The sequence below is a fragment of the Orbicella franksi genome, chromosome 9 (genome assembly GCF_964199315.1).
Source record: "Orbicella franksi chromosome 9, jaOrbFran1.1, whole genome shotgun sequence".
Classification (NCBI taxonomy): Eukaryota; Metazoa; Cnidaria; class Anthozoa; order Scleractinia; family Merulinidae; genus Orbicella; species Orbicella franksi.
The window spans coordinates 19,917,015-19,974,716 of record NC_138153.1 but is presented as its reverse complement, the minus strand read 5'-3'; the positions used below and the strand labels follow the sequence as shown (position 1 = coordinate 19,974,716).

The window sequence follows — 57,702 nt, the reverse complement described above, 5'->3', positions numbered from 1 at the left end:
ATCTCAGTTCTGGGAGATGTAAGACGGATACAGGAGAAGGAAATCATTGTCATTAATCAAGCCTATTTCGTATGAAAGTAGAATAATCTCTGGTTTCCTTGAAAGTAGTCACTTTTGTAAAGACACGTAGAGACTGCACATACCGTTGCCGCACGGCAAAATCTTAATCATTTGAGTTTGGCGGGCAAAACACCGTTGTCAGCCGAGTCCCTCACGGCTAACGTAACCGTAGTAGCACCTCGCCGTAGCGTAAATTAAAGTCGCTAACGGGGCGCGTCACTACGGTTAGCCTAAATAGCTCTCTGGTTAGCCTAAATAGCACTACGGTTAGCCTAAATATCACTGACTTAGCCCATTTCCGAGTTGCCTTAAGCCTCCCTATCAAAGCGAGGCCTGGTGCACAACCATTCATGAAATGAGTTTAATTTGCATGTGAATGGAATGTCATTTTCAGACGAAAGGATGGGCACCAAGACTCGCCTTAAGGAAGAGGCTAAAGAAAATTCGAAAATGGCCCATTGCGTAGGGTAACCGTATCCCACATTGACTCTTACCAGTTAATGCCATTTCGTCATTTCGCCATTTCGTGTTTTAAACACACCCAGTCTTACGTCCTAAAATTCATTCTCTTTCCCAGACCTCGCGTTTCCTTTGATCACATGCCGGCGAAAATGAGGGGTAGACATTTCATAACGTGAAGCTCCGTCTGGGGTACCCTGCAGTTGTTTTCGGCGACGTGAAACAATTAAAAATCGGAAATCCGGCTGTATTCTCAGGGAAATTTACTAACAAAAGTGCTAGTTATCAGCACATTACTGTGTGTGTTGCTTATTCTTATGCGTTAGAGAAAACCAATAACAAAAGAGGAAGGTTCAGACTACCTCTATTCTCTTCTTCTTTTGCCTCTGCTCTCTCACTGGCCTACCTCTCTTCTTCTTTTGCATGTATTTTAGAATTAAAGCGTTCTAACTTGTGTATTTATTTTAGTTCTTGGCCCCAGTAGAGGGCCTGTTTTTCGAAACATCTTGGACTTTTCACCAGTAAATTATAATACAATTTTCTCTTACTGGATTTATCTCGTTTTTCCCCCTTTTTTGTGCTATAAGGAACAGTATACCTTTGATTTATTATAAGCCTGTTAATGACGCAAGCTCATTTTTACGGGAAGTGTTTTAGTGCGATTAGCCAGATTGGTGTTGCAGTGAGTTTGGCGGTTGCTGAGCGCTGATTGCTCTGCGCATGCGTAGTTCTTCCTTACCGCTCAATTTCTTCTGTTCACATTTGACACATTGCTTTTAGTTCTAAGGACAGGTAGTTTACTTTGTTACGCTCTCGTGTACTTTTGAAGTTCAATTTAGTAATTATTAAGTTGGTTATCGAATCTATCTCATGTTCCGCTCCCATAAGTGTTGTAAGAAGTTAGGTGATAAATGTTGCATTTTCTAACTGTTGTTATCGAGGATGACCTGTGTGGATAAGGTCGGTGTCGCTATGGCCACCCAAATTTTTTGGCTCTGGGGCCGTTTTTGCGGCCCCTCAATAGCATAAAATCGGCGATATTTTCTAGATAACTCTTCATTGCCTTAACTATGAACAGCGAGCGGCGGCATGGGTTCTTGTGTAAACAAAATCATTCCGTTCACAGAAGGAAGAGGAAGGTGCTAGGTATTTTTAGCTTTTGAGGCTTCAGCCATTCACAGAGGTAAAGAACTTCCCGTTAACCGTTTTTCTTCATGGAAGCGTAAAATTGGTGAAGGATTTCCAAAACAGTTTAGAAAATCAGGTCAATATATGAACTTGCTTAAATCCTTAATCTTCGCTAGTGTTAGTTATATTTCATTCGTTTCGTCCATGACTGAAATAAAATGGCCTTTATCGCAATTCTATTTGCAACTAGTATCGATAATTCCATTATTTTTTACTCGGTTTACCTTCAGCAATTTTAGAATAAGACAGGCACATGGAAAAATCAACTGAAGAAAAAGATATAAAGGATTATTTGAATGTATTGCACTTAAACTTCATTTGAAGATAACAATAAAAGAGCTACTATAAATAATTCTAAGGAACTATTTTAAACGAGGTTCCGCACGTTTACCCAGACGGAAGTACTGAACGCAATGTTCTCACAACCCAAAATAGCCTTTATGATAATTTTAAACATTGAAAAGTAATCAAGTCAGATCCGGCAAAATGATTGTCGAAACATTTCTAGAGCTTCCTGCAAAGTACTGATGTTTTTCTGGCTAATTTCTTGGAACAAACAGCGCCGATTCAATGTTTCATCTCCGCTGGGAGAAGTTTCAAACAGTATCTCTCTCGACAATTAAAAACACAACAAACTATTCCGCTTAAAATAATGTTTGAATAAATTCTGAATTTTCTTTTTTTAATTATTTCTGACTACCAGGCAATAAGTCTATTTCAATTGATTGAATTGAGGCCGAACCTGCATGAGTCTAAAGATAAACTTTGAAAGGAACGAGGACGTGGTGATTCGTTGGCTTAAACAAAGGGGAGATTCGTCAACTAAAATTTAGAATTATTTTTGTAATCGCTTGACACTCAAAATATTGAATTAACACTCTCCAGTGTTTTGAATAAGACCTTTCACGTAAATTCTATATTTTTCTCAGCTACATAGACCTCTACATACACAAACACACTTCGCGATTCATAAATTGCTTCGAGTATCTCCCACGAGCTGACTTCAATAGAGTTAAATTATATTAACAAACATCGTTCGACGATAGCGCGATGGAGTTGAATTTTCATTCCGCGAGCCAGTGTCATCAACGAAATTTGTCTTTTTCATTGACACATCTCAATTAGGGCTTCTTGCTAAATTTGCATGTTTAAAACTCTTATACTAAAGTCAGTACAGGTTAGGACTGAAAATCTTGCCAAACGGCTAAAAAGAGAGCAAATTGCTCGACTCAGTGACCAGTAAAAGCGCTGTGCCCATTCATGGTCAAAAATCATGCTTTAAAAATTCAGCTTCTTTTCATGAGTTCAGTGACGAAAGTAGCAGTGTATTCGAAAGTGCTGTAATGTTTGACGTCAACTCTTTAACGAAAACAAAAGAACTATATTTGTCCTAACAGGTTGGGACCAACATGTGACGTCACACAAATGTTGTACAATAGTTATTGCGTCGTTACTTCCATGTTGATTTAAAAATATAATTATGATTCGTAAACATACCGTTTTATATCAATGCTTCTTTGCTACAAATATAAGATTGTCTGACGAAAGTCTGCAGACTGTACACTTAAAAGCAAACAGGAACTAACTATTTCTATTTCGTAACTAATTCACTGCTCTATGTCGTTATAAGCGGAATAGCGTGCCGCCATTTTACAATGTTATTTTATTCATTTAGTTAAATCAAATTATCAGATTTCTGCACTAATTTATCATGCGAAAAATAAAGTATGAGCCTCCAAAGGGCAATAAGGTTCAGTAGTCGCATTCGGTTCCATTAAAACGAGTTCTTACTTTATTTCGAATAAAAATTTGACTGTCTGACTGAGTGACTGAGAGACTGACTGACTTAGTAAAAACGAGAATAGGGCGATGACTATATAAATTAATAACGATAACTAAATAAATTAAGAAACACAGTGCTGAGAGCGACAAAACCTATCATTTTTTTTTTTAATTTGCACTGTAGCGAAAATCAATGCCCATGCTTTCATAATTTTCCAGGTCACCTAATAAAAAAGTAATCGTGCGAAAGCTCTAGCAACGAGGAATTTACACTGGTCGTTATATATGAAAGTGAACTGATCTCTTGAGTGAACTCATTCGTAATTCAAAGATATACGTAAGAGGCCGTTAAGAAAATCTATAACTCATTTACAAGCGGAACTAAAAAATATTTTCAGCGGACTAAATTAAAGAAGAATCCACTTTTGTGACTCGTTTGTGGGAAGAAGAGTTAAGTTCATTTTTGCCCGCACGGGATAACCTCCATACCATGGGTTTTCTATTCACTATGGGTCATATAAAACACTGGCTGTCACCAAACTCGGACGTACCTCATAGCAGATCATAGAAATCCGTGCATGTAGCATCTGCCTGCAGTAAGTAAATTTGAGTTCAATTTCTTTGACATCAACGTCTTTGGTAGCATTAATTTAACTTTGAAAATTTACTATAATATAAAGTAAGTCTAAGTGATACTATGCAGAGCAAGATTTAGCGCTGAGCTTATCAGTAAAACTGGCGTTCAACCAACATCTTATACAGGCAGGATGGAAATAAGAAATTTAACCAAGGGAAAATCATTGCAAAGGTTGGCAACACGTTTTTAAAGTTTTATTTTTAAATTCTTCATCAATTGTTAGTCGTCACAGCCACTTCCTAATGAGTCTCGTCATGTCGATTGTCACCAGTGTTACCACTGTGTTAGTCATGGTCGATTATGCACGAAGGCATTTCTTTAAGTATCGCAAACTCATCAAATCGATTCAGGGCCTCTTCATATGAGCCCGGGCAACCGGGCTGGCTCGGTTTCCGAGATCTCGCCTCGCTTCTCTTTCCTTCGTGAAAACTTCGATGTGTTCATATGAGAAGCCAGGCTGGCCCGGTTACCGAGATCTCGGGTTTTTGCGACCGAGATCTCGGTAACCGAGATGAAAATTTTCCCATATGAACACTCCAGCCCGGCCGCGGGTAACCGGGACACAACTTTTTAGACGAAATAGCTTCGCTTTCGCAACATAGCGGCCAAAATGGGATAATTTTTGCCTTGTATGTATTTCCACTTTAGGAGTAGGCGAATTAGCTTTAGTAGTAAAGTTGCAAGGGTCCACAAAGCTGCGACAGCCGCGAACGATACAAGTTTATGTTCCACCATTTTGGTTGTGTTTCTTGGATTTTATCCCGGTAGACTGGGCTGAAATTTCCCATATGAACCGACAACAAAATTCGACCCGATAACCGAGCCAGCCCGGTTACCGGGCTCATACGAAGAGGTCCTCAGTACAACAGATGCTCCCATACCATGGTAGTATTGAGTTGTTGAAATAATTCTTGGCTTCTTCCTGCAGTTCTGACTAAAACTTGCATACAATTTCACAAAACAAAGCAACTTTAACCTCGTTGAAGCGTTTTCATGTCTTTCTTTCCTTTTTTTTTGCCAAAGACCTCACGTTTGATGGGTGTTTCTTCAAAAGTTTTTCCCAGTCCCCTCGATCTAACTCTTCGACTTCTCTGTTGTCTTCTTGAAGGATAACAAGATTCAAACCATGTTCACTCGATTGTGTTCTTCACTGATTTTAATTTTACTCCGGGAGTGTTATCTATACAACTCAGTAAAACGTGACATGAAAGAACTTCGGTCAGGCGGAACGGGTAATCTTTCTCGAAAGAACTTTGTTTTCAGGGTTTCAATGTTCATGATTATTCAGGACTGAATAGAGTTCTCGACACACGATGACTACTTTAAACTCGTAACGACTTATTTATTGGCCCACCAAGACGGGTTTGATCTCCGTTGAAAAAGGTTTCAAGACGAATCAGTTGGACGACAGTTGGTCGCAAATGGGACTATCAGATTGCTTCATACTATCAAGATCTATCAGCGGATCGGATTTCAAAGTGGTTTTTCTTTGGACCTCGGTCAAAAACGTATCTAGGCACGTACCGTTAAAATTTGTTTTGAATACGTGCCATATTGTAAGGTTGTGCCGAACGTTCCGACCGCAAATAATTCAAGCGTTACACAGTCTTTTGATCGCCTGGTGGGTATGTATATAACTGAAGTTTACACTGAAAGCTTTACTTTAACTTATGCTCCTTTTATACTACCACCGCTGTCGCTGTAATCAGCCCTTAATTAACATTGCTATACACATCGCAGTTTACTTTAATTTCTTTTCTGTTCAACTGCAGAGGCTCGGTCTTGAAGCAAGCACACTGACACTTCTCCATCACATTCCCTCAGACCTTGTAAATCAGCTGCAAGAACTGAAGGCAAAGCTCTGAAAAAGCCGATTAAGTCGATTGTTTGCACCCCGGCTCCGGCTGTTATGAGCGCGACCAGAAAACGGTACTAAAGACAACAATTTGTTAACTAGCTGTTGAAGACCGTTCAGTTTCTCAGAGGTATTATAAACTCGGTGAAGAACTGGACTTGCTAGAAAAAGTGTAAGATCGCTAAACAAAAACCAGAAAGATAAGTAAAGCTTATGTAGTATTCTCTCGGTGTTGATATAGGCGGTTACAGGCTCTGGGTGACACAGTATGTAGTGAGTTGAGGGTTACACTTTAGGTCAGGTGTATCTAGTTGTGCGTCAAGGAAGTTTTCTTTTAACAAATGAGTTTCCGGCTGTGCACAAAAGCTTATCACTTCCCTGATGTGTAGCAATTGAAGATATTGACTGCTTTCCATGTTAAAAATGTCAGCAGTGTTTTACATGTCCAGAAATGTTTAATAGGCGGCTGAACAGGGTATCCCTGGATATGATCACTTACGTCAGAGGCACAAGGGATATTTTTTGATTAACTTGAGGGAACTAGGGATAACTTTCCTCTAAACGGGAACTTTAAATTTTGCGAAAAAAAAATTAAGTAACTATAGAATTAAATTATTTGGGAACAAGGGAGAAAATGCGAAATTTTTGAAGGGATCAAGGGTCTCCCCTGAGAAGACCTCAGACATTTTATTGTCTTTTATCTTTTTAGGTATAGTTAATGAGGACTGTGCTCTTACACAACACCAACTTTTATACCAGCAATCCCAGTCACGAATTAAAAAAATTGAAGCCATTTCACCTAAACTGAGACTTCTCATCAATGTTACGCAATAATGTAACACAAAGATCATATGAACAACAAATAAATCTAACGAGTGTAACACCACTCGCGTAACTAACACAGGAGGAATGGTTGCCATGCAATATATTGAAAGATCGAAAGTGATCACAAAAGTCACAAAACGAGAATATTTAGCTTTAAAATGTCTGTACTGCATGCTCCATGGAGTCCCAGACTTAGACAAAGATGGAGACGTTCATTTCAAAGCTATATATGGACTTTCATCGACAGACGTTAAATTGCGCAGAATCCTGAGAATCCTTTGTATCTATTGGCCAAATACTATCAGTAACACCAGAGTGTGGGAGATCACAGGACAAATGCTTTGAGACAGTGGAAACAAAATAGACTGATAGGGAGAAGCTACACCTTGACTGAGACTGAACATGTCAGCTGATAGCGTCCCGAGAGGTAGAGGAAACTGACCACGAAACAACTGCATCGACGTTTTAACGTACGCGGTACTTGATGGCCGAGAGCCTGTGCTGACTTTGCAAGACAAATAACATTTTTGGGATACAAATGCAAAGTCTGGAAACGTTTTACACCCTCATATTTTGTCATGTTTCGTCCCTGCCCCGAGCTTGTGTTCTGCCTGCAGTTTTAGTTACTGGTTTCGCTTCTCAGTTTGCAAACATGGCAGCCATTTGTGCTGTGACTACTTTTTACTGAAGGTCTGCGAAGTTCGTTAAATCTATTTCGCTCGAGTATTTCTTTTCGGGTTGACTTAGCTGAACTTCAAAGAAAGAGAAAGCTAAGGAACTTGGAGCCTAAATTGTTTTGCTTGGCGAGGTCGACCAAGGAGCAAATTACTACAGAAACGGGATGAAGGGAACATCCGTTTTTCCTCTACGGGGACTGAAGTGGGAAGTGGGAAGAGGGGGGAGGGGGGGGGGAGGGGGAGGGAGGAGGAGGGCGAGTTGTGAGTACGGCTATACGTAGACCACCATGTTTCCAGACAGTAATTGCACAATGTCGGAGAGCGCGTTTTAGTTTTGTGTACTTTTGACACTTGCATCTACAATAAAATGCATAATACTATCTTACACGCTCTTATTATGCCAAATATGCCATAATGGTGCCAAATTTATGACTTAGTGACCACTCCAAAGTTCAATATTGAAAATTAAACAGTCTTAAGCGAAGATAAAAATACATTACTGTCGCCTGCTTAGTAGTTTAGTTTAGGTAAGGCTCTTCTTACTTTCTATTAACCAGGTCGTCACGCGCATTTTAGTTTTTGTAAATATTAGACAGGATTACGTCTCCGTTTTTCATTTTTATTTAGAAAAAACATATATGCAGTATGAAAGTGAGTATTACACATTATAATGGTGCAGAGAGAGAGATAGTAAATAGCAATTCAGTTAGCGATAGGGTGGGTGTTGTTGCGTAATCCATTCCAAGGGAAGTATAGCTCTCACATATTCGATGATTTGGAGAGTATTCCACTCTTCAAAGTCGATCTGCTAAACGTAATGAGCTATTGTAGGAAATAATAGAGGTTCTGCTCATAATTTGAATGAATTATGTCCAATAAAGACATATAAGTCTGTCAGTCCAAAACGAGTTTTATTTCTTCATTCTTTGCAGCTTTTGTAACATTTTGATCTCGTGCCGCGTGAAGAAAAGAGTAAGAATATACGTCAAAAAAGGCTGATGATATTCTGTCACTTATTATGAATAGAATAGGTTTCACAACGTCGTAAGAATTTTTCTTACCTTCAATAGTAACTTTCTTTTGACATCCGGTGCTTGTGTTTTTCGCGTCGAATGAGGGAAGCCCCATTTCCGGTTGTATCTCTCATGGCTGGTTGATTGGCAGGTGCTCGACCAATGAAAAGGTCGTTTTCGTCACGTGGGGTGTGAATTGTGCGTCACACAGCTGCCCGAAATCTCCAGATTTTTAGCGGATGAAGGACTTCAAATTCTGAACTGGTTTTGTTTAGCAGGGTATCGAATATGTAGGCACAGAAAGCAAGGCTTCAAAGGCGCTGACTTCCTCTCGAATTGTCTGAGGAATCACCTCTTTCTTAACTGGCGTTAACCTTGTTTTGTGGCGCGGAGTTTACCTTCGGTTGTCGAACAGCACACTACACTGTGTTGATGTTCTTTCGTAGAGCGGCGAAATCTTCTGATATATTGGGCACTGCATTGCTCGTCTTCTCTCAACTTCCACGGGGATTTTTTGTGCTATGAGTCGAAGTCAGACCAGTACTAGCCTGAGAAGTACAAATTTTCACACTGGGGGAATGTCGTCGGGGTAAGTGCTTTAAAAAGATTTGGAGCTTTTATTTCGTATGCGTTAGAACATAGTTCTCGTCAACATGGCGCGTTGAACAGGCTTGTATGGTAGTGTATAGACAATGTTGTCGGCAAACTTATGATAATTTTGTCGGGAGAAAACGCCCGTTGTCTGAGTAATCCCTGTTTTATAACGTAACTTAGGTAAGGGGCAAAATTTCGGTGATCTTGCTATAGAAAGTTTACGATTTAATTCCGTGTTCATTTTGCCGCCCCCTCAGAATCTATGCGAGGGAGAGTGAACTTCCGTACCCATTTCTTATATTTCTTGCACTTTGTTGTTACCGAGTTATACCCAGCGGAACAGTTTAGCAAGCCAAGTTACCTTCGTACGAAGATCACGGAGTCATTTTACGGTTTCGAATTCTATCGAGGATTGTCGTAAATTCTGAACGTTTCATACGTCACGTCGTTGAAATAATTCCCGAAAGTCGTTAAACTGATATGTTCTATTCTAAACAATAAGGGCTGATCGTGGTATTGCTCATGATTTAAGAGTTAACATCTTTTGTTTGTGGCTTTTTGCTCGCGATCTGAAGCAATTATTCTTTGAGTCTAATATCATTCGACACATACTCGTTGCACTTCATTTTATCGTCTGATATTTCATATCCTCGGTTATGGAAAGGGAAGAGAAGATTTTCTGCGTGTTTATGAAATCGTAAGACTTGGTCTTACAAAACTTAAAGAAACCAAGTTCACATTTCGGGAAAATTCACTTTCTTTTATTGCAACGCCGTCGAGTTTAATAACGAGTGTTCCATTATTGTGGACTGTTGGCACGTCGGCGATAAATTTGTTTATGATCAAGTACATTCAAACTTTTCGTCTTTCGCCTGGTGTTAATTTTGTTTCCTTTTCTTCGATGACTGCATAAGGTGAAACGGTTCTTGGTATAATATCTGGATGATGTGATGCTAGTCACTCTGCCCTCTGAGAATTGACAAGAATAGATTTAATTCCTTTTTTAGTAAATTAAGAATTTCATCCCATTTCAATGGGCACGTTTTGTATGTACGCGTTTGTTGTGTAATTTCGTGGGGAAAAACTTCAGACAGATGGCTTTCAAGCATCAGACGGACCAGCTTCCGCCAAATATTGCTAGTAAATTTTTAGAACAGATCTGTTTCCGAAATAGTCTATTTATGCACAATTTGAAAGTCTGGAAGGTTTTTTTGTTTATTGCGTTCGTTGGCAGGAAATGTAAAGATTATTATTACCGAGAATTGGTTCATAAACAATTATTTTAACTTCCTGAGTTTTGGGAATGGCAATCTTTTCTTTTGTAGCAGTATACCGAAACCGCATTTCATCGGAAATTTGGCGTTACTTGAAATCAACATCTGTACCTGCATTCGAATTATTTTTCCCAAGTGGGCTTTCAGTTTTGTATCAAGGGCCTGCTGTTTAGATTTCTGCACTGGACATCTCAGACACTCGACGGTAATGCTATGTCTAATGTTATACGCTATAATGATTTCTTGGGGCAACCTTCGCTACATGTGTATACCACACGTTTAGTGCAACTCGGATTGGGAAATCTCTGTGTTATCTTTGACACCAGTTCCTAGCAAATGTTACGAACTTGTGATCGCGTCTTTGACCAGCTGACTGTTGAATCGAACCCATTATGAGCCAATACAAACCACAGCATTAACACTGCTTTGCAAGTATTTTCTGTCAAAAGGCAATGCAAACATTGACAGGCTTTCGTCAAATGTTTGCTATACATGGTTATTAGGTCTGTGTTTAATGTAGTTTGTGGTATCTAAGGAGATGGTTTGGCCAGAGAGAAATGTATGAACTAAGATACGAGAGATCTGGTTTCCAGTACAAAATTGGTGAATTTTTTGCAGTCCGTGATCCTGTTGAGTAACAGGATAAAATTTAATTTCCATTGGTAACAAACGTATGCTGATCTTGTGTCTGACTCTCAAACTTTTTTTTCCTTCAGCAGTATGTGGCATGATTCACCCATACCCAATCATTGTTGTTGAAATAATCTACAGTTAATAATAGCAAACAGCTTGAATGTAATAGTGAAATAACTCTGTAAAGCATTTTATAAAAATAACTTTTACAAGTTCTAGTTGTAAAAAATATTCTCTCACTGCTTGACATTTTTTTAAAGAAAGTAAATAGTGGCCACTTGATGAATAATTGTAGTGTGTTTAAGAATTTCCTAGGCATGGCTAGGAATGTTATGGAAATGCTTTTACAAGTACAAAAGGCTTTGAGTTTTGCTTTAAATACTTTGTGCTCGTTGTAGCTTGGGAAATCCCTGTTGATTTACTATTTAATTTGTTATAGTTAGACACTTGAATTGTAAGTTTTATTATATGAAAGTTAGATATCACTGTTTTGTTTTATTTGACTTGAAAAACATTATTTTGATCATGTGCCCCAGACATGTGACATGTGATTTGTGTTACAAACACTGGCAAGTTTGTCATTAGTTGGGAGATTATCTTGTGATGTAAAAGCAGTAATTAAAGAATCCCCTCTATGGCAAAAAAAGAACTTAAAACAAAATAGACATTAATGCCAGTTTGAAAAAAGAAAGGCCTACTTTTATTTTTAATTCCATTTTGGGAAGAAATCTCTGTTGTTTGACTTGTGCTGACTAGCTTCAGCAGTTGTAAAAACTTAACTTTGAAGTGTGAAGTACGCATGACAATACATAGAAAAAAAATCTTGACAGCAGTATTTTCTTTTTATTACATGTAGGTTAATATGAGAACCTTGATTTTGGTGCTTTTGTTTAAAATATGCTAAACTTACAATCTCTTAAGCAATTATACCTACAAGATGTATCATTATGTGGACACTAAGTCCATTGCAATGAAAGGAAAGAATTAGTATAACTGGAGCTACAAAAATGTACGTACATGCTGAAAAAATGTATCTTGGTCTTGGAGTTTAGATAAATATATTCTGAAGTAAAATGTGAAACTCCAATGATAATATATACTGCCTACACTTAAAAAATTTATCACAGTTGTGTTGATTGTTGATAATCAATATTTAGCAATACTATTCTACAAAATGGTGTGCATTATTGCATATACCTACATTTACCTAAATGTAGCAAGATTGACAGGCAAACATTGGGCAATATTCTCCAAGATTTGTTAGGGATAATTGTTTTGTAACTGTCAATAATTTGTGTTCTTATAACCAGATGATCTGCAGTTGTGCAGTGCACACATGATCTTGTTGGACAAATCTTCTGTAGTGCTTTACCTGTATAACATGGCAAACTGGTGTGCAGTTGTATGTCAGGGAATCTGCTATTTACGAGTAACAGATAGTAAAGATTTCCTGTCCACATGAGACCATTTTTTTTTTAATAATGACTACTATGTTAGATGATGATAATTGCATACAGGGTGTATGGGTTATTGACCAAGTGTGAGGTCAAGATGGCTGGATATTGGCCAAGTTCTTTTTTGCGTGTTTATGGAGCGAGACGTAGTCAAGGTCCATAAACTCACAAAAAAAGAATGAGGCCAATAACCAGCCATCTTGACCGAACAAGCTTGGTCAATAAAGGATTTATTATATGGCTTTCAGGGAAATTTTTCTTGTGGGACACGGTGGGTAGTCCCGAGCAGGCAAGATAGCTCCATCTTGCCTGCTCGGGTAGCCAATCACAACGCAGGATTTGATTCATCTTGCCCGCTCGTGACGCTAGCCATATAATGATATCCCTTAAATTACTGGGGCCAGGATATGTAGCTATACCTTTGGTCCAAAAACCTCTTAATTTTATGGTCTGGATCTACAATGTTATGCTAACTTGTTTTATGTTATAATAGTTTACAGTTATACTCATTATACTCATCACAAATAGATGAGCTTGGGAACTGGTGCCTGTAAGGTTAGTGGGGAGCAGAAGCAATAAGCGGAAGGGGAGGTATCCATGGCAACCCTGGAAGCGGGAACCACCCCCAGAAGTGGCTGCTAACTGGCACCGTCACACTGAATGAATCAGTGGAAACAACTTACCTGACCCATACTTACCTAGAGGCCAGCAACCGAGAGGGAGGGAGGGGAAAGGGGTGGGAATCCACAAAAATTCGCTAAAACACAGAGCAAATGATCCGCAACAATCAGCTAGCAGCACTGCACGTGTAATGCAGTGAGACACAAAGCCCTGCAAGTCTCCAGAGGGCTTGGCGGCAGGTCATGTACTGTGAAGGGAGAAACCGCTGACTGCATTGGTTTGAGTCTAACTTTGCCTAAATCATATTTAGCCACATTTACAGTTATACTCATCAAAGAAATAATCCACTTTTTTATGTGAGTGCCTGTGACCAACTAAACATGTGTGTGTCTTTTCAATTCAGATTAGCAATTCATGAGCGAGAGAGAGAAGAGGAACGACGACGAAGAGCAAAACTATCAAGGCAGGCCTCTGTGAGTGTAATCATTTCATTCTTTTAGTTTCGATAGTCTCAGCATCTAATTTCTCGTTAAGTCATCATGGCTTTGTCTTGACCGTGAGAATAATGAAAACCATTGACTTGCAGATCAATATTGTCTTCAATTTACCATTATATTATTTGCAGAAGTGTAATGCTACATTGGGGGTTTACAGTTTGTGTTGATACTTGGTATGTTAATACATGTTAGCACAGGTCTGGAAAATTAGTTACATATTTTTTTTTTGATGACCAAGCCAGGCCTCTGAGCTTGTGGACAGATGACAAGTGGCTTCTCTTGCTTAGGCAACAACAACTAATAAATGTTTGACCTTCTTTTGATCTGTTGTGATACTGATGGTCATTATTTATATTTTTCTTTTGTTCAAGAGGTCATATTGGCAATATTGGTTGATCTGTGTCATTATCTTTGTGTGGTAGACCACAATATTGTTAATAACCAATCTAAGTATTGTAAAGCTCCCTGAGAAATATCACGTTCAGCAAATGCAGGATCATTTTTTTAAACTTTAAACTTGAAACATTTCAATTTACATTTACAATGTCTACCAAATTTAATCTTGTATGCACCTTGTAATGGTTCCAGTAGAGAATTCCAAGACTATGAAGTCAATTCCTGACTTGTAAAGTTTCCGTTATCAAGAGTCGAACTTTCATTAGCCCCCCTGTTGAACCTGGAATTATCTGTTGTGATTGCTCAAATTACTTACTAGAATCACAGCTTAGCTCTAAATAGATAAAACTGTATTTGATTTAATGATATTATAAATGAGACATTTTTCTTTACAAAACATAAAACATCCATGTATTCAAGAGGGATGTGATCACTTTATGCAGTCATACAACATTAATATAAATGTAGATTTTAAGGGAAATATTTAATGTTGAGTACTGAGATAATTCTGTGTGGATATAAAGGCTCAAGAGTTCCAAAAAGTGACTCGGTACAGATTGTTTTGACTTGAAATATCCATTGGTTACCAGCGAGACAAATATTATCAAACTTGTAGTCAGGAGGTCAGATCTTAATGCACAAGCTTTAAGGTGGAGAACATTCATGCAATGTATGTTAGAATAACAGAATTTCTGTTGCCTAAGTTTGGTGGCTCTGATATTGATCCAGTTGCTACTTGTTTGGATAATGGTTTTGAGTTTGCTTTGAAGAAATTACTGCCAATTAAAACTGCTCTTATCAGAGTTGCATTTGTTTCAAAGAAAACTAAAAAGACAGCCTGTGTAGGTACATTAATTAAGGGAGAGTGGCATACATGCAGCACATGATGGGAAGGTTGCAAGTAATACTGTTGATTCTGTTTGGCTGTATGTTCTTTGACATATCGTATAAAAAGTCACATTTTTGTAATGTCCACAGTTAGCAAACTTTAAAACATTGGCCTAAAATTTACAGACTTATTTACTATGTGAAGGAAACTTAATACTAATTAGTTTCTGTATTACATTTTAGAACTCTGCTGAGCACCCATTATTTCCAGAACCCAAAAAGGTATGTCAGATATTGTGGTTATTGCATCTTTCTTTCAGGCAATCCTCTAATGTTGTCAGGTGGTTTTGTTGTCACATGGTGTACTATAAGAGACAAGAGAACAGAGACATTACAGTGAAAAGCAATGATTAGTGCTGCTGCCCTGATTATGCAAGTAACAACATATGTAGATCATCCTTGTACCATAATCTAAAAAATAAACAAAAATTTCCTACGTGTAAGAAGCAACCTGAAATATTCTTGGAGGATTTCTTTTTTTTTTTTAAATACTATGAATTTTTGGGGATGTTGAAATTTCTGATTACAGGATTACTAGGACAACCTTAATATGCTAGTCCCTTGGTTCTTTGTTATATTGAGGTTTCACTGTAAATAGAAAGAGATTTTCACTCCAGTTATGGTAACATGTACAGAGTATTGGTGACCAGCAGCTCTGAATTAGGTTATTAAGAAACCATCCTGTAAAAAAGTACAGAATAAAAGCTGACATTACAAACAGTACTACATGGAGCTGTGACAGTATGTGCAACAAAAATTTACATTTACACAATCAAATTATTCAAGTGATTTTCCTTTGTTTTTCTCACAGTTCTTAAAAGAAGTTAAAAATATTTTCTTGTCTATATTGAGTCATAGAAACTTTTGAGAAAGTTTTTCAGAACTCACAAGACTTTATAGAAACTCTGAAAATATTTTGTTATAGACCTGTTGTGGTTCAATATTACCCCTGGTACAATTTGGTTTTTTTCTTTTTTTTTTCATACACTTTATAATAATTATATTTCCATACACCAGAATAAACAAAATGCATTTATGCATTTCAGGGTCATTCTTTAATTTTAAGCAATATAAGAGAATAAGAATTGCATTTGAATTGTTTGTTTTACTTCTAGGTTCAGCCTTCAGTGGAGGATGCTCTTCAGCAAAAAATTCAGGTAAGACAAAATTGCCATTCATCTCTTCTCTCAGATTCCTGAATTAAAGGAGGTCTTAAATTGGACTGACCCCACATGATATTTTTGGTTCTCCTTTCCCCTTTTGGTTGAAAGACAATATTTTATATTGCAATTCTAACACGTATACAAGGTCTGGGAGTGCAAAGCAATAAAATTATTCATCTATCTGCCTCAATGCAATATGTTATATTTTACTTCCCCTAAGTATCAGGGCCAAACTGTTGTCTTGAAATGTCTGTCGATGTGTTACTTGGTGACCACCTCTTAGTTTGAAGCGTCTACCACCAAATGGCGCTATTTTACCAATAACAAGGTATTCATTAAGAGCTTGGCAAATTAGAGGAAATGCCACCGCAATATGGAGTGCAGACTGATTTATATTCTAGGTTAATTTTTTTTTTTTTTGGAATATCTAGATCTTTTTCTCCAAGGAACACAGTTTGGCACTTTCATTCTATTTTTATGCATTGGGAAACTTCTGGGAAAACTAAGAAGTTTTCCAATTTGTATTATTTATATGCAAGCTGTTTTTCCTGCTGATGAAACCTTTTACTTTGTTATGTCCTAAGCCTTGTTGGCATCACTTTGGTGATTTGCATAAATTCGTTATTGAGTGCCTGGGAACACAACTTTGCCAAACTGCTTTCAAGCATCTTGACCAGCCATTTTGTTATAAAGAACATACAAACTTGTCACTATCTTCCAAAGGACAACAATCCCATGCACCTTTTCGAAATGCTTGCAAGAAGTGGCTCATTGATATTTCAAATGATGCTTGCTGATGTGGTTTTGTTTTTAACAGGCCACACTGGGGAAATTTGACACTATTGGATCATCTCTTCTTCGACATGGCAGTCATCTGCTAGGCATTCAAAGACTACCACAAACTCCTGTAGAAGGTGACCAGAAGTTCATCTTTGATCCAAAGTTCAAAGACTCGAAGAACTGTAGTGAACTAAAGAAAACTAAGGCTGCATTACCTAACAAACAGGCATGTTTAAAAACTGCCAGCAAACTTTCCAAAGAAGAAGTGAAAAGTTTAAAAAATCAGAAAGTCGATGGCATTTTAAATGGTACTGGACATTCAGCTACAAAATCCCCTCTTGTGATCAACAAGGCACACAACACTAATGCTTCATCTAAGAACTCAACCTCATCACATTTGAAGTCTCCAACTCTTAAAGAAACTACTCCATCCAAGTCTGGTGAAACAAAAAAGACCCTATCACATTTGAAGTCTCCGACTGTTAAAGATACTACTCCATCTAACTCAGCTGAAACAAAAAAGACTCTATCACATTTGAAGTCTCCAAGTCTAAACGAAACTACTCCATCCAAGGCAGTTGAAACAGAAAAGACACTATCACATTTGAAATCTCCAACTCTTAAAGATACTACTCCATCTAAATCAACTGAAATGGAAAAGGCTGAGGTTAAGACTGTGGTTAATGGTGCATTTAAATCTCATCAAAGTGATGGCAAGGAAACGGACAAAGGAGCAGTCAAAATTAAAGGACAAAAGGAAGGCAAAAGCCACAGCGAAAGAGAGAATGGCAAAAGCTGTAAAGAACAGACCATTAAAGTCAGCTCTAGCAACAAGAGTAAACCTCCCAAACTCTCTATGCCTGAACGGTAAGAAATTAGTAAATCAGCCAATCAGAGTGCAGCATTCACAAGTGAATTCTACTTATGTAGAATACAGGTGGTGTCCCTCTTTTCAGGTGTCGCTTCTCATCTATGGTGAGTCTTGAACAAGGCAGCTGCTATTACATTTTCCAACTTGTTACTAAAAATTTTGTTTTATAATATGAGTTAAATTTGTCACAATTTTGATAGCATTAGTTGGAAGGATATCTTTCGTTTAGGGTAAAGTTTCATTCCTGGCAGGATTAACCATGTTGACCTTGTAAAGGAATATTTCTCAGTAGTTAAAACTCTGAACATCCTATTTCTGTGCCGTATATTATGCACATCTTCAACATGGCTATAGCAGGGTGAGAGTGGTTTAAAAATGGCTGCACAGACAGGATATGAGCATGTGTATCCAGGGGTTTGTTTCCTAGGAAATCGTTTGCATCTAATTACATTTTCTCTTTGTCTTCAGGAATCTTGCTGCATCCTCAGTGGAGGTAGGGTTACAAATTTGTTTCATTTGAACACATGAAATGGATAGAGAAAATAAAGGATTTATAAATGTAACTTAAAATGAATTTTTAGGAGGATTGAAACATCACTGCAACATTATTATGTTAGATTCAATCTGTTTTTAGAAGATTCCTTGTGTGTTGTGATTGTTTCTGCTTCTTATCCTTGTAGTTGTGTAGAAATTACACAAAGTTATGTAATAGGCCATTTCCCAGTTGTCTGTTGTCTTTGTATCAAGTTATCAAAACAAGCCTTCAGGCAAAAAAAAAAAAAAATGTATTGCACCTACTCATTTTCATATGAAAAGATTTGCACAAGGACCCGTTTTGAAAAAGAGGCAAAGGCAACATGGATATGGCTATTACACCTTGACTGCTTAAGTTTTTGCAAGAGAGTATAGCATTGCACTTGTCAGGTTTTCTGTGGAAAATATATTATTTTTACAGCTTTAGATGTTTGAGTGTCGGCTAAATAACCAGTCTTTTCAACAAAGTTTATTCTCTTACTCCAGTTATTAGAAAGGTTTTTTCTGAATCACAGTTACAATAGTTTTGCAACTGTATGAACTCACTGTACATGTAAATTAGAAGCACATTTTAATTTGTTGGATGTTTTAGATGGAACAAACAAGCAATAAGCATGAATCTTTATGCATTGACATACTGTTGCTATTGTTGTCCATAATTATAAAGTGATGTTTAACATCTATTTCCTTCTTAAAAATCATCAACTAACAGATGTATTTTGATTATCGCTTAATTCTAGTAACCAATTTAAGGCAATCCTTGTAGACTTTTATACTATTAGTTAAATGGTAGTGTTCAAAGAAGTAAGCTGAGACTGTGGGTTAATTTAGCTCCTTTTTTAGCTCCTCTTTTTTTAGCTCATCTTCCATCATACTATGTTGAGTTTTGCTGGCAATTAAATTATATTTATATAAAATTACAATTTTTGAAAAGTGGCAAGCATTATTTCCAATTGTTGCTAATTACTGGAATGATTGCTTTGCAGCATGAAAGAGCTTCTGTTTAAGTAAATCTTCTTTTGTTTAGTCTTTGTGTGGGTGGCGGCCACAATAGAATACTAATAAATTATTCTTGCTAAGATAGAAACCCACACAGAAAACTCTTAAACTGATTGAAACTTGAGTGATGGTGATGTGGATTAGACATTGACTGATCAATTTTCATTTCATAACTTGTATGGTTTTTGTTGCTTGTTCCTTGTATATTTTGTTGATGTGTTATTACCCTAAGAACAGGGCTGTTAACTTTGAGTAAGTTGTGATCACCTTGAGGAAATTTGCATGTGGTCATCTTATTAAACCACGTTGAATTCTAGATTAAAATTGGAATTTTGTTTTGGTTGTCTTTGAAAGAATATCTTCTCCTCCTCATAAAGCAGATGTGTTTTGGTGAATTGTAGTGTTGATTGAAATTTGAGGCGAGTGTGCTTGATCATTTCAGATACATTTAGTTCTGCTTTATTTTGTGGGTTCACTGTCCAAGATTTTTAACAGTAATAACCAGAAAGTCACTGTTTTTGACAAAAAAATGTCTCTATGTTGTTTTTGCCAGTATAGTGATTTGCATAACAATCACACTAAAATATAGTCAGCTGATTTGGAATATCTGCTTTTCAACACCAGGTGTCGCAACAATACTCAGTTCCAATTTAACAAAGGATTTTTCTTTTTTGTTAAATTAAAATACAAATCACACTATGTGGTAGCAAAAAATAGAAGTTATTAGTTGTTTGGTACAATATACAATGTGTTATTTTTTAGGGAAAGGGGGGGGGGGAGGGGGGAGTTTGGTGAGAAATATCCTTATCATGTTAAGTGAAGCTGGAGATGCTAAACTGCTGTCACATATTCATCTCTAATGGGTTCTCTTTAATCATAAATTTGATGGTTTGTGTTTGTCAGTTAGACCTTAATTTTACTGTTGCTCTTGAATAAATCTAAATTTGTCAACTTTGAAATTTTAATCATAATTCATGTGTAAAGGAAGATATGCTTCTTCTTTTCCCTTTTTTCTTATCACAAAATTCATGTGGCTGTGGTTTTTATTAGATTTGTTCGTTCATTTAAGGCAAGTAATATAACTTTGAGTAATTATTTGAAAGAAAATTTTTGTTATTGTCATCAGGACATTTTCACAGAGTTAATGTTCTAAAGCAACAAAGAAAACAGAAAACATTTCAAATAACCACTTAAATGGTTTGTTTTGGTTGTTTCAATCCAAACTCTATGTACAAAATTCATGACACAACCCTAATGCTTTTGCCATATTAAAAATTTTAAAGTAAAAGCAAGAAAAGCTCTCTTTAATTACATCTCATGCCCTCAGGATGTATTCATGACAGGCCATCCTTGTGTAGATACTTCAGAAGGAATTAAAATTTTGTTGACCCAGGGATGTAAACCAATAATGATTCATTTTTCATTTTGTACCAAGACAGGTGAAAAGTGAGTTTGTGAATACTAAAAGGCCTAACCATAATTCTTTAATGTGATAGCCTGTCAATCTTCTTTTTCTATTCCAGTCCAGATTGTTCTGATCCTTTCCTTTAATTTTGAGAAATTTTTGTGTCATTTATAGTGGTTATTCTGCAATTCATTGTTCCCCTTGCATGATCCTTTAAATGACCATAGACTGAAAAGAAAGTTCATTTGCAATTGCTTAAAAGCCAGCTGTTAAGATGGAGATAACAGTGTCGGAGATATAACTTATAAATTTCCCTTGATCAAGTTGCTGTTTAAATTCTGTCAGATGCACTTCCTATCTATTCATGTTGTACTGTTTGATTTTTAATGAGACATTTCCCTCACTATACTCTTTGTGGCCTATTGGGAAGAGCCAGGTTTCCAAGGTTTGCCATGTCAAAGCCATTTTATGTGATCTATGTAAGTGTTGCAATATTATTTATGTCTATCCTTTAGTTATGTAATGATTGTTCTTCTTTTGCTTTTCCTCCCAGCAGGAAAATCATCCTGTGAATGAACCAACCAACGTGGAAAAAATCATTGCGGTAATATATCCCACTTTGTTTTATTTGACTTAAAATGGAGCAACACGTCTTAGTTCCAGAGATAGAAACCACAGTGTGGTGACTTGATTGGGTAGCACCAAATGTTTCAGATTCAGAAAATTTTGTATTCATCGTTCCTTGAATAAACCTTTAAGTAAAAATTTGAGAAGTTTAGTTCCTCATGAATCTACATTTTAATGACTTCTGTGTCTTTGATTACTCTGTAATAGAAACTCAGACATCTGGAGAAACATTGCTTTTGTTGTTTTAAAGAACACATATTAAAATTTTTGTGGGGGTTGACTGAAATTTAAGTTTCAGTAAAGTATTTGTTATCCTCTTAGTGTAGGCTAGTCAGTAGCTGCCAAATTAGAAACGTAGCTTATGAATCCATCCACTCATGTCTGTACTGATGTGCTGAATAAAGAAGAGGCCAACATTTTTAAGCCTGAATCATTCACCATCTTGTGTATTTAACCTTTGTGAATCTGCCAACCAGCCATATTGACCACTGACTGAAATAGTAATACAGCCCCAGGCCTTAGTCTTAATGGACAGCCTGTGAGCTGAAAATGTTGAAAATCTACTGACCTATGTGTACTACATTAATGTACATGAATAGGCATCTGTCAGCCTTAATCGACAGCCACTGGGCTAAAATGAAAAATCTACCAGCTTATCTTTACCACACTTATGTACTGATTAAAACAGTGATAGGCTTCTCTCAGCCTTAATCAATAGCCACTGGCCCTGGGCTAGAGTAGCTTTAAAAATCTACCAGTGTGCTAAAAAATTAATTGATTAAAGCAGGGATAAACATCTCTTAGCCTTAATAAAAGGCAATTTGGCTAGTTTATGTACATTTACAACACTGGTAACATCACAGCCTTGTAATCAGCAGCAATTTTGCAGGGTTGGCCACATCTACCAGACAGATACGTACTATGTATACTATCAAAGCAGGGAGTGTCATCTCACCCTTAATCATTAGCCACTGGTGAATCCACATTTACTGGACTACATTGTAAAGACTACAGTGATAGACTTGGGATGCCATGCAGCTTAGTTCAACTGTGTAAACCTAGTAGCCCACTTTATTGCTACAGTAAAATTCTACACATCCCGTAGCCTGGTGGGCCGTAGTCTTCTGAGCTATTGGAGAGATAATGAACCAAGGAAGCAACATTTGCAAGAGAATTTCATTAAGACTCCTAGAATACAAATAAATCTTCCAGTGTTAAGAACACATGGTAGCAACAGGGCTGTGTTTGTTTTAACCATGCGCATGATCTGTAGCTGTAGTAAACCTAACCACTGTCTTATACCGAGCAGTCTTAAGTCTAAAACATGGTCACTTTCACTGGCTAAATGGTGAATAATTTAGTCAGAGGCTTTTTCTGGTTCAAGGTGCAGCTATTGATAACTTTTGGCTGGAAAGTCAGTTGTCTGACTTTTACAATAGACATCTGTTTCATTTAACTGGGTGACATAGTAATGTTAATTGAAATTCTCATTTCTACAGGAGATGCAGCAGGTTGCACCACCTCTCACGGGAATCCACACACCCATCAAGGGAGGAAACTCTATCTTTGCATTTCACAGAAATAACATCCAGGATAACTCCGTGTTACCGGTGTTGCCAGTTAAGAGGAAACCTAGCGGTATGTTTACTGTTACTGCTTATCTGTTGGCTATCTTTTTGCTGAAGATTTTGGCATTTTTTACACAAAGTCTTTTAAATTGTGTAGGGCATTGTTATTGATTTTGGATTTTCTGTTTGCTTCTAAGTAGAAGACACAGAGGGTAAAAAGGACACGTGTAATGGAGTGGTTCTGCTGGATGATGACTTGATGCTCACTGATGAGAGTGATGATGAACATGTAAGTATCATTTTCATTACTTTTTGAAACTTATTGTGTAATATTTGCAAAAAATAGGGAATACTGTAAGAAGGAAAAGGTGCCTGTGTGCCTCATTACTTTCTGTTGGAGAAATATTAACCAGATCCTCCTGAATTCACTTGTTACCATCCTGAAAAAGGAAGAAAGTTGACACTCTACTGACATCAGTTTGTTTTGTCCCTTTAAGGATCACCAAGCTAGTTCACTGTCCAAGACTACCAAGTGAGTTTTCTTGTTTTGTTAAATCACAATGTAGGTGCTCAGGGCTGGAAATAACAGTCAGTCATCAGACATTGTCTGACCAAATTTTGAATATGTCCGGCCAATTTCACATTTTGATCGGACATGATGTCCGAACATTTCACCAACACCCATTGTCCATCCATAAAATTTGGTTATATAAATTGTTGAAAAGGCTCGAAGTTGTGACCGGTACGGTTGCCAATGCCGCTAAAATTTCATCTTTGGCGACCAAAAATTCTGGTTTAGTCGACAACTGAAAATATGTCTGCGTTCACAGGCTACCATAAATGGTGACTATGTTTCTCTGTGTTCACAATAACGGTTATTTTCTCAGTCATTATGACCTTCCAGAAATATCTAGTGAAAGATCTTTGCTTCTATATCAATCAACATAAGAAAAGAAAGCAATGATCCTTTTGCTTTGCTGTAAAGGATTCCCTCACATCGGAAAACTTGCAAACAGCTGATCGTGTTTGAAATCGCCTTATAATGCATTGCAAACCCTTGAGCATTGAGTATGTCAAGTATGCATACCGATTGTGATAGCGGCCAAAAAAGTCTTGGAAATTTTTTCTTTACAGATGTTATGCATTGAGTTCTTTTCTGAATAAAATTCCACTTGATTTTTATCACTTACTTGCCAAATGGCTACTCAATCATTATTTTAAATTTTGGGCCCTTGACTCTGCACTGACAGTTTGAGCCATATCCAGGACCCCATCATGGGCTTCTGCCATATCATAAAGCAGAAGTGTTCATCTTTCCTGTACTTGCCGAATAAAGTACTTTTCAGAAATCGCCCTATTATCCATTACGTGGATTGCAATATGCTGTTAGCCCTTCATGTATGTACCCTAGAGTCAACTTTGGTCAGGAGCCCATCATTAGGTGCCTGCACCTCCCATACTAAGCCTATGTCACAGTATTTTTACAGACTGGTCTATTTTTAGGCTTCTTTGCCCTCAAAAAAGGTCAGTTCTGCTCTATATGAGCGCGCATCGGTAAGGGGAAAAATGGAGGCCTCAGGTGAACATGGCAACCTAATCTTCCGGTGAAATTATGAAGTCTCTGCTTGTGATTGGTCACTGAGGTTGCTGCAGGGTTGAATTCGTGGTAAATTCAAACTAAAAATAGATCGGTCTGTGAAAACACCGGGAAAGGAATAATTGAGGAATTTGCACACTCCTAGTGATGGGCCCCTGTGTAGAAAACTAGGTTTGCTTGAAGAACATATAATCAGGAGATAACCAGGAGAGATTGGTGCAGTCATCTAGTAGATAAAGTCATCTAGTTAATCATAAGTGATAAATAAATCAAATTTAAATACAGTTTTGAACGATTTGTATTGAAAGTCTTTGCAGTATGCTAATAAATTTTCTTATGCTAATTAATTATGCTAATCAATTATGCAAATTAATGTCCGGTCAAATTGATAAGATGTCCGACCAAAATGAAGATTTGAAAGGACACATGTCCTGTTAAAGAAGAAAAATTATTTCCAGCACTGGGTGCTAGTTTTTAACTAAATTGTTAGTCATTAGCAGTGTATCATATTGTGTCCTCAGCATTCTAAAACTGTATTGTTTTAACAGGGATACACGTCATCGCTCACACTCAACATCTTCAAGTGGAAGTAGTAGCGAGGATAGTGATTCAGACAGCAGTGATAGTGACAGTGATTCAAGTGCTTCAGATTCAAACAATAACACAAAAAATAAACCAGCCAAATCTCCTGTTCACGTCCCTTCTTCCCCTCCCAAGGTAGGTGCCAAGGCAAGCAATACGAAAAAGGACAAATTAGTTCAATTCCTTGTGACCTTTGGAGGCCATGGAACCTAAGAAATGATCACCTAGTAAAATTTTCTTGATACTACACTGTAGAACAAACTCTCCTTACAAGGAATGAAGTGATTGGAGACTAATAAGGAGAAGGTCTGTGTTGACAGTAGAGAGCTTAAGCAGACCGTGGTGGTAACAGCAATAAAAACATCACTAACAATAGGGTTAACGGACAGCATAATAGCTCTGCACTTGCATTGTTAATCGTCATACATTTCATAGCTCTCCTCAGCTAAAGAAAAATGTGAAATGACCAAATTCTAAGCATTTGGAAAACATGACCCACAATGGCTACTTTGTGGTACGGAACATTGTTATTACATATTTAGTTCAAGCAACGTTGGTGAATAAGAACTAATCTTTCACTAGGCGTGTCCTATACATTAGTTGTCATCATCATTGCTTAAGCTTCTTGTTATTTTGAGTGCAGTAGATCCTCAAGATTCCAAAGCCATTTTAAGTGTTCCCTTGAGTGCCAGCTGTTTGATATCAGAATTCATATATCTAAAGAGAAGGTTAAAAGGATAAAGACTAAAGAGAAACATAAAAAACGTTGCTTTGTAATATTGTCAATATTTTCAGCATACAAGTGGAAGAAACTGGGGTTTAGATCACTTATTCAGTACTCTTAATCAGTCTTCAACATCACCCACTAAGACAAAACCAAGTCCATCAGCGGCTAACACTGTGGGAGAAGATGGTGTTCGGGGAAATCAGGTCGCTCCTGCTGCAAATGCAAATAGGAGCTCCCTTAATTCCCATTTGGGTAATCATGTTAAAAGTGAGAAGAAAAGCCCTTTGCCCATGGCTGTGGAAGAAAGTCTGGCACCATTTTCAGCTGGTCTCCTTAGCAACAGTCCTGAACTAGATCATGGAGTTGATATTGAGTCATTAACAGCAAAACTAGAACTTCCTCCTGAAACAGATGATAGTGCAGACCCAGCTAAACTTGTTAGTAATGAGCTGGGGAAAAAGGACCAGACTGTTAAGATTCAAGTTTCACAGGATAACAAGAAAGGAAAGAGGAGACCATCTACTACAGGATCTAAGATGAATTCTGGCCAAGAGAAAAGTCATAGTGAAAGCTCTCCCAAGAAACTTTTGAAGTCTAAGACGGATACCAGCTTATCAAAAAACCCGGCCAGTGTCAAACTTAGTAATGGCAGTATTGATGAAAAAGCAAACAAGGCTGGTGAAACAACCAGGTTAGCTGGAGGAAAAGTGACAAAAGAATCGACAAAAAAGAAACCAGAAACTAAAAGTTCAGGCACCTCTGTTACAGGCAATGATGCTGTGAAACCAGCCAGTGAAGTGGATGATGAGGACGTAATCGTTGACATTGTTGGTGTGGAGACTAGTCCAGGACACGAGATTGCTAAGGCAGACATTAAACCATTTCCAAGAACAAAGGAAAGTGAGAGAACGAAAGGCATCAAAAATAAACCTGCAGGAACAAATGGTCTTAGTAAGCATGTAAATGGTGAGAAACTTCATGTGTTATCTAGTTTGATATCCCCAAACAGGACAAAAGACATCTTAGGGAAGAATGTTGAAGTTACATATGATGAAGTCAACATGCCCGAGTCTCTTATTGTGAAAATTGACTTGTCACTTCTGAAGAGAATACCCAAGCTTCCTGGGAATGAGCTGATCAAACATTCAGCTTCATCTCCCTCTGCTGAAACCAATGGCAACAAGGATGTGGTCACTTCCCCTGAGGTAAAGATTACTAAAAGGAAATTATCAGACGTGAGACCAGTGGAACATGAGACACCCAAGAAAGTGAAGAATGAAAGTGATGCAGATTCTAACAGGTAAGCAGCACAGTTTTCAAGGTCTTATGTGAACACTAGTCACAAAGTACACTGGTGAAGTTGAAGCAGCACGGGTCACTTTAAACAATGACAGAGGAACATTTAAACTCAAAGTCGTTTACGATTTTGTAATATTTCCACAAATTTTACGTTACCTTGTTGCATATGCCCGAGATTTTCTACCTATCATTTTTTTCTCTCAATTATTTCTTTTTAAAACTTTGCTTCCAGTAACCATAAAATGTAACATGAACCAATGAAATAACGTAATAGTCTTAAATGGAGTAAGATTGGTCCATCATATCTTTTTTGCGAGCATGGCGACCTATCTTTTTTATTGCATTTTCATAACATAATCTTTTTGCTTGATAGGCGACATTTGGAGAATGTTTAAAAAAATCATTTTACAACTTTTATTTCGGAGGTATCACCTTAGCACTGTTTTGGCTAACCTCCTACACAGATGTTCTTATGGTTGGTCATGCAGTCTTCCCTGAAGAGGGGCTGAGATTGTATGATGAGCCTACAGATCATTTGTGTAGGAGCCTATGTTTTGATTAAGAAAGCAGTAAATCATGATGATAGTAACCCTTATGGGTAATGGATAATGGAGTATAAGTTTTATTTGGATATTGCCTACCTAGTCATATTTTTAGTGTTGCCAAGGCATTTTTAAGGTCATTCCACTGAAATAGAACCTGCACTGAGATTTTTGTGAAACTTTGCCTATTGATTGTTTATATTATAGGAACTTAAATTGTGAAATAAAAATGAGGGGTCTCCATGTTCGTTTAGGAGCAACAGCGCCTTGTTTATACCCAATAAATCCTTATAATAGCACTGCTTGCTATATTCACGTTTCCGACGATTGTTTTTTGTTCTACACTGAGAATTGGTCCGTATTTATTTTACACAGAGAAATTTATTACTCAATTCAAAACAACAGAAAAAAAGATAGGTCACCATGCTTGTTTGTGAGAAAATGATGATTTACCTCCATGGCGAGGTCCAGCCATAAAGAAAAAGCTGCCATTCTTTAATGCCTGTGCACTAATCATGCGTGAAATTATGCACAGTAGGGATGTGCAATGCAATACTGGGGAATGACCTTGAAGATCCTTGGTAAAACTTAGTTTAACCATAGAAATCAACATTGACAATGATGATGCATGCATATTCAGATTTCATAACATCTAAAAGCTAGGCGCCAACTGTTGAAGTGTTTGGGATGTAGGATGTTGTTGGGCTTTTCCTGGAAGCTTTGTCTTGATTAGATCAGCCCAACAGCTTTCCATCCAAAATTCCAAAGCTGTTGCTCAATCTAATAATTTGTTGTTTTTGGTGTTATTTATGCACTGTAGGAATAAGTCTCGTGAACGATCATTCAGTTCAAGTAGCACAAGCAGTCGACATTCTAAAGAAGGACATAGGAAACGCAGCCCAAGCCAGGAGAAAGATTCTTATCGTATCAAGCGCCAGAGACATGACAGTGAAAATAATAAAGTTCATGACAGTCCTTTCAGAGGTCTTCAAAATGGCAGACTGAATGAAAATGGAGCAGATACTGTAGAAAATGGCTTAAAACCTCATCCATGCTCCAGTAACAAAAACAATGAGAATGACAACAAGCGAGAAACAGACATTTCAAGATTTTATGACCCAGAACCTAGAGTGTAAGTGGTAATTTGTTTTAAAATTTAGTGATTGAAAGTTTTAGTCCAACATGTATTTTGATCTAGGAATTTGTTGCAGGAGGCTGGTTTGTACTGGTTGACATTAATGTGACAGGGCTGTCAGTCATTAAGAACAACAACTCGTAAAACCTGTTACTGCTGAATATACTCAATGGGCGTTTGAGATTATGGATGAACTTGCCTCTTGTTGAGATAATTCAGCCACAATGCAACAAGTTTTGTTATGTGGGTGAAGATTAAGGCAACCGGTGTCTCAAACCTTAGTGACGGACGGCCCTGCCATACAACCTAGTGATAGAAATAAAAATAGTTATGTCTCCCTGGAATTATAAGTACCTATATAAACTAAGCAAGTGTAATATAAATTACTATATTTCCTTGTTGTTGCATTCCACTGTATTAACTGAGCTGGGGCCATCTTTTTTACTCAGACCTTATGGACCAGATCACTATCTTGCTGAAGCCAAGAGACTGAAACACAAGGCTGACTCATCGGTAAGCATTTCAATCAAGTTTACAATTTTGTGATCATTTTGGGAACAAACACAATTTTTGGCAAATTATGTGGAAGCTCTCAAGAGTTCCCGTTTCTTTGTGTGAGCAGTGATGAGGACATCGTCACTCTAGTAGGTAAAATGGGTGATGCATCGTGTTGCTCGGAAATGTTTTTTTTTTTTTTTTTTTTTTTTTTTTAAATCCAGTACAACAATTTCTTAAAGTGCCACTGAAACGAAATTTTCGTACTCTCTTTTTTTATCCCAATTTATAGTTTCAAAAGTGCTTAAAGTAATGGTGAACTTTATTTCTGCCATATCCTAACGGAGAGTGCTTTTTTTAGATGTTGAAATCGACTTTTTGGAGCAAAACTGTGTCCGGGCTCTGGAACCGAGTTTAAGGACCTTGTGACGTCACTGGTTGTATTCACGCAAGAAGCGCTATAGATTCTCTCTTGTTTTCACTTGAGTTATTCAAGTTTATTCTTCATATTGTCGATACCTACTAGTTTTCTACCTTGTAATTTCTGTCCAGCCTTGACAGGAAATACACATCATAAACGTTGGAGGGCGCCAGAGAGTGTAGATTCACCAGAATAAATGCTACAGATTATAACAGCTCAGTATACTTTTCGAACATCTTGAGTACTCGATTGGAGATTTCGAAGACGAGTGTGGCAACTTTTGTATCATGTCCTGAAGCCTAAACACGATATTTCGTCGTCTGTTTTCAGCCTGGTTCTGAAATTTGGATTCTCACGTTTATCTAAGGTGTATTAACAAGGTTCGAATATATCCTCGGCAACTTTACTGCATTAAAAGCCATAAGCGCATCAGCCATCCGCACAATCACGAAGTTATTAACGGTCCACAAGCTTTGAGTCAAGTACTTCTTTTCCCACTATGGGCATCTTTTTATGATACTAATAAGTGAGAGTTCTTGTGATAGACAAAATGTATCTTTGAAAATTGTGATCCACAGCAGAGTTTGCTTTATCGCTGCATACGTATCAGTGTAAACAAAGTGGGAATTTCGCTTCTCTTTTACGCGTATCTCCCAATTGCAATATTTCACGGCCGATGGATTACTTTGAGTTCTTTAGCACATACTTATGTCTATGATCTTCATTTAATAATATCCAAGTTCAAAACAATTCGTTAAAATGTCACTAGTTTACACTCCTTTCGAAGGTTCATTAAACAGAATTTGAAATAATTTGCATATATGACCTTTCGCCGCCGACATTGTCACGCTTTCTCTCGTTTCCTGAAAACATACCTGTAGGGTCATGGCAGCTTAGTTTACCTTTATAGTTTAAATTCGCTCCCTCGTATAAAAGAGGAGGGTTTCTTAAATTGTTGCTGTTGTGATAACTTGCAGGATGTAGCAGATACAACTGGACTAAAGGTCACTGTGGCACAATCTCGTCCGGTTTCCTCGAAGCGAAGCAACTCGAAAACTTGAAGCGTTGTTGCTGTGATTCGTGCAGCAGTAGTCCGGATAATATTTTCAAAAGCCGCTTTCTCTTGTTTTCATGTCTTTTTTACTTTATGAGTGTAGATATTGTTTAATTGAGTGCTGGCATTTCACCAAGAGTCCCGATCATTTTGTGATCTGAGAACTCCCACTTGTTTGCTTGCTTACATAAAATATCCTGCAAATATCCAATTAAATAGACTGGAAAGCCCCAGGATTGACTCTCGACCTCTTCATATCTAAGGCTACTGTGATTATCTGCTTTACAGCTCTGAGATGTCCTTAAGATGTTTTTTGGGGGGCTTCGAACAGTAGTCTCTTCTCCCATAATCACTCTAAATTTTCAGCGCAGCATGAGAGTAATACAACCAGTGACGTCACTAGGCTGTTTTGGCTGCGCCAAAATGGCCGCCAATTTTGGGCTTAACCAGCCAACTTCGAACGGCTGAAAAAGCAGTTTTCGCTTACCGCATGCGAAAAAAAAGTTTGCAGTGTTTCCAAGTAAGGTTGAAACTTTATTACTAAGCAAAAATCTCACATACAAAAATTTCGTTTCGGTGGCACTTTAAACTCTCAAGTAAACACCATCAAGCAGATAGGTTACAAAAAGAAAAAAATCATTTGCCAATGATGGTCCCATTACTGTACATTTACAAAATAATTTTATTTTTTGCAGACTGACAAGGAAGCCAAAGCTTTCTTATACGTGGATGCTGTGCTACACTTTGCTCGATGTGGAAAAGCCATTGAGGTACATTCCTTGATATCTTAACATTCTTTAGTTACTGTTTCTTGCTTAGTTGTTCATAAGGTTGAATGTGGCATCAGACTCAGGATTGTGTTCTTTTTTATTTCTGTAGCAAAATGAGGAATCAGATTCTCGCTCAGCAATTCAAATGTACTCTGAGACACTGGATCTTCTCAGGTGATTAGAGTTCATTTTATGCTTAGATGTTGTTTTAATGTCCCCACCTTGACCCTGGGAGTAGCTTTTCTTGCTGCAACTTAATTTCTTCTACGTCGTGTACCTTTCAATCATGTTCAATTGGTCACAAAATGTAATTCAACATTACTGAAAATTTTGTTTTCCTTTGACTGGCCTGGTATAGCGTTGTCTGTACTCTTATCAACAACATTTTGACCACTGTGATGACGTATGTCTTTGTTGATATGAGTACAGACAACGCTAAACCATGTTTAATTTGTTAAAGTGGTACTATGATCAAATTTTGACTCCCTGATTTTTTTCGGTGTATTACATAGAATGGCATGAAAGAATAAAAACGCCGTTTACAGTTTGCAAATATCTGCATTAGTTCCGAAGATATTTAAGTTTGACAAATGTGTAAAATATGCAAATGAGATAACTGATGACGTCATATACTCAACCCAATATTATAGCAAGTATATAAATAGAGCTATCTTGGCCAATTTGCAGCACAGACCAATGAAACCTGGTAGGTTAATAGTTCTACAGGCAACACACCTACGGCCATAACAAATTCTGTTTCCATGGCAACTCACTCTTTTCCAGTCCCCACCCACTTGATTTCAATATTTTGGTGATTTTCAGCTTGAAAAACATTAAACAAGGCCATGAACTTGACCTAACATATTCACATGCTAGCTAGATCATGCATATGAGGCACCATTAGCAAATGTCAAAATGGAATGCCAAAGGTGGCCAGAAAAGCCATTGATATTGGGGAGGGCTGGAACCCAGTATGTTGCCATGGTAACAAAACTGTTATGCTCGTATTGTGGAGCACATTTAGAAGAATGTCACTGCAAAGAATCAAACATTTCTGATACAAATTGGCTGAGATATCTTTCTTCATTATATTTCATGAAAATTTGGTTGTGTATGACGTCATCATTTGGCTAATATGCATATTTTAAAAACTTGAATATCTTTGGAATGAAAAGAGATATTTGAAAATAGTAAACAGCATTTTTCTTCTCATACAGACTACTTGTTTATGTCTTAAAACGGGTTAGATAGGAAAGATAAGATTTTCGTCATAGTACCACTTTAATGTATTAATTGGCCTTCTGTTGTTACCAACAGCTCAGTTTGTAAGGTACTTGCCCTAGTGTGACAAGATGTAATCTTCTGAATATATTCCTCTTTGCTGTGTTAGGTTGCAGTACATGTGTACCTTTCTTCTGAGCTTTATATTGCTTCCTAAGGTGTGCCTTAAAGGACCTCTCTCATGCTACTGTGATTTTTTTCTAGGTACACAATGCGCAACTTTGTGAACAAACATACTCATCGATCTGATCGTGTTCCAGATAAACGACTCTCTGTTTTATGGTGAGGTTTTGTAAATTTGGTGTAAATAAAGTACATAATACTGTAGTTGTAAAATTACTTTGTTTCATTAATTTATTTATTCTTGATATTCTCGCAACTTCATCGTAGATGAAATGTAAAGAGACCAGAAGGACTAATTTGTACATGTTGACATCAAGACTTGAAAGGAAGATTTTCAGTGTCCTGACACTTTGTCTCCTGGTATTTTGTGTGACTAAACATGTGAATATTTTCTGTTCTCTGATCTAGTATGAGGATTCAATCTATATTGTACATGAGGCTGTATAAATTAAGGAAAGACAATGTCATGAGAAATGTCAAGGTGAGAAGGATTTTGGATCTGTGCCAAATCCATGTTGCATGTAAACAGTGAGTGCATTAGATTTTCCTGAAGGTCCATTTGAGACTGATGACCTGTAATCCACTAAAATAGGTTTATGTTTATAGCTTCTTCTTGAGGGAAAGCTGTTGATCTGGAAATTTTAATCACTCTGTTCGCCTTTCAGATTTGCTTTCCAAGGCTACATTCATTGTGTTTATTGAAATGTATAGAAAACCATGTTGTTTTTGTCCATTTCATTATAAAGATACTTTGTTGGAAACAAGAAGGTAGTTAGTTCAGTTGAGCTTGTCTGTAAGTTTTGGGCCACCCTTTATTAATTTGTTTGTTATCCTATCACTGACAAGCATTTGTTTTCTTTGTTGTATCTGCAGATGGTCACAGAGCATTTTAGGGTAAGTGTACCATTAAACGACAAGCAAAGTTAGCGCATTACAAACTTTAACCAGCGTTTATGAACATTTTAAACCAAGAGTCTTTGAAATGTGCATTAGCTGCTTGAAATTGCTAAAATTAATGGTTTTCATATTGATCCCCGTAGTTACTATTTGAGAATCAATGCAATGGTATACTATTTTTATTGAAATGCATAATTTATTAGTTGGATATTTAAGGTAATTCCTCTGAAATAAAAGTGACCATAGATTTTTGTTCAAACTTGAATATTTGTCATATGATAACCTCAATTTTGAAATAAAAAAGGGGGGTGCCCATGCTCATTAAGGAGCAGTGAGGCATTGAAAATGCCCCATTTTGGCATTATTTAATGCTTATTATGAAAACGCATTCCTAGTAATTGTAAAATCTTTGTGAGCCCAGACTCATAAGAAAACGCATTAAACTACAGTCAATACATTGTGTCGGACACAACTAAGCATTTTAAGTTTGATTCTGACAAAAAACTAAATCCTTGATTAAAATTTGAACTAAATTTCTTGACGTGGTTACCGACTGCAAAATAGAAAAGACCACAGTGTATCTGCTATTTTTCTTATTTGTTAAATTTTCAGCAACAGAATTTAGATCAGTCTTTTCTCACGCGAAGCTTATGATTAGTTGATTACAATGATTGGAAAAAATTGGTGTGCCCGTGCTCGTTGGTGAGCTAGAGCCATTTTTCAACTGAAAGAGCTCAATATCAAGGCAAATCCGTCATGTTTTCAATATGCGTGTGCATGAGCGCGCACTAATGACACCATAAATTATGCGCAGTAAGGATGCGCAATGCAAATGTGAGGAATGACCTTAAAATGCAATGCATTGATACAAAGTGTGACTTTCTTTCTGAACTTAAATTTGCACTTGCTGTTGTTGTTAATCAGGGTCCTCCAAAAAGTACTCAAGCTCCTTCACCCTATACATCAAATACAAAGTAAGTGATGGAAGTTTTGTGTTGGTTTGGAGTATTTTTTTTGTGAGGACAGTTAGAGTAGGGCCTACCTCACATCTCTAGTCTGCTTCATGTACATGTAAAATAGAAGTTCTCTCCATGTGTATCAGTGCAAAGGAACCAGCACAAAAGACCAAACAATACATTTCTGCTGGACATTTACTCCAGCCTAAACAAAGATCATTGGTCATTTTCTTGGGTAGTGACATGAGGATAAAGTTAAAAAGAAAGTCTGAAACTCTGCAATGTGTATTTTTCTCAAATAATGTAATTGTATGAAGAAAAAAGGAAAATAAAAATGGAAAACAAATTCTGATTAAATGTGGTGGTTTGGCTCACACTGAAAGCATTTTGTTTTCAAAGAAGTTGTGTTGCTGTTCATGATATAAATTTCCTTTGCCTTACTATCTTGCCTTTCTTAGCTACCTTGGAAATGGGTTGGGGCTTATCCTGTTTTATCTTATATTAAATAAGCTAAGATAGTTTATTTCACATCAAATACTCAGGGGGTGGTTATCTAGTACCCTTAGCCAGATGCTCATGAAAGATGTGTTTGACAGGCTAAAAACTAAATATGCATAGAAACACTACACATATCTATATAATAAATTTGGTTGAGTCTAAACATAATTAATAAATTAGTATAGTCATTGAATCTGTGTATATAAGTATGGTTACATGAAAGGCAGTTACTGCATTAGCAGCCAGTAAATCCAGCATCCTAGTCTAAATGGAATCGTGCAGGAGTAAGGCAGCTTCATAAAGCCTTAACATTGCAGTGGTTGAGATATCCCAACCTACAGAAGTTTTTTCATCAAAGTATTATTGTTTCTTGTCCACAGGACTACCGGCACCCCGTCCCCTCTCTCACCCACTCCATCCCCCTCAGGAAGCGTTGGCAGTGTGGGAAGCAATGGTAGCAATGAAACTATGACCACACCCTCTAGGAATGGCAAACCCTCTTCAGGCTCTAATGCAATGACTTCACCTGTAAACGTGTGCATTCCACAGAAGATTCATGCTATGACCCAGCAGCATGTTTTACTAGTTAATAACTTGGTGTACAGTCAGGATATGTGGGACCAGGCTCAACCTGTTGTACTTGAATTCAGAGGTAAAATACCACAAGGATATTGTTTTTCTTGAAGAATACATTTAATAAATATATTAGGGTGTCAGGGGGGGAAATCAACATCATCCATCGCTGGCTACGATCATATTGAATTGGTAGGCATAATAGCAAGGTCAAATATTGGCCTAAATTTCATTTTTCTTGATGGTAATTTTTCCCTAACAGATTTCTTTATGGATCTGGATCGGAAGTGTGGACCGCTTACCCTTCACAGGTACTTCAACGTATATTAAGCAATTAACTTAGCGGTAATGTTATTTATTTTGGGTGGGGCTGAGAATTCACAAGAATTAAGTAGAGTTTGACAGACATTCCATAACTGTGAAAAGTTGAAAGCACAAACACAGTCAAACACAGTCTCATGTCCAATAATGTGAAATTATGTGAGCAATGGATAGGACAATGTATTTTGGTCTGAAGGAAACCCCATAATAACTGTAGGGCTCACTGAGGTATTGTACATTAAAAACATTTGTTATTTCTCTCAGTTAATATGCACGCTGTGATTGGTCAGTTTGGCAGGCCATACACTACTAAAATTTGAAACTCTTTTTGTCGCCAATGTTTCTCATAATTTATCTCCACATTTTCTTAACCCTCAAGGCAATTAAACTTGAAGAAATGATCGTTTTCTAAAAATTTTGACAACATGTATTAATTAAATCAGGCTAACAACTTAGCAACGATTTTGAATTAAACTGTCTTGCTATTGAGTTATGTCAGTCATTTGAAGCTGTTTCATGTGTGAAATTGCTTATCAAACCCATCCAACACATAGTAGAGATGTAATAGATATCTTTCTAACCTCATCTCGGTCCATGCTGCGTTTTCCCTCTTCAGTAGGGAAAAACCTCAACTTATAGTACGGACCTTGAGCCTGATTGGCAAGAGATATACGTTACTTATATACTGTTCTGTTTTGTAGTTCAATTGTCCACTTGTTTGGGTACATTGAAGAAGGCATGAAGCGCATCCAAGATTCACTGAAGACTGAGAAGTCATCTTGATGCAGCGTAATATGAGTGAGGAATGAACATAAGCCATTGTAAATGATCCTGTAAACCACAGACCGGACCGGAATTGTGGATGTAGACATTCACTCAAATAGAAGTAGAACACCATCTCAATAAACAAATGGTAGATAATAGTGAAGTCACAATTAATTTGCTAGTAAATGAGGTATATTACTGAAGTGAAACTTTTGGGCAAGGGAATACACAAACTGTAGATTGTTTCATAATAATAATTATAATAGTTATTACACCCAGTGGACAGTATTGGACAGTATATGAATAGTGTTGCACTATATAAATAATATTTGGCATCAGTCATTTCCCAGAGATGTGAATTAAGTAAGAGTATTATCATATTCCTTGTTATTGGTATATTTTGTAGAATACATGCAATATTTTTTCATATGGAATAAATAAATAAATAAACAAACAAGCAAACAGAATATATGGTTATCTCAGCAACCACGCCAGTCAGAAGCAAATCATATCTACAGTGTACTATAGTTTATAATTTTCTGGACTATTTACCAGTTTAAGTATGCAGGGCATATTTCAACCTTCTTAACGGTTTGCTTTTTAACAATATACTGACTAAATGCCAAACCAGGTTTCCTGAAAGCTGTTTAGAAATATTAATACAAGACTTACACTATTTCTGTATTTCTCAGCATGACTGAGCAGGCATCTAGGCCAAAGCTGCATCTTGAATTTCCACATTATCAACATCTCAAGTTACTTTGCTGACTGTTTCTGTTTTTTTGGACGTGCTTAGCTTAAATAATATGATTTGAAGTTACTTGGCTGTTTGAAGATGTTGAAAACATTTTAGGTCCACAGTGTGTTTCAAGGGTTACAGTGTATGTATTGCAGATTAATGTCCATTAATCTTCATTGACGACTGGGACCTTTCTTAAATCCTAGAATCCATGTGCTGCCTGATTCAGAGAACTAAATGTTTAGGACGAGACCAGAGTATTATGAGATCACTTAACTTATGCGTGCTGAATTGAGAACTTGGTACAATGTGTTATTATTGGCATTACATCAAGTTTGCAGTTAAGACAGAAAACTGCAGATCTCTTCAATTTATCTTGACAATTTGTTCTTAGAACTGGAAAATGTTTTCAACTTTTATTTTGTAGTTTGTTCGGATCTGCGTCTGAACTTTTAAAAGAAAGTTCTTATGAAATAATGGGGAGGTTTATGATGCAGCTGGTCCAATTGTCCCTGAATTATTTTTAATCTTTCACCTTACTTGCCTTCAGTACATTCCATGTAGGATGATAGTGCATAGCACACGTGATATGCTGTTTTGTACACGTGGAAACGAAATTTAGCCAATTGCAAGCAAGGTTATAAAACTAATCCCTTTTGAAGCTGAAAGCGTTGATGATAACGAATGACAGAGTATATCATTTGTAGAAAGTGTGTTATTGGATCAAATTTAGGTCTATTTTATTTTACTATGGTATTAAAAAAGTTAGAGAAATTTGAGTGGAAATTTGACAAACATTTTGATTTCAAAGTTCTTTTCTTGCAGATTCTTTTGCTTCAATTTTCCGGGGGGGATCGTTTTTTCCTTTGAATAAAGTATTTAAATGTTGGGGAGGTATTTAACCGTAAACAGTTCTTTTAACCAGAGAATTTTGTATTTCTGTAATGCATGCTGTAGAAAGTGTCATTGTTTTATGAATGGGTTGGTGTAAGCCGTAACATTTTGATAATGTCTTCACAGTTTTACTTGACATATTTAGAGACCATTCAGTCTTTTAGTTTCAAATACGAACCGCATAATATTTCTGGTATTTTACAGAAGTGAAACCATTTTATATGAGACTTTTTATTTCCCAGCTTTTCTTGGAGTCATGTGTTTTGCTATATGCGGTAATTTCATATTTAGATCATTTTCATACCGAAAAACATTTCATTTTGTTTGTAATAATGCACGGATGTAGGCCATTTTAGAATTCAATTTTACTGACTCGTGGACCCATTTTGTAGACATTTTGTTCCCAAGGAAATGCTCATGTAAAACTGTGAAGAATCATCATTTTTCCAGGCTTTTTGTTTTTTTCAAAAGGGGTTTTGAACTACGGTTGTTAGCAGCAAATTTTTCTTTCTCAATATCCGTTTTTCCTTCATAATGAATCTCATTATCATAATTTATTAAAGGGTGAAAGGAATAGACCCATTTTTTGTAAAATAGATTTCTATGTTATATAATGTCGTTCAAAGCTACCTTCAAAAATCTTTAGGTTTTCACAGGCCTTCAGGGCGCGGCGACCGCTTTAATAAGTGATTTTATGCCTCGTGGGATGTCTTGACGTGCTGTAATTGTCGACACCATTCTGACGCATTGCACCATTCAAAATATTTGTTTGAAACATGCCCTAATCAAATGGTTGGCATTTTTTAGCTGAAAAAGGTGCAGCAGAGTCAAGTGACAAATGGTGTAACAATTACCTGCAGGTCTATGGAACCCCGTTAAGCCTCTCTCCTACATTTGATATATTTCTGTTGTTTACTCAATACTTTCGTTTTTCTGTCTGTCTGTCCGAACTGAGGTAAATAAAATTATCGCATACTGTAAATTGAAGTTGTGTGCTCAATGTCCAGTTCCCCCTCGTAATTAATGACACAAAACTTCGAATTGTCCAAGAAAACCCAGAGCGCCTGGCAACAAAATTTTATGCGAGTGAGAATAGGTTTAGGGCGAGGGAAGGGGGCGGGGGATCTATAAATAAGCAACAGTTCCCTTGCATATCTGTTGTTAGAGCCACTTGTCCCTCTTGGCCGGAGGGGCATTCACACGGTTTCCTTGACACGAGGAGCGGGCGGCTCTAGAGAGGCATAATTTGAATGCCACCTCTTTCGCACCCACCGAGTTCGCCCCCCTGAACTCATAAACTCTATTCTCGCTTGGGGGGCGAAACCTCCAGCTACCCATAATTTGATTGGCTATATTCTTGGACTGAACATTTCACCACTTGAACTCGAAATTTCCTTTCTGAAAGAGTTTAGTGCGTTATTTCAAACTAGAACCGTTCGATTATATCCTTTAACAGATTTTAAAGGGAATTTTAAAACAAGTGTATTTCTGACCAGAAGTGACAAGTTTCGTGGAGATTTCGCTCAAAAGCCAGTTTTAAATTTACTCAAGGTCTTCACTATAGCTACTGTGATCTAGCGATGTTAGATATCGACCGATTTTATTTTCGGAAAAGAAGCCAGGATTGAGTTAGTGAAAATGAAGCCAGCAAATCATTTGGGTGCTCCTGCCTGAGGGCTGAGGGAAACTGGGGCTAGGGCCAGTCATAAAAAGATCATCCTGTTCGATACTTCACGAGGAAAGAAAGGAAATCCTGGTACTGAGTAAACAAAATGTGGTGGAAAACAAGACTTCAGACACCTGAGCTGGAATGATTGTGCCACATGACAAATGTTAGCGTAAAAGGTCCATAGATTCAAATGGAAGAATATTTCCCATTGACCTAACTACGAATAAAGGCAATTACTATCGCCAAATGCCATGCTAACGTGACTGTCAAGAACATCGCAAGTTTTGCGCAATCAAAGATGGAATCACTGAAAATGGGATTTCTTATCACTGCCTAGAGAATAAAATAAACGTTTTAAGGCCGAGTTTACCAGAGGACCAGGCAGGGGTGATACACGCCATCTCTCCTTTTTGGATGAAACTTTACCAGATTAAAGGTACTACCCAACAACTCTAAAAGACAAAGTGGGCAGGCTTTGTGATTTTTCCCTTAGGAGTTAGACCATCCCCCCTGGGTTTTTGCCCCAAATCCCAAAAATGTCACTAAAATAAGCATCAAATTTAAACACCGCTACTGCTTACAGAATACATTGAATTTTATTGGTATTTCACACAAATAAAGATTGGACCTATCTTAGTTCACACCAGGAATTTCGATTCATTTGAAGTGACAGGTGCCAATCAAGGAATGTCCATTTCCTACCCATGTCACGCAACATCTAGCTATAAGGCAAATTAGCTCAAATTCTGACTCAAACATTGCTTAAATCCAACTTTCTAAATCAAAACTAATTTCATCACAGTTTAGAGTCACCCTTGACCTGATGAAATCAAGAATAACATTTTTGACATCTGTTATTTTTTGGTAACAAAAGCTGTTCAAACAACATGACAAGAGGCTAGTTTTAACAAAGAGACAAGGGCGAAATCTAAAAATATTAGATATCATAGAATCAGTTTATCAAAGTTATTTCTATGTTAATGTCATTACCAAAGTCTTTGAATATTATTTAGGGCAGTGGAAGCTCATTGAATGCAAAACTCTTTGCAATATCCCTTAACCCTTGGATGTACAAGGGGGTTGGGGGTGGATGCCATCCCCCAATAAGGTATTTTCAAAATTTTGAAAAGACGATTTACTCTAAGGGGCTAAAACTTTCATTAGCTGTTCATTCATCCTTCGCGGATATTTTAATATGTCAATTGTGTGTCCATCACTTTTTATGTTTCCATAGCAACCACTAGTTTCATGTAGGTTTGGCCAAAAATCGACTTTTTTTGACATAATTCTGCATTTTTTCCAGTTTTCTTAATCAAATTCCAGAAATTCACCAATTTGTACATTTCATAAGCATTCTGGCTTGATTTTGTATCAATATCCATTATTTCTTGACTTTTTAAGAAAGAAAGTAAAATCCAAGATGGCGAATCTACGATGGCGGGTCAAATGACGTCATTTGGTATCATATGACGTCACAACCAACAAATATGGTATCATTTTGTAGGACAAGCTCAGGGCTATCTAATCAATGTAAATTTATTTCGCTGTGCCTAAACAGAGCGCAAACCCAAGAGGGTTCCATCCATTTCCCCCTTTTACCACGGTGGAGGTACTAGTTAGCTTGTACATCCGAGGGTTAAAATAACAGTGAAAAACACCTCAATTCTATTTGTACAATTTAAATATGGGAATAAAGGGCCGTGATTTTTAAATTCTAAAACATTGACTAGTTAAATGAGAGCTTTTCTGGGCAAATCTCACTTTTTAGAGTACTCTTGAAACCCTGCTCGATCATCACGGGCGGGTCACATGCTCGATGTTGCAATTGCAATTTTAGTATTGTTTGATTGATTATTGGTTTTTACCAAGTAATTTATAGATACTGATCATCGGTTTATACCAGCGTCTTCCTCCCGGACTTCGCTGATCGGTCTTTCAGTTTTAAATAAAGCTTTTATTATTATTATTATTATTATTATTATTATTATTATTATTATTATTATTATTATTATTATTGGGTGCGGTGATAGGTTCACGGGAATATTTAGAGGAATACGTTAGCGAGAAGGTGACCAACTGGGTCAGTGAGATTACCAAGCTGGCAGAGTTTGCTATTTCTCAGCCTCAAGCGTGTTATGCTGCTTACACCTTTGGCCTCAAGCACCGATGGACCTATTTTTTGAGAACTTTGCCTGATATTCAAGAATTATTGGAGCCTTTGGAGAATGCCATATCTAAGGTGCTCATCCCTGCAATTACGGAGCATAGGTGCACTCGGCTGGACAGGGACATTCTAGCACTGCCAGTCCGTCTAGGGGGGCTTGGCATGACAAACCCGTGTCTTAACGCAAATCTTGAGCAATCCTCCTCCGTCAAAGTTACCATCCCGCTGGTCCAACAGATCGTGGCTCAATCCCATCAGATGCCGGATGATTCTTTGGTCAAGCCACTACAACAGGCAATGAGGAGTGAGAGAGCAACGGTGCTCCAAGACAGGGCAGAGCATATCAGAGGGGTAGCCCCACAGAAAGTCCAACGGGCACTTGACCTTGCTGCGGAAAAAGGGTCATCTGTTTGGCTGACGGTACTCTCCCTTCGTGAAATGGGTTTCAATCTAAATAAGAGAGAGTTCCGCGATGCAATCAAACTGCGCTACGATTGGCCGGTTGATGATATCCCCTCCACCTGTGTATGCGGTGATGCTTTTACAGTGGACCACGCAATGATATGCAAGAGAGGTGGGTTCGTTACCCAACGTCACAATGAGCTGAAGGACTTAGAAGCCGAACTCCTGAATATGGTTTGTACCGATGTTGAGATTGAGCCTGTCCTGCAAGACATCTCGGGTGAACAGCTGGGAAGAGGTTCTAATCGAGCTCCAGATGCGAGATTAGGTATTCATGCGCGCGGGTTCTGGGAGAACCAACGATCAGCATTCTTTGACGTGAGGGTTTGTCACCCTAATGCTGATTCGTATAGGGACCTAGAGCTCCAACAGATATACCGTAATCATGAGAACGAGAAGAAGCGCCTTTACGCGAGGAGGGTCTTGGATATCGAACAAGGAACTTTTACACCCCTTATTTTCACGTCAACAGGCGGCATGGGAAACGAGTACTTGCAATACCATTCCAGACTGGCGCAGCTGATCTCCATCAAGAAAGGAGAACATTATGCTAAAACAATCTCCTGGATAAGAGCAAGGACATCCTTCGCTTTACTAAGATCCGCACTAATCTGCCTAAGAGGTTCAAGAGCTAGAAGGAAAGCTTTTTGTGACTTTAAGAACATCGATATTGACGTTGAAACCCAGGAAGAAGCCATTATGTAAACACTGTTGAAATAGGTCTTAATAGTTTATTTCTTTTAACTTACTTTCACCTTGTAATATACCGATATTGACGTTGAAACCCAGGAGGGAGCCATTATGTAAACACTGTTGAAATAGGTTTTAATAGTTTATTTCTTTTACTTACTTTTACCTTGTATATACCAATTTGTATGGAATATGTTAATTAATGTTATGATGATGATAGTAGTATTAGTATTAGTTGTAGTAACCATGATATCATGATTAGATACGGAAACATGTTTTACAGGTTTAACAGACATCAAATTATGTAAATATTATAGCATTTTGTAAAGCTTAGCTCTAGTTTTTGTCACAATAAACACTCCTCTTTGTATTTTAATTATTATAAGTCCTTAAAGTCTTGCCGCTTTTAACTTATGGTGCCGAGTTCAATCCGTGAGCCTAGGGCAGTCATAAGTCTGCTGGATTACTTGATGGATAGAGTCCTCCTAAGTATGTGAGCAGTTCCAGCACTTCTGTAGCTCTATTATTATTATAATTATTATTATTATTATTATTATTATTATTATTATTATTATTATTATTATCATCTATTCTTTGAGGGGAGGGGTGCCGTGAAGAGTGCTCTGTTATACATGATAAAGATTTAAACTTAAGGTATTATTAAATTAATCATATACACGATTACGTTTATTCATTTATTTATTATTTATTCATTCATTCATTCATTCATTCATTTATTTATTTATTTATTTATTTTATTCCATTGTTTAATTACTTATTCAATTATGTATTCATATTTTAGGCGGACCTCCCCTACCTCTAAATCTATTTATTCGCAAACTATTAATTATCACTTAGTGACATTATTTGCTGCTGATCAAGGTCTTTGGTTCTTGTTCTCATTTCACCAGACATTTTGCCTTCTGTAATTCAGTTGTTAACCTCTTGCGCAGTATCACAGTGAAGTACACGAGTATCACACAATGAAGTACACTTGCATTATAATGACCCGTCACGATCCAAAAACTCAAACAAACTTACCGCGCTTGCACCCCTGGCGACAAGTATAGGCGGCTGCGGCTGGTTGCCTTTGTGACGTAAACGATTGTTTAGCTGAGCACCCTGGTGATGGCTGATTGAAACTGATCGCTTCAATGAGCGCGAAAACTTCAATACCAGCCAAAACATACAAGATTTCTCGGTCATAGGTGCCGTTATATTTCTTGCATGAATAAGAATGTCGAGAAAAGGAAGCGGCGGCGTAGCGAACAAGGCGAAAAAATCCTCGAGCACTTTCGATGCTTCGAATGGCGTCAAACATCATGGAAGTGCAGAGACTCGAATAAGCCAGAGTGAAACTGTGGTCAGCACTCGAACGAGAAGGGACACGTTTAGTCATTCCATTTACGAGAAGGCAGCGGAGATATATCGTCATTTGAAGGGTGAAATACCATCCTCGCAGCTTCCAACATTTGATGAAGATTTAGAACGACGACGGGCATACAGCTTAGCTTTCGGAGCCAAACGATGTGAGTTGAATAGTCCCAGTGCCAACTCTTTTAACTCAAGACTTTATGATTAATATAATGATATTGTTGTAACATAATTTGAGCGATCCCTGCAGTTTCTTTTGTAGTTTTAATTGAGATAAACGTAGGTTAATTAACGGGCCCTTTAATTTAATTTTATTCGTTCGCTGTCGCAGCGGAAAATTCAAATATTTCTTTTTAAAGACGTTTCGCAGCTCTCTTCCCTGCGCAAGCTCTCAAAAATGCCTCGGTAACCCAAAAACAAGACAACTTTTTATGTGGTTATATAACATTTTCACTAACAACAAGAAAAGGGCTGCAGCAGTTTTTCCTAACTTTTAAGAGTCAACTATATAGGATTTGAAAAATTTCGTTATATGCAAAGACTACTTTCTCCATTCTTTACGTTGAACAAATAACCTTTTAGTTTGATATCGGAGGATCAAAGTCTTGTCATGGACCAGTTTATAGGCTGTGTATTGTTTCAGCTGCACGATTCAATATCCGCTCGTTCGTTTTGGCCAAAACTTCTAACATAATTTTTACAGTACGGAATAAAATGCAACAGTTAATTCTGCTAGGCCCGGTATGATATATAGTTACTGTAATTTAAAATCGTCTGCTGTTATACAAATAGCAGGCTTACATTTATTAATTTTGGGGCTGATTCCCATGACAGATAATTGACTATTCCTCTTTGTATTAATTGTATTTGTCAGATGAGACAGTTTTGGATGATGTCTTACTTGATAGTTACTTTTTTTCAAGTTATTTTAAGGTAAGCCCCCCATTTACATGGATATTAATTATGGTAATATTCATTTCTTTGTTTTTCTCCTTTAAGAGTTGGAAGCCTAACTTTACATGGAAATCTGAGGATCAGTCCCCAGGTTTACATTATTGTTACCATGAAAATGAGAAGTATTGGAAAATCGAAAATATTCAAGGATCATGGACAAGCTTTCTTAATGTAAATTAAAATTCAGTCTGGTGAAATTGTATACCACATTACTTGACATAACTTGTTATCTCTTGACAGGTCATATCCTTAATTGAAACTTAAAAGCTTAAGGTCATCTTAAAGATGCAACACTCATAATTTTAATAATTCAGATTATTTCTCATGCATGACAGTCACTTATATTCCACCTACTTAAGAAATTACGTACTAAAGTATACAAGATTCAGGCCCCATGCACACTATGCCAGATAAATTTGAAACGCAACAATCAGCAGTCATTTTTGGATTTGTGTTTGAGGAAAACTTGCGAAGGGAAATCATGTGATTATCTTGACGTCATCGTTTTCAAAGAGCTCCATTTTCAAAATGTTTTCCCTCCACACTAAAACACGTAGCTGGCATTTTCATGTTCCTCCAGTTTGAAGAGTGTTTTAAAAAGGCTCCATTTTCTTGACAGATTACTGCGGGCGCCCGGGGGGTACTCCCAGAGAAATTTGGTGGGGGTGTGCAGCTTCCCAAAACCCTTACCCTGTTTATGACCAAAATCTGAGATTTTCCCTACCCTGTATATGACCAGACCAAAGATTCGATACCCTATTTATGGCTGTTGCGTCTGACACAGTTACCCTAAACAAAATTATTGAAGGGCTTTTGTTTATGGTCTTATCAATAATGATGAAAAAGTAGCTATAGCTTCTTCTGAACAACATACCCAATTCAAGACTAGAGTACAAAAACCATACCCCATTTAAGACCAAAATCGATACCCTCTTTATGACCAAAATGGCTGAAAAACCTTACCCTTTGGGGAGTACAAACCTATATAGCCTTTATAAGGGAGTACTCCCCCTCCCCCTCAGGAGTGGACGTTGGGCCTAAGCATAGAAATAATGGAAATTGGAACTGCAGAGAAAGATGTAAAGACATAAATGATCAGTACAGTTATGTGATTTAACTTAAGCATTTTTGAAAATATTGCCTAAAAGAAATTCACAATTCACAACATGACCAGCCCCCAGTTGGCTTGATAACTTAGTTATAGGTTAAGCACTGCATCGTTATTAAAGAGGTCATGCGTTTGAATCGCATTCAAGCCTGAATTTTTTTCAGGCATCACTTTCACAACTGCTTGAGAAGGGGAGGGAAATTAAGTGAGTAGGTTATTTCAAAAATTATCAGATGGACATACAGCATCAAGCCGCATTGAAATTATGAGCATGATTGCTTTCTGAATTTTATGGCATGAGGTCCAATTTCTAATTGGTCGTATCAAGTATAACAAATTTTGTTTTAGATACATAAGGCAAGACGGTTAATTTATATTATAATGTGTGACTTCAACATTTGTCTCAGTGCACTTGAACTTCACTGTGGTCGCATTTGACTTGGTCAACCAATAATTTCTGTTGTGGTGGGGGTAGTATAATTAGTATTTATGCTTCACTTTGACTATTTATGCTCATTACTTTATTGTATTCATTAGTTAGAGGCTTACCACAAACATCGGGTCATGGTCATGTTACTGGACTATCAACAAAATGGCTTTTACTTTGGAAATGAGCGCTTCAGAAATAAAAAGATGGAGATACCAAACAAAGAGAACACCATCCAACAAATCTTAGAAATACAGCAAGCTATGGTATCTCATCGGATTAAACTTCGTGCAGCCCTCGCTCGGAGTCGAATAAGAGACTGTGCAATTAACGTTGAGGCTTTACTTCCCAAAGAAAAACAAGACAAGCTTCAGTATGCTGCACAACAGCCTGTATATGCAAGAGTTAACACGTGGAAGGGAAGCTATGGTGAGGTGCTAGAGACCTTAACCAGTGAGGGATTTTTGATGGAAGACAACTTGCCATCTGCAGAGGATGATGATAATGCCAGTGGAGTACGCTGCTTTGTAAAGGATCAGCATTTTGAGAATTTGCTGGTGTTTCCTCCCGCTATCAAGTTTGACCTGTATGAACATGATTTTGTGTTAGATGGCAAGCTGGCTATTCAGGTTTGATCTATTGTTGAATGTAGGGGCACTTTTGATGAAAAGAACTGGCCCCCAAACCTGTATCTAATAGTGTCTTTGGTTTTCTGGTTTATTACTTTTCCCACCTGCCCCCTCCCCAATTGGTGATGTACTTACTTCTTTTCATGTGACACATGATTGGTGAAAAGAATTCTCCTCGATAGGTGATTTAATAGAAAAATTCAGTGTGATGCTTGATTGGTACCCCCCCCCCCCCCCTTTGCCACCCTCTATCTGCAAGCCAACCTTGCAGACCTTCTCAATATTTACCATTAATATTACTTAATGAGTGCTGATGGATTGATGCACTGATTATTATTAGAGATCATCTTTATTTGCTGAATTTTTTTTTTCTGTAACCAAGGAAATTATCCATAATATAGAGTTGCCTTTGTTATGGTGGCGTCAGCAGGGAGGGGCTCAGCAGTTTGTAAATCACAATTCAATGACATCTAGCTCTCTCTCTTATGAATATTCACACTTTGTTAGATATCCAGACTTAAGTATTAGTTCAGATGTTGCATTAGTCTGCTGACAGCCGGTTTTTTCTCTAAGGATCAGTTAGATGAGTGTTTAGTCATCACGAATGCAAAAGGGTGGTATGGCAGTGGCCGAGTAGTGAAGAAGGTGGGACAAGGGCAGTATGGCTGAGTAGGGAAGAAGACACCCATGTCTTGTCCCATTCCCCTTTAGGCTAAAGCGTCTCGCCTCATAACCCCTGCTGAATTTCGAGAGGAAAACAGACTGCCAGCAGTCTAATATTGCATCGACAATCAAGGTTCCAGTGAACAGTGTATGTTGAATTTCTGGTCAAGTACAGCAGATTTTAACAGCAAAGTTCTCTGTGTTTTTTCTTGTAGGACAAGTCAACAGTAGTGGCTGCAGAGGTTGTAAATTCCATGATTTTAGAGTTTGCTTCACAGAAGGAGAAAGCAGTCCAACTTATTCCAGGAGCTGATGTTAAGTCTTTCCTGGGTGAAGGAGATGATGTTATTCAAACACATGCAGAATCTGGTAGGTTGGAATGAATGATGATGGGGTTACCTTGCTGTAATTATTATTAAATGAAAGGTACTACAGTTGAGAGAAAATCTTAAAAATTTATATAGACTTGGTGGGACTGTTAGTCCTTGCAATTTTGATCATCAGTGCAACTTTTTGTACTTTGATTTTTCAAAGGGAATCTGACTGCTCACCTGTCGTCGCTAATCCATCCTGATAGAAGGATCTTTGCTTTTGGCGTTACTCCTGATAGTCATGAGCAGATTGAGGATAAACTGGAGAGGATGGCAGCAAGAAGTATCCTTTTCTTTGATAATTATGCTACCAAATTCAGGTTGTGGTCAAGTGTTCAGAAAGGCACTTTTGTTATTTACTCATTCTTATACTTGTCCAGAAACTAATGTCCGGTCAGAACATTAACTTTTCTGTATAGTTCGTATAGTGCGATCGTCCCGGTGGGATAGTTCTGCAAAGAACTGTTGTTGGTGATTGACGTTTCGACAACCTGAGCGGAAGTCCTCTTCAGAGTCAAGTGAAGAGTATTTGTCAGTCTGTGGTGTTGGCAGTCAACAGACCACAGATCTATGACACCATCCACTGACAAACGCTGACGACTCTGAAAATGACTTCTGCTCAAATTGGCAAAACTTTAGTTATCAACAACAGTTCGTTTCAGACCAACCTCGCCTAATGGATTATAATTGGTAACACTTTCATGTTTTCCCGCGCTTCAATACGGTTACTAGCTGCGTAGCTGACGTTTCCTTTCCATTTCCAGGCGGAGAGATCGAACAAGCAAGCGAGCAAGCGGTCGAGCGAAGAAGCGCGCCTGGGATGAGAGAAAAATAGGGAGAAGTGGAGAGGGGGTCGCTAGCAGTTTTGTTCCCTTCGCGTGCTTTTTTGGAAACGCCTGCGTAGCAAGCTATACGTTACCGTAAATGATCTACGTTGTAATTAACACCATGGGGTGTCTATTAATTTTCAGGGTGCCTAGTTGGAGGGAGGGAGAAGTTAAATCGATATGAGGCGTAAACGAAACAAATAAGACACGTAGTTTGCTCGCGGAGTGAAATAGAAACAGAGTTTGTGAGTAAGCCTAGAGATGTCGTCTATTGCTTGATATCGGTGTCTTCATCGTTATCCGGGTCAACCATAATCTTCGCTTTCGAGTCATTAATGACCTGAAAAATTATATTTATATAAAGGCGTTTGGTGTTTTCAATTGAGTCATGCAACCTTAACGAGCAGCCCAGATGTCAACTTACAAGAGGAAAGTTTCCTCGATGCTCTACCAACAGACGAACGCTTGAAGAAAGTGCGAATAATCGTTGTCAACGTTCCGTGCTCCAAGTCAGGAATTGTTAACCCGGTAGATTTCGTCCTTCAAGAGGGCGTTACCTCATCGCTCAAAGAACTTGCGCGTGGAAATGCTGACAGCAGCAAAGTCAAAGGACTAGCATTCCAACACTTGAGTTTCTTGAGGCATGCGATGAAGTTCCCGCAAGCACAAGCCATCATTTACATTACGCGCTCGACGCACAACTCGGAAAATATGGACGTGGTGAAGAAAGCTATGGAAATGAACCAAGAAGAACGAAGCAAGCAGACGAGCTTTTACGAGGTAACGCCTGCTTTGCCGGGACTCGCGCAGAGTTTAAAGGAAGCAGCTAGGATTTCTAATGGGCTTCAAAATGATATTTCTTTGACGCACAAAGGTAAGTAAGTTATCAACTTTTAAATTCTCCTTAATGGCTTCTGTATACTTTTCATTTTTCTGTTCGAGACTAGAATTTGTTAACAAATCAGACAATTTTTCTCCAATAAGTGAGCACTTTCGAAATTCTCATCTATGTGCTCGCAAATTGCACAATACTACTTCATAAAACGGTCTGAACAGGGAGCGCAACAAGTTTTAGTAAACGCAAAATAAACTGAGGTGAACATTGTTTATCTCAGCGGGGAAAACCTTCATAAAATGGCAAATCGACAATGTCGGCGTCCAAACCTCAAAACTTTGTTTTGATAGGCTCACTTCAATCCGTTAAAACTGCAGGAGAATTACGCGGCTGTTTTAACCAAGTGCCTTAATTAATTATAACGAACTGTTTTTTTCACGGAATGTGCTTTTAGTTAATTTGTGTATCACAAGTAGCTACAAGTATAATGTTTTTTTCTTTAACTTGGTAAATCTAGAACCAGAAACAAGGTATCTGAGTCTTGAGCCTTCAGCCGCCATGAATGGAGGATTCATTGCTCTTCTTAAAAGACAGGTAAATTAAATTGTTATTGTAGGTAAATTACCCCTGTTTATCACAGAGTACTGGTCTCATTTGGTGTCACCTTGTTTTAATAACAGCTTATGAACAACGCGCAAGGTAATCTGAGTAATCAGCTTTGCCATAAGGCCTACAGCAGCGTCATGTTAAGAAACACTCCCCGTAATGGCTGGCAAAGTAGAGTTACATTTTCCTACGCGGGATAGGAAAAGGATCGCATGGTAAATCACAGGGAAATCGAAGCCATGCAATCGTTACGTCACAGCAAGGGCGTAATGAGAATCAGAAGTCAACCATAATAATAATAATAATAATAATAATAATAATAATAATAATAATAATAATTTAATAATAATAATAATTTTTAATAATAATAATAATGTTTATTAGTGGCTTATAAAAAATTACAACTGTAAAAATTCTTAGGACAATATATATATCAGGGAAATACTAACTTACAAACGAATTACAAATTACACTCATTCTTTACAACTCTTATAAATTTATCTATTGTCATTTGTCGAAAAAATTTAAATAAGAATAGTAAAAAATACTCTACACATTTAAATGGCAAAAAATCTACTTTAAAAATACACTGTAGCTATATGCAGGTCCACTTCTTGGCTCAGTGTTCGTGGCTTCGGCTAGAGTTCCCCAGAAATAGCATTCTCAATTGCCTTAACGAATATTTGCATGTCCTTTTTCGATAATAATGATGATGATGATGATGATGATGATGATGATGATGATAATAATAATTTAATAACTTCTAGAGCGCTATTTACATTCACTGATCAACAGCGCTTTACAACTTAAAATACTATTGTAACAGTAAAATTCAAATTTGTAAAACTAATTATATGTATATTAATAAAATAGAATATTCATAATAATGATAATAAACTTAATTAGTAATACAAATAAGGGTGAATATCAAGCAGGATACGCTTTAAAAGCTACACGAAGTAAATAAGTTTTCAGCTTAAATTTACCTTCACACTTTCGCTGGTAAGCTGGGGAAGTTCTTAAGAGCGTGACAAGTTTTACCAAGCAGATCGCGAGTCGTGACTGTTCTGATCTTGATTGGCTCAGGAAACTCTGTGCCAGTCCACGATACATCCAGTTGTTACCGCTCTATTTCCTTTCAAACCAAAATTTCCGGTATTTTTGGTTAAATGGTGCATACCTGTAACCTGAAATCAACGAAAACATACAACTGAACACGTCTTGTGTTTTTATTCCCTATTGCAGAAACCAGTTGAAACGGCACAGGAAGTCCTCGAAAGAGCGGCTAAGAAAGGCTTAATGAAACCAAAAGCTAAACCCGCTAGGATCAACAGTCCCAAGGAAAAACCTAAAGCCCGGGCTCAGGCGGATATGTCAAGACTTCGTATCAAGGACACTCCAGGTGCGAACTTATCCGATACTGAGCAAGATCGAAACTCGTTAAAAGTCTCGGACAAGTCGAGAAAGCCTCGAAGTTGGCACGGTTCTGCCGAAGATTTGGCGAAGCCGAACACGAAAGATGTCGTGTCGTCCAGTCCTGCTCCTTCGGAAAGCGCTCCGAAAAAGAAAGGGAAAAAGGTGGCGCAGCCCAAACCGTTCATGTTTTAGTTGTTTCATAGAGTTGAGGTAGATATTAGGTATAAATTGTTTTAAAGCCCAGCACTGTGTAGGATTGTGTGCATTAGATTGGGGAACATTACTCCACGTTTGTAGGATAGTGCGTTGTTCAAAGTTTGTAGCGGGATCACAAAGGTCAGTCGTCATCCCAAACATTAGTAAGCTGATGGTATTTTGTGACGGTTTTATGTAAGAGAATATTGGAAAGGTTCGCAATAACTTAGTCTTAATTAAGCGTTCCTAGACTTTTAACCTGTAAATAGTTAAAAATCGGATCTAGAATTGTAGCAATCCACGACTACGATGCTCTACCACAAACATCACGGAGATCTGAGGTGTTATGTATTTACTGAAAAAACTGCTGAAATTACAATTTGTATATTTTGTGCAGTTGAAAGTCTGAGTCTTCTCTTGTCATGAATTTATTTCATTGTCATTGTTGTCATAATCATCATCACTGTCATCACCATTATTATCGTCATCGTCACCCTCAGCAATTCCAGTTCCCCGACCGGGAAATTCGACTTTAGTGTGTTTTTACTTTTGTATTTTTGCTTAGACGTGGAAAATCACCACTACATTGTTAAAATAATAAAACGCCGTAAACAGCCGTCCCCCGTGTTTCCGTGGTGACCCCCTTCTCTTTCGGATATAAAATCCCTTCTGAATCCAGCGGACTAGTGTTGCACCTTGACATAGAAATAGACAATTAATCAGGAGCCAGGGGTGGGGTGGGGTGGGGGGAGTGTACAAGTAGATTTCAGACCAAAGCAATACATCGCCGTATATTTTTATTCTTCTCTCAACCCTTCTCTTCTCCTCTTTCCGAATAACCTCACCTAGTCTCAATGGTTCCTCTCCCCCAACCCCCCCCCCCCCACCCTCACCAAAGTTGCATGAGCCTAGGGTTTACAAACAGCATTTGAATTCCGGCTTGAAGTTTTTCAACTTAAATTGTTTGTCTTCGTTGGGGTTGGTTTTCACTTTGATAAAAAAAAAACATACCAATTAGTTTTATTACTCAGACTGTGAGACGCGTCAACAAAATGCCTCGTAAATTAACATTTTCAGATAACATGGGATAACAGGTCTAATAGAGATGCTTCAAAAACCCCAAAGAGACTGAGGTGAAAGTAGTAGAGAATCGTAGCTCTATTTAGGTTTGAAGGAGAAAGGAAAGCGAAAATATATGAGCTTTAGACGATTTTGCCTGGAGTTATGAATTGATAGTGTAGATGGGATTTTCTAAACACTTAAATTAGGCATAGCGCGTTGTGACAAAATCGATGAGACAACTCTTTGCCAAAAACCCAGTTAATTCTAAAAAAGCTATCATGACATAAAGAAAGACTTTGGTATGACGAAAAATATGCGGCACCGTTTGTGGAGTGAATTTTCATTCCCGCCTGGAAACATGATTAAAGACAATCCCACGCAGACTAAGTGGACATTCCTAATCGCTAGATATATGTACCTGTATATGAAAATCATTTTAATTCTCTCCTTATGCTTAGCAGCCACTGAGCGCTCGCGAAACAGTTTTCAATATTAATGCTGATATTTGCCTTGGGGCCAAAAAATAACTACTTACCCAAAACATTCGCGCTGTATCTACCAACTTTATCACATTTTAACGTACAGTTCATGTACTTGATACCTTTGCCATAAAAAAATCGAATGGGAGCATCGAGAAAAAGCCACGGAGATTGCAATAACGTTTTTACTGGATATTTGTTGAGATTCTGCTTGCATCATCGCATTTCACACGGAGCCTAATGGATTCTCTTGGCGAAGTTGTTTTCGTTAAGTCAAACATGAATTTTGGTAATTTTATAGATGACCAGTGGACTGAAAAAAAGACAGGTAGGTGCATTCTTACCGAACTGCAATGATTTTTTTTTCAGTTATTCTTGCAGAAGATAGTCAGGCCCTGAATGGATTGTTCAGATTCATCACGTTTCGGAAAGATTTCCCGCATAGACGTCCATTTGCATTTTCAAAAACAACAACAACAGAACATCTTCATGATCTCGCTGATGAAACAATAAACGGACCACCAGTACGAAATACCTCCCCTGAGGAAAAAATTGATTTTGATAGTGAACAAAAAAATTAACTTTTTAATGTTCCACACTGCCGAGAAAATATGATCGTAATTTCCCTAGCCTGAGACAAGTGGTTTGTTAGCTCCAATTAAATGAGAAAAAATCCATACACGCTTTTTTAACTGAAGAGGCCAAGAAAATTGCTAAGAATCTGGGTTTTAGGTTGGAATATTTTCCGGTTTGATTTTCACTCATGAGTTTTCCCAAAAATTAGGATGAGATAAGAGTTACTTGATTGTACACGCGGTAAAAGGTTATTTTGCAAGTTTTTTCAGTCTATTTTTAGAACCAACTGTTTGAGATATTGAAAAAAAAAATGGTGGCTAACTGAAAACCGCTAAAAAAAGTGCTCCTGAATAGAAAAAAGGGAAAATAATCACGGATTGGTTACAAATATACCTTTTCTAATTTGGCCTCATTTTTCTCATAAAAGTAAGTAGTTTTAAGTCGGGGGTAATTCCTTGAACCCAAATAACCTTGCGTGAAATCATTGCACTATCTTTAAAAATACTGTCTTGTTTTAGCTTTTGTAATGCCTCTCCAGAACTGCTCCCGTCTGCTTGACCTCCTTTACACCATCTAAGTGGCTTTTGACACCTTGAGTCCGGATCCCACAATGACCACAATCAGAAACCAGCCGAAGTGTTGAGACAGTTCATTCAGTTCAAATTGCTCCCCTTTACCCCAAACTGACCAATGTCGGGACAAGATGGACAAGGCTTGCCTTCCAAGACTGACTTTTTTAGTTCAAACTTAATTATTTTTTCAAGCCTTCACATCACCATAAAACTGCCAAATTCAGCGTCAGTGTTTAAAGATTGGTAACTTTACTAATTTCGCTATCTTTCCGGCGTTTCTGATACCCAGTTCGTAGTACAACATTTCCTAATATGACTGAAAAGCCAATGCAGAAACCTGACTATTCCGGTGACAGAAGACACGAAATAAAGAAAAATAGAGATCAAATAAGCATGTTCATCGGTTGAACTCTTGAATCTTTGTAACATTCAATAACTGTTCGCTCCTTATAATAAATAAACTAATCTTATTATACATGTAGGTTAATTAATCCAAGCTAGAAATTAACTTATAGTGCAATTTGTTTTCGTCGCCACCAACCTACTCGTAAAAATAAATGCATATCTGCACGGAGATATTTTTACTGCTCTGCTTGATTAAATCTGCGTGTCATACAGGATGAGGAATGCCCCTAGCTGAGTTTCTCCCGGCATGCTGGGATCACGTTTACACAAGAGGACGATTTTCTAGATTCACTAGCTCGATAAATATTTTCGGATTCATCATATTGAGGCTTTTTGGATTCGCAGGCGTTTACACACTAAAAAGGGTTTTCGGAATCCCAACCGTTTACAGACGTCAATAATGTGTGGAAAATCGGCACGTAGAAAAAACGGTTACCAAGTGTAGGTGGAAAAATATCTGGATTTATTAGAAGATTTCTTTTACACTACTAAACAGCAGTGATTCGAATACTACAGTATTTATTTTAGATATTGGATTCATCAAGGTGGAGGAAAACTGGCATGCGAATGCTTAGTCAAATTCACATGGAGAATTGACATGATAATGACAACAAAGACTATCACCATTTTCGTCCCCAGAGCTCTCTGTCCCTTTCAGGTTGGTGGGGCCTTGGTGCGAGGAAGGCGTATGATTTGATAGGATCATCTAGTGCCTGTATTTAGGTCCAGAAATTATCCACTGGGTTCAGACCTTCAGGAAGTCTTCTATAACAAAACATAAGAATCCAGTCATGTGCAGTCACATCCGACTAAAATATTGTACTTCTAGCCATAATCTGTTTTTAAGTTCTCTGAGGCTCCCTCGGGGTAACGCAGTCAAAGCGAAGTTTAAGAATGCATGTAGATTTTTCACGACTCTGATCTGGTTCGAGGATCTAGCACGGTTATTTTCAATTAATTTGTTATTTAAGCTAGAACAAATTCTGATCGGAAGCATGTTTAAGTAAAGAGGTTAACTTACTTTACCAATAAGGAAGTTTCTTTTTCTTCCGTTTCATGACTTTTTCCTGCCCTCAGCCCCCAAGGAAAAAAAATCTAAATGAAGCAAAATTACCTACGGCTCTTCACCTGTCACTCATACAGTATAAAGCGGGCGGTATATTTAAGTGTGACCCGCACGTGCCAAAACTTGCAATGTGCTGTTAACAATTAAACTTGACTTTGAAAACAACCGCATTCTGATTCTACTGTAGTCGGCGTATCTGAAATTTTTCTTTTCTTGAGAGCTTGCAATAATACTCACTGATCCAATTCGAGTGAACGTTTTTAATTATGATAATTAAAAGAAACTCTGTAAAAACTTCTAGGTGCATACAATCGGAGAAATTTCCAGACAGTTCTGTCGTTTCCTAATGACTTCTTCGCTATGGAAACTCTGACGCTTTTGTGCGGTCTGGACTTTGTAATTTTTTCAATCATTCATTCGGTCAGGCAAAGCTTTTACTGATTCTTGCATGCCATTATTAAGAAATCTTTGGATTTTTTTTAATTTCGGCAGTTGTACTGCAGACCTGGCACGTAACTTGTTTATTTTAACTAGATCTTGTTTATTTATCTATGAACTCATGTAATTGTGGTTCTAAAATTCCTAAAAATATATATTACTGTCAGGCCCGGTATCAGGACTGTGAAACGGAGGGGAACCTAAAAAAGTATGGATGTATTAAAACTGATCTGAGAGTTAAGAAA

At 37.6% G+C, this 57,702-nt stretch overlaps 2 protein-coding genes across 5 annotated transcripts; both read left to right on the top strand.

Moving 5' to 3' along the window:
- The first annotated feature begins 5,614 nt into the window (after positions 1–5,614).
- On the top strand, positions 5,615–39,456 carry LOC145497853 (uncharacterized). 4 transcript variants are annotated; one of them, XM_081477715.1, is made up of 24 exons: positions 5,615–5,747; positions 5,899–6,055; positions 13,476–13,545; positions 15,037–15,075; positions 15,969–16,010; positions 16,834–17,663; positions 18,136–18,160; positions 21,159–21,209; positions 22,732–22,870; positions 23,001–23,089; positions 23,298–23,332; positions 24,946–25,114; positions 25,775–27,006; positions 28,368–28,679; positions 29,132–29,195; positions 31,348–31,422; positions 31,532–31,596; positions 32,908–32,985; positions 33,235–33,307; positions 33,700–33,720; positions 34,648–34,697; positions 35,558–35,829; positions 36,013–36,061; positions 36,773–39,456. In XM_081477715.1, exons 2-24 carry the CDS (start codon positions 6,036–6,038, stop codon positions 36,852–36,854), a joined length of 3,882 nt encoding a protein of 1,293 aa, XP_081333841.1. In that variant the 5' UTR covers positions 5,615–5,747; positions 5,899–6,035; the 3' UTR covers positions 36,855–39,456. The 4 variants fall into 4 exon arrangements, with proteins under 4 accessions (XP_081333841.1, XP_081333840.1, XP_081333839.1 ...); XM_081477714.1 differs by having other exon boundaries at positions 5,615–5,751; XM_081477713.1 differs by lacking the exons at positions 5,615–5,747; positions 5,899–6,055 and adding an exon at positions 7,720–9,085 and having other exon boundaries at positions 21,162–21,209.
- Positions 39,457–44,255: 4,799 nt separating this feature from the next.
- On the top strand, positions 44,256–53,733 carry LOC145497918 (putative methyltransferase NSUN7). The gene is made up of 8 exons (XM_081477794.1): positions 44,256–44,983; positions 45,703–45,761; positions 47,428–47,946; positions 48,825–48,978; positions 49,144–49,263; positions 50,220–50,681; positions 51,160–51,236; positions 52,494–53,733. The coding sequence occupies exons 1-8, from the start codon at positions 44,692–44,694 to the stop codon at positions 52,854–52,856; spliced, it is 2,046 nt and encodes a 681-aa protein (XP_081333920.1). The 5' UTR covers positions 44,256–44,691; the 3' UTR covers positions 52,857–53,733.
- The last annotated feature ends 3,969 nt before the right edge of the window (positions 53,734–57,702 follow it).

Excerpts from the sequence above, each read along its gene's own strand:
- LOC145497853 (XM_081477712.1), top strand. The coding sequence starts at position 9,018 with ATGAGTCGAAGTCAGACCAGTACTAGCCTGAGAAGTACAAATTTTCAC. Across the intron at positions 15,076-15,968 it reads TATTTCCAGAACCCAAAAAG|GTTCAGCCTTCAGTGGAGGA; the intron begins GTATGTCAGATA and ends TTTTACTTCTAG. Across the intron at positions 25,115-25,774 it reads TCCCTTCTTCCCCTCCCAAG|CATACAAGTGGAAGAAACTG; the intron begins GTAGGTGCCAAG and ends CAATATTTTCAG.
- LOC145497918 (XM_081477794.1), top strand. The coding sequence starts at position 44,692 with ATGTCGAGAAAAGGAAGCGGCGGCGTAGCGAACAAGGCGAAAAAATCC. Across the intron at positions 48,979-49,143 it reads TCAAACACATGCAGAATCTG|GGAATCTGACTGCTCACCTG; the intron begins GTAGGTTGGAAT and ends GATTTTTCAAAG. Across the intron at positions 50,682-51,159 it reads TATTTCTTTGACGCACAAAG|AACCAGAAACAAGGTATCTG; the intron begins GTAAGTAAGTTA and ends TGGTAAATCTAG.